Source organism: Adiantum capillus-veneris, chromosome 2 (assembly GCF_014529385.1).
Source record: "Adiantum capillus-veneris isolate H3 chromosome 2, ASM1452938v2, whole genome shotgun sequence".
Classification (NCBI taxonomy): Eukaryota; Viridiplantae; Streptophyta; class Polypodiopsida; order Polypodiales; family Pteridaceae; genus Adiantum; species Adiantum capillus-veneris.
In genome coordinates, this window is record NC_140932.1 from 93,196,032 (window position 1) to 93,268,120 (window position 72,089).

General features: G+C 41.3%; 2 protein-coding genes across 2 annotated transcripts; both read left to right on the forward strand.

Annotated features, from left to right (window-relative positions):
• Positions 1-20,814: 20,814 nt before the first annotated feature.
• Positions 20,815-22,662, forward strand: LOC147463196 (uncharacterized). Its single transcript, XM_086487710.1, has 2 exons — positions 20,815-21,112; positions 22,153-22,662. The coding sequence occupies exons 1-2, from the start codon at positions 20,917-20,919 to the stop codon at positions 22,434-22,436; spliced, it is 480 nt and encodes a 159-aa protein (XP_086343836.1). The 5' UTR covers positions 20,815-20,916; the 3' UTR covers positions 22,437-22,662.
• Positions 22,663-25,048: 2,386 nt separating this feature from the next.
• Positions 25,049-44,685, forward strand: LOC147463197 (uncharacterized). The gene is made up of 2 exons (XM_086487714.1): positions 25,049-25,225; positions 43,992-44,685. Exon 2 carries the CDS (start codon positions 44,127-44,129, stop codon positions 44,598-44,600), a length of 474 nt encoding a protein of 157 aa, XP_086343840.1. The 5' UTR covers positions 25,049-25,225; positions 43,992-44,126; the 3' UTR covers positions 44,601-44,685.
• Positions 44,686-72,089: the final 27,404 nt, after the last annotated feature.

A 72,089-nucleotide genomic window follows, 5' to 3' on the forward strand; every position in this document is an offset into this window, starting at 1 on the left:
CAAATTCTTCATCTTCTGAAGAAAGTGATGGTGCAACTTTTGAACCATCAAAAAGAAGAGGCCATAGGAAATCCTATGCCGCATGGAAGAGGTCGTCCAAGCTGAAGAAATTCAAAGAGGGAGGGAAGAGCATCTCTTTCCTTACCTATGATGGCACCTTCGGTGCTACAGACAAAGTTTTGGCCTTTATCCAGCAATTCGATGCGGCGTTTGGAGATGAGGGCTTCACGGAGTCCTCTAAGCTACGCCATGTAGCTATGCACTTTCAAAAGTCCGCCAGACAATGGTGGTCTAGCCTACGAGCCAACGGTGAAGCTCCACGAACATGGAAGGCTTTAAGAGCTTCCATTATGAAGCAGTTTTTGGCCACCGATGCCAAAGACAAAGTACTCACCGAATGGCGAAGCTTAAAGCTCTCTCCCAATGAATCCATCCACAAATATGTAGACAAGTTTTGGGACCTACAACTCAAAGCCACTGTCTTCAAAAAGTTGGATTTTGGAGAGCAAAAGCAACAATTTTGTGCGGGCTTAACCGAAGAAATGGCGGAGTATGTCAACTCCCAAAGGCCACGTACCATATCGGCGGTAATACACCATACTATGGTGGCCTCGCGAATCAATTTCCAAACGGGGGGTAAAAGAAATAATAAGCCCCCGGAAAACAAAGGTTCCAATGAGCCTAAGGGGAAGGACAATGTCCAAAAGTCTCCTAAGGGCAATTCCAACAAAGCTAAAGAGAAGGGAGTTTACAAAGGAAAGAATAAACTCTCTCCTGAAGAGCTTGAGCGTTATCGTAAAGATAACCGGTGTTTCAAGTGTGGCGAACAAGGGCATGCGTACCGCGCTTGTCCCCAAAAGAACAACCGCCAAGATCCTCCTAGAGCTTCTTTGGTTGAAATCCAAGAGGAGGAGATTCACCAAACTCACCACAAAGGATCTCCTCTATGCCATGCTTGGGGAAAGGTAAGAGAACATGATGCTTTTATTCTCTTTGACCCTGGTTCTACTCACAATTTCATATCTATGGAGTTAGCCACCAAGCTAGGCATACAATCCTACGAGATGGGAGATATCCTACCCGCAGACAGTGCCTTCAAGGGGCAAGAAGCTTCAGTCACTCCCTTAATCGGGAAATTGAGGCTTCATGTCCAAGGCTATGTGGACAAAGAGGATTTCTTTATCTCTCCTCTCAAGCATGAGGATGTAATCCTAGGGGCACCATGGTTTGACCGTCTGGCTGCCCATGTTAAATTTCCTGAAAGGAGAATCTCCTTTAAGTTCAGGGAAAAGGACATGTATATAGATGCTAGGGAGATGGGTAACACCATCCCCATTGTACATACACCAGCTTTCAACAAGTCAATAAAGAGCTCTATTTCCGTGTACATGATTTTTGTTAAAGATTCTCAAAATGAACCTAATGCTTTAGCAAAAGAAAATAAAAGCAACCAAAAGGAATTAGAGTTATCCAATTTTCTCAAGGGGTTTCAAGATGTCTTTATTGACGACATCCCTTCTGAGCTACCTCCTAAACGAGGTAATGATGACCATGCAATTGAACTTCTCCCAGGAAGTTCACCGCCTAACAAACCTCCTTATAGAGTTTCTCAAGCTCAACAAGAGGAGATTATGCGGCAAGTGCATGAGTTAATTGAGAAGGGCATGGTTAGGCCTAGCTCATCTCCATTTTGCTCACCTGTGCTATTAGTGCAAAAGAAAGACGGCACATATCGTATGTGTGTCGACTATAGAGCACTAAATAGGATCACTATCAAGAATAGGTTTCCCGTTCCACGGGTAGAAGACCTATTTGATAAGCTACAAGGATCGACCTACTTCAGTAGGATTGACCTAAAAAGTGGCTATCATCAAATAAGGATAGTTGATCAAGACATTGTAAAGACCGCATTTCGTACTACATTTGGTCTTTACGAATACATTGTCATGCCTTTTGGCCTGACTAATGCACCAGCCACATTTAACCGCTTGATGGAGAAGCTGTTCAGACCTCATCGAACCTTCACTGGAGTGTTCTTTGATGATATTATCATCTACTCTAATTCATTAGAGGAACACAAGCAACACCTCCAGGTAATATTTCAAGTTTTAAGAGAGAATAAACTTTATGTTAATCGAAAGAAAAGTGAATTTTTCTTGCAAGAGATTCAATATTTAGCTCACATTATCTCTCAAGATGGAATCCAAATGGATCCATCCAAGTTAGAGGTAATAAAAGGATGGCCTAAACCAAGGAATCGTCATGAACTAAGAAGCTTTATAGGTATGTGTGCATACTATAGACGCTTCATAGAAAAGTTCTCACAAATTGCGGGACCATTACATGACCTAACAAAGAAAAATGTTAGGTATACGTGGTCTGCTAAGGAGAACAATGCTTTCGAAAAGCTTAAAGAAAAGCTTATCTCTCAACCTGTGCTTACACTACCGGATCTCTCAAAACCATTTGAGGTCCAATGTGATGCTTGTGGTGATTGCCTTGGAGCTGTTTTGCTCCAAGAAGGGCACGCCATAGGCTATGAGAGTCGAAGGCTCGACCCTGTTGAGCAAGCTCTAGGCATATACGAAAAAGAACTCCTTGCAGTTCTACATGCCTTAGACTCATGGAAGCACTATTTATTGGGGACTCCTTTCATTCTGCGAACGGATCACCAAAGTCTTAAGTACTTCATGACGCAGACCAAGCTCTCCGACAAACAAATGAGGTGGGCAAATTTCCTTTCGCAATTTCATTTTCATATTGCTCACATTGCTGGCAAGCATAATCAAGTAGCCGATGCACTCTCAAGACGACCGAGAGTGAATGCGGTTTCCATAGCAACTCACAATGATCTATCTTCAATGATAGATGAGTATGCTATTGATCCCGATTTTAGAGATGTGATTTCAGCCCTTGCATTAGGGAAGAAAGAAGAACCATTTACTTTACAAGATGGTTATCTTCTCTATGGCAATAGACTATGCGTTACTAACTCACTACGTGAGAAAGTAATGTATGAATCTCATGCTCCCCCATATGCGGGGCATAGAGGGATTCAGTCTACCCTAAAGGGAATTGAAACATATTTCTATTGGCCTACCATGAAAGTGAACATACATGAGTATGTTTCCAAATGTGTGGTATGTCAAAAGACAAAATTTGATAGAGGGAAGCAACTTGGATTGCTTCAACCCTTGCCAATCCCTAATTCACCGTGGGAGAGCATATCCATGGATTTTATCTTTGGATTGCCTAAGTCTATCCATGGGAATACGGGAATATGGACGATAGTAGACAGGTTCAGTAAACAAGCTCATTTTATACCTGTCAAAAAGACTATCAAAGCCCATCAAATGGCAACCCTCTTCATTTCACAAATTTTCAAGTACCATGGCTTGTCAATGTCCATAGTGTCGGATAGAGATCCTAGAATGACCAGTAATTTCTGGAAGGGTCTCTTTGAGAATTTAGGAACAAGGCTAAACTTCTCTTCGGCCTATCATCCACAAACTGATGGCCAAAGTGAAATAGCTAACCTAACTATTCTCGATCTACTAAAAGCCTATGTAACGGAAGTAGATCAAAGATCCCAATGGGAGAAGTACTTACCCTTAGTAGAGTATGCTTACAATAACACTGTACATACTTCTACAGGAAAAGCACCTTTCGAGGTAATTGAGGGAAGATCAAAAAGTCCCTTACTACTTAAGGTACATGGGAAGATCTTCGCTGCAGATGAGTATAGCCGAGACCTACAAGAATCTTTCCAAAAGATTAAGGATGCTATCTCTATCTCACAGCAAAGGCAAAAGGCTGCTGCTGACAAGCACAGAAGAGCCCAAGCCTTTAAAGAAAACGATTGGGTCTTGTTAAAGTTTCCCAAGGCTCGATTAAGGCACACGACGGGCAAGAATCCTACGGGCTACCAAAAGTACTATGCTAAACTAGCAAAAAGGTACTATGGTCCCTTTCAGATTCTTAGGCCAATCAATGAGATGGCCTATCAACTTAAGTTGCCCAATCATTGGCTCATACACAATGCTTTTCATGTGAGCCTCTTGAAGCCTTACAAAGGAGAGCCACCTCAAGAACCAACTATTGAAGACCCACCGGAGATCGAGGACCACGAGGAGGTGCTGCAGCCCGAGTCCATTCTCCGACATGAAGACAAGGTATTAAGAGGCGGTAAGACTATCCGACGATATCTTATTAAGTTTAAGAATTATCCTTTTGAAGATGCTAAATGATGCAAGGCATACAATTAAAGGATAACCTAAACCTTGTCAATGCTTACAATGCTTCCCAAGAGTAAGCAAATGTACAAAATGTTAAAAATGAACAAAAATTTTTGTCTTATAAGACTCTCTTTTTCTTTATTTGTGCACAAAAATGAAGTAGTATGCATGCTTAGATCAAGTTTGCGGAGACGACGTCTCCCGAACACCAAGTAGAGCTTGTCACTCTACTATGGAAGACTGATAGGACTAATGTGCAGACATGCTTGCGGCAGCCTCAGGCTCTCAAGCGCCAAATGGACTAGTCATCCATTATGGAATGATGTCGTAGGGTAACATAGGGATCCTCTACCCGCTAAGAAAAGGACTCATGCATATGCTTTATCTTCTCTACACCATAGTCGAGGACGACTATGATTTCAAGAGAGAGGTAATGTCATAATAATCAATATCTAATTCTCCTAAATGATTTTCTCATATTAAACTGATCATTTAATGTGGGGAAGTGCCAAGGGAGAAAAAGCTAGAATATTGGTTAAGTTAGCAGACCGGCCACAGTAGGGATCCAAAGGAGGGAAAATAGGGATCCAAAGGGGGGGCCATCTGCAAAAGAGCCATGTGAAACAACGGGCTAAAAAGACCCTAAGGTTCAGCCCATTAAGACTTCCAAAATGCTAAGGTTCCAAAATTCAAAGGTTGTGTCCAAAGGTCAACCTTAGGGAAAATTGGATGCTTAGTGTGTGCCCAAAAAGTCTTTCTACATCCCTACATGGGAGGGGGCGAGCCCCAAAGCTAGGGGATGAGAGAGAAAGCCACACACACACACACAGGCTCCCTTTACACAAAGGGAATGAGGGACACATGTCAGCTCCCTAGGCCAGATGCCCACAAGGTATGCCCAATTCCTATTGGAAGACCCTTGAAGTGGACCAATGAGAATTAGGCTAGATTAAATCTAGTTTAATTAATTTAAAAACATTTAATAAAAGAAACCAATAAGAATTAAGTGTCCTAGAAGACTATTGGGCAGTCTCCCAAGGGGTCCAATGAGCATTCAGGAGCCCCATGGCTTGCCTGATTCCTATTGGCCAGGAGGCAAAGGGGTCCAATGAGAGTTTAGTTTAATTATTTAATTATCTAAAGCTCTCACAAAAGGGGAAAGGGGGACACATGTCAGAAGGCTATCACTTATGCTACTTAATCCCTATTGGCTTGACCTGGGGAGGTCCAATGAGGCAAAAGCCAGACTAACTTAGCAGCTAGGGCTCGCCCAAGAGAGAGAGGGGGCTGATTTTTGCTTGGCATGGACACTCACACTCTCACACTTGACCATGTGTGAAGGGAAAATACTCTATCTCCTCCCAAGCTTTAATGGAGAGCTCATCACCTACTCCAAGCTTGTGAGATAGAAGCCTACATCAACACTCTCTTGGCATGTGGATGCAAATCCAACCAAGAGCCAAGCTTCAATGCATGCTCATCTTCTCTACCAAGCTAATTACTAAGCTAAGCTATGCTAATATGAGTGATTATGTGAGGAGATGTACTTCTTTCTCGTAAGATACTTCTTTTTCCTCTCAATCTACTCTCATACCCTGCTAGCTCTCACCATCTTCGAAGGTGTGTGAGGTCTTGGGTCTGAGAACGGGGATAATTCAAGTTGTGTTTGATTAAGTGTTTTGCTTGGTGTATGAAGCTTCCATCTTCATTGCACTAGCTAGTCTTGAAGGAACACAAAGAATTGTATTGTACAATGTCTCTCTTGATGGGAGAAACTATAATACAAAGCCTTTTGGAGGGGGGACCGGCTCCATGCAAATCCGGTCCTCAACTGTTGTCAATAGCTTAATTGCTCTCTCTTTTGAAAGTATTGTCGATGCTATCTAACTAGGTGTTATGCTTTTTGTTGCTCTCTCCACCCAAGCACTCTTGTAATTCTCATTAGGAATCTATTCTAATGAAATGCCCACTATGTTCATGCTAATTTCCGCTACAAATAAGATTTTAGGCCATTAAATGTTACAGAACCAGAATAGATTTACACATTACGAGGATCCGATTTTACGGTCTTCATTGATCATCAAAGTTTATGCTACTTCTTGTCATAGAAACAGCTTTTGGAAAAGCAGATGTGGTGGGCTAACATCTTGTCACAGAAGTGAACATTCTTAGGTACCTCAAAGGTATGGTCGGCAGGTGTTTACGCTTCAGGAATAGTTATGCATCCATTGTGGGTTATGCGGATGCAGACTATGAGGGTTGTATCGACAATAGGAGATCAACATTTGGCTATGTCTTCATATTTGCTGGAGTAGCAGTATCTTGGAGGTCATGTATTCAAGATTGTATGACGTCTTCCACTACGAAAGTAGAGTACGTTGCATTGTCGGATGCAAGTAAAGAGGCTGTATGGTTATCTCGCTTGGTCAAAAATCTTGGAATTGATGGGTCCATGTACAGGGACAAAAGAACTTGGTGGTAGATGCTTTGTCCCAAAAGCCGTTAGTCTTGGCTATTTTCATGATTCATCATAGAAGCTTCGAGGACATGGTCAATCAGTACGCCACAAATCCACAATTTTTTTAATGTATTCAGTCGAATACAGAATGGGGAGGCAGTAGCCGGATATTCCATACGGGATGGGTACTTGATGAAGAAAACGATGTTGTGCGTTACACAACCGTTGAGGGAAAGGATTCTAATAGAATGCCACTGTCCATCATTTACAGGTCACCGCGGCATTGATACCACCTTGAAAGGTGTGGAGCGTTATGGCTGAAACCAAGGAAGGATGTGAACGATTTTGTACGCAGTTGCTTGGTATCGGATAAGGTCAGATTTGACAGGCATAAAGCAGAGGGATTGTTACAGCCTTTACCCATCCTCACCCGCCCCTGGGAAAGTATTACTATGGATTTTATTTGTGATCTCTCAAAGATACACAGTGGGTGTAACAAACTTGGGCACCCCAAGTCTAAACTCTATCGCGACACGAGAGAGAATCACTTAAAATACTTCACAACTTTAAAATCACAATTCAATTTGGTCGACACGGCCCGGCGTAGTTCCTTGCCAAGATGGATTGGCCCCAAAGACTGGCGCCCTTTCGGTATTTCTTTTATATTAATCGTTGAGCCATAGGATCCTCTTCTCTCAGACTCTGCGTCCAAATTCCCTGAAGACTGAGGCCCTTAAGGCTCTTTTATTCTTACAAGGGATGCCAAAAGCAGAGCCCCAAAAGCAGTTAATGTATGGTACAACGGAAGCGAATGTTGAACTTTGCTCAAGATGAGTGCTCCGAACTGTGCTCAAGGGTTCCTTTTACTTAGGAGGGAGAGATTTCCGTTCCTTTAATGAGAGAGTGCAAATGATCACAAACAAAGTGAATAAACACTGTGAATGAAGGTATTGAGACCGAGAGATAGAAAGAGAAGAATATGACACCATAAAAGTTGTCAAACCCTTCTCCGATGATGGCCCCACTCTTTATGGCGAGAGAGGTCTATGCTATTGATTGCACAATCCTCGTACAATGGTCTAAATGCAATGGACTTGCCGATGATGATGACGACGACAAGACGGGCTTAAAACTGAAAACGCTAGGGTCTGAAATATGCAAATCTTGTATCTGCTGAATTTTGACTCTATGTTGATGACGACGACGCGACGACGATGTGCTGAAAACGTAGATGCTGAAATAGCGGGCTAAATTTGCAAGCGCAAGCTGATCTGATCGTGCAGCGAGGATCTGCTATACAGGAAGGTGAGATATGCGAGGTTTGGGGGCTACGGTGAGGAGTTTGACTTCTGCAAATTGAAAACGCGACGACTAGTCTAGATGGTTCTATTGCCGGGAATCTGCAAAACGCTGATGTAGATTTGCAATTGCAAAAACGCTAGGCTAATCTGTGGTCTGCAAAAACACCAGGGCTGATATGTTGTCTTCAAAACGCCAATACTGATCTGATGAAAAATGATAGGCAAGTCTTGAGCCAAAACATTGGTCTTGCTGAGAAGGTGCACTGTGAGTGGTTGGACTCCTGCTACCTCTTCTGTCAGAAACTGCTAGTGCTAGCTTTCTTATTTATTAACTTGCCAAAGTTGCCCTACCCAGTTTCCCAACAAAGTCACTTAATAATAATAAGAAAAAATGGTTAAAATAGGGAAAATTAATTCTATGCACTGCAAAATGCTCCTGATGGGTACTAACTGTAATTTGATGATCATGCTGTGTGCAAACAGAGGAAATGCAACTACTCTAAGTGCCTCGACATGCACGGTCTCCAAACAGACTCACAAAGGTGCCAGAACACTTCCTAAGCTAACTGAACCCTTGTCTCATGAAGTAGCTTCTCCACATGCACATAGGGTTAGATGTGCTCTTGACATCCTCTCCTTTTTAAAGTGAGGTCCTGGTACCGGATTGTATGGCATCGAGGAAGATCGGCAACAGTGTCTGGAATCCTATGAAGGACTCCTTTTCGGCCCACTCTGATGTGTGGGTCATGCGATACTTGAACTTCATAAAGGTCCGCAACGCTTACTTCTTTGGGCCGCGCCGAAAGCAACACAAAGTCATCTGAGGTTGCTTCAATGGTCCAACTACGCCTATGGACGTAGGTCCACTTTCTTCAAGAATCTCCGAGGAGGAAAATTCATGAAACCACTTCCAACACAAAAACATAAACATACCCATTCCATGTAGAGTAATTGAAAAAAGACTATTCTTTCGAATAAACTGTGCATGCAATGCAGATGAACAAAGTGACGGAGTGCCAAACCGTTCATCAAACACACGTAAACCATGAGATTTAATTTTGGCTTTCTGATCTAAATCTATCAACTGTGGCAAATCACAATGGAAATGCCAATGTTTGATGCTCAATCCTTCTTGTGCTCTTTCTGAGACTGTGTCATGCCAAAGGAAGAGACATGGAATGTGAATTCCTTGAATGCAAACATTTCATCTTTTTATGAGTAATCCGCATACATCCGTGCTCATTCATGAGTGTATCCTGTTTATCGTAGAATATGTCATCCTATGAAAAGGGATCACATAAAGACGGTGACTAAAATACAGGAAACCATCACGAACAAAACACTCGAACAATGCGTATTGACTAATCATGTGCATACACAATAGTTCTTGTGGGGGTTCCTTAGATCTTGACCCAAGATCCAAGATCGGTTCTTTGTGATTGATCATATTTGCAATGAGGTTAGCTTCACTAGAAAAAGCATCAACTAAACCATCATCCATGTGAACAATCACATCTTTATCTCGCAAATCATCATCCCTGTGAACAATCACATCTTAATCTTGCAAATCATCATGCTTGTAAATAATCACATCTTGATCATCCAAATCATGTGTGTCGTGCTTTGGAGAAGAAAAGACTCAGAGAGTCTCCTTCTCCTCAATCCTCTCCTGCACATTAGAAATAAGAGATGAAGAATGAACAATTTCCTCCCCACGAATGACAATGGGAGAGTCACTTTTGGCATTGAAAGTGAAAGTATTGGTTGCCCATTGAATGAGAGGGTTATGCTCACAAAACCATCGAATGCCTAAAAGCATATCACATCCTGAAAGAGGAGATACTACATATTTTTTGTGGAAGGATACTTGTTGAACCGTGAATAACACATCAAGGCACTCTTGTGTAATGAGAGAGTCCATACCGGGAGTGAAGCCCAACACCTCGAAAGGAGATGTCTTGTTAACCTCCAAGCAGGATCTTTTGAAAAGAGAGTCACTAATCACATCATGCATACTGCCTGGATCAAACAATATGACAAAACTCTGACCCTTCACATGACCATAACACTTAATGAGAGACTCATCAATGGGAGCCGGATCATGAGAAACTTGGGTCACACTTGTGTTCTCATTTATGGCATCAATAGAGGATGAGGGTTCTGTGGGTTATTTAGGTTTGCTAGATTCCATCTTAGCACATGTTCTTTTTTTGTGACCCTTGATGTGACAATGATAACATCGACCTTCCTTAGAATAAATGCTTTGTTCTTCTGACATGATGTATCCTCCTAAAACTCCTTGTGCTGCTTTTTCATATGGAGTGAGCTTCGGTTTAGCAATTGTGTTAGTTTTACCCTTAGATTCATTGTGTGAGTTCTTTTCTAAGAGACGAGAGGAAAATTGGTTAGAAGAGTTACCATCTTACCGTCATGAGGGTTCGAGAAGTCTGAGAGGTACTTTGCGAAGTCTTGTTCTCCTTAGGCTTTCCCTTATTGTGCTTCATCTCTTGTGCGAGAGGAATCTCTATCGCCTTGATGCGATCTACGGGGTCGAGAACTTCAACATCAAACCTAATATAGTCATCCAGCTCGAACATAAAAGCCTCTTTGCCATTCGCATCCGATTTTCATAATTGGGTGCCAAGCTGCGAAACACGGTTAGAAAAAGACATGACTCGGGTACCATTTTTCTTGAGATTGCACCAATCTTCTTTTAACCGCGCCAGGCAAGAACCGAGTCTTGATCTTGTCTTGGAAGTCAGCCCAACTGAAAGAAAGGGGCACGCCTACCTCCGCTTCCTCTAGGTGCGCAACCAATTGCTCCTCTTGCCATGCTTAATACCAATTAATAGCATCACCAGCAAGATACATGGCTACCGTCAAAACATTGCTATTCCATGTCTTCTTATTTGTTGCAAAATAAGCATTAAATTGATGCAACCAAGAATGAATAACATTAGCGTCCATCTTATCGTCATACTTACTGAATGTCAATTTCTCGGTGACGGGGTTGTTCGAGTCCGAATATCGGCTTGCTCCACTTGATGAATCACCAACATCTTTGGCCGACTCGGGCTTCGAGGTGAGTACCTGTAGGACCAACTCTTGCATGTGTTGGTCTCTCTGCGTCTCACGCTCTAACTCCAAGACCGCTCGTTTATCTTCGGCCGCCAAGCGCGCTTGCTCGCACTCACACTACAAGGCTACTCTTCTATCTTCGGCCTCCAAGCGCACTTGCTCGCGCTCACGCTCCAAGGCTACCCGTCTTTCTTTGCGCTAGCAATCCAATTTGGCCTTTCTTTATTTGGCTGCCAAGTGCGCTCACGCTCTAAGGCTACCGTTTTTTCTTCACGTTCACAATCGAATTATGCCTTTCTTTCTTAGTGCACGCGCGCTCCAAGCCGACGTGTTCCGGTTCTTGTTGTATCATCATGTCCATCATCGTCTTCACCAAATTCTCCATAGGATTTGGTGCAATCCTTGGCATAGATGCGGAAGGGAGAGGGTTGAAAAAGCCTCCTAGTGGGAAAAATTCTTCGTCGCCACCTCCATGCTCATCACCCCCATGCGAAGTATCCATTCAGCTTTGGGTGATGTCCATACACTGAAGTCATGAGTTGTTGAGTTCACAAGGAACTTGGGTTCCTGGGTTCTTGAGTGTCTTCAGTTCTTGAGGGTCTTGAGTTCTTGAGGTTCTCGAGCTTCTTCTTTAGCTTGCAATCTATGTTAGAGAAGAATCTTATCTTACCCGAGCTCTTCTCTTTCCCGTGGGCACACCCCTTGGCGGCCTTGCGCTCACACCAAGGTTGCTTTTTCCCACCTCACATTGATTGGTCGGCCGATAAGTCCACGGTCCGCTCTCAATGAGTGAAAAGAGAAACAAGGGGAGGTTGGACAAGCCCTTCTTTCTTGGATTTCCTGTCACTCTTCAAAAACACGATTAGGAATCGACACGTCCAAGTGGACTTGGGTTACGTGCGACCGCAACAAGCAGAAAAAAATCCTTGTGGTTCTTTCCTTGAGTGATACACAACACTGCCAAAAGTTACCCTAACCAGTTTCCTAACAAAGTCACTTAATAATAATAAGTGAAAAATCACTAAAATAGGGAAAATGGGTTCTTTGCATTGTAAAATGCTCCTGATGGGTACTGACTATAAATTGATGATCTTGTTGTGTGCAACCAGAGGAAATGCAACTACTCTAAGTGCGTGGACATGCACGGCCTGCGAAGAGACTCACAAAGGTGCGAGAACGCTTCCTAAGCTGACTGAAACCTTGTCATGAAGTAGCTTGTCCACATGCACATAGGGTTAGATGTCCAAATGACAGTTAAGCTCAAAAGCAACTAGTTCCTTAAAGCAATTTGTTCCAAAAGCAACTGATCCCAAAATTCTGCCGAGAAAAGCATCAATGCAAAATAAGGAATTCCGTACAGCTGTCAACGCAAAAAACGGCATTGTCTGTACCGCCACGTCAGCAATCTGCGTGTGTGTGTTTGTCCTGAGGGACTGCCACGTCACCAGTTTGTGACATGCCCCCCTCTTGAAATAATTGTAATCGCCCTCGATTACGACTGTAAAATAGATAGAGGCCATAAACTATCTTTGTAGACACTGACTGTTAGTACCAACACACTAGACACGACACATCTAGCACATGTACAAAGACGACAGTCACATCACTGCACATGACATCAGAAGACATCACATGACATTCCAAATCTCAAACCATGACTGTCAGCAACGTATTTAGTAACCACATCTAGATCCATTTCCGGACCTCACTTATGTAAGGTTAACTAATCCCATATTGCGATCATGTCCATAGAGACTTTCAACTCAAGCACTGTTGTGTGCGAGAATCTGTCACCTCAAGCACTGTCGTGTGTGAGAAATCTTTCATCTCAAGCATTGTCGTTTGCAAGAATTATTTCCGGGGATCCCAAATTATCACTAAGTTCATTCTAAACAGAGTGGTCTAGTCATTCATTCCATTGAATCAGTCGTGATTCATGATTTGTTATCAGGTTCACTCAGAAGCTGTCACTGATCCTCTCATTCTTAATCCTGCTCTTTTTCCAAAATTAACAGATTCTTTCATAAAACATTAGTTTTCTTCAAAATTCAAAATCATCTTCCAAAAAAAGTCTTGTTTCATAAATTCATAAAGCAAAATAATGCTAATTCAAAAAGCTATCCTGGAACGAGTATTGCCTCATCCTGTTGTTCTTTCAATTTGCCAGTCATTTTGATTCTTGTGCCCTTTTGGGATACCTTGTCACGATATCTCCTTGTTCTCCACATTCAAAAAACTTCCCTTCTTTGAAATATACATCTCTTGGTCTTCTGTCAGTGAAGGTCGTCTATCTCTTCGTCGATTGTTTCTGTGATGACTTGTTGAAGGTTCATCTGATGGGTAAGTCAATTTACCCGAATGTAAAGCAAATTCCCGCTTCTTGTGTCCCATCAACTGTTGTATAGTCTCGGACTTTCTTTCGAGACAATAATCTTGAATTTCTTTGGGAAGCCCACAACAAAACTGTTCAATCTGCTCCTTAAATTTGATCTTCTTAAAGGATAAAACAGGTAGAAAAATTTTCCAAAATCTTTCACAGTAAGAATCCAAAGATTCTGTCTTGACCATCCGAACATGGTTTTAGTCAGTAATCACATCTCATTCGTCTTCTTGTGTGATCCATGAAGAAATAAAGAGTTTCTTGAATTTCAACCACTTTGTCGGTGCTTGTTTCCTTAACAGCAAAGTGCACCACTATGAAGCAAAAACATCACAATGACTCTTTGAAGTTCATGTCCAATCTAGTGGATACTTTAACTATCCTGGGGTCTCTGTCCTCTCCCAGATCCATGTCTTCCAAATCATCTTCCCTAACTCTTGAGCTCTTTACCATTTTCTCATCAAAGATCTGCTCTACATGTTTAATTGCTTCTCATGCTTCCTGCTTCTCTTGTGACTTTTTGGTGGAAGTTGAAATACCTGAAACATTTTTGTTGTTTGTCAGTTGTGGATCAGGTGACTGGTCCTGATTCTGAACTGTGTCTGCAATTTTTTGAACATCAACCTCAAAAATAGGAATAACTGTCTCATTCCTTTGAAGAAACTCTTCTTCCTCATCTTCTTCAATTGCTTCCCCCATATTAATGCCCTCTGCATACAAAGGTTGAAAACTTGGTGGGATTGTTTTCATGGGTATTATCTGCATCCTAAACTTCTTCTTACCCCGTTTGATCACAATGGTGTCTGCACCCCAAAGTTGCTTGACTTTAGCTGCCCTTAACCATGGTCTTCCCAGGATCATTGGGTAAGAACAGGTTGTTTCTTTGAGTCTGAGAATCACAAAGTTCACAATAAAAATTAATCCTGCAACATTTATGGTTTGATTCCTAAGAATACCCAAAGGTTGCACTCTCCTCTGATCTGCCATTTTCACTTGAAATGGTGCTGGTGCCCAATTTGTCAATTTCAGTTTCTTACAAACTGATTCAGGAAGAATGTTAACTCCTGAACCGACATCCACTAACACACCTGACAAGTACACCTTCCCAATGGAAATGTTGATCACTGGAACTTTGTAGTCTACATCCACTGGTGCTACATCTCCAAAATCAATATGTGCTAGATGGATATGTCCCATTTCTTCCTGCGGTAATTTCTTTCCTTTAGCTTCATCTGTCAGTTTCCTGAAGAACACCTGACTGAAGTCAGGGACCAATTTCAAGAGCTGTCCCACTTTGACTGAAATTGGGGCATCCATAAGGGCTTCAAAAAGGTCATCAGATAACCCCTTGGTAGAAGATTGCACTAAATTATCTGGCTTCAAGGAATGCAGCAATGATGCAGAATCTAACTGCTTACTGCCCATCTTCTCCCAGATTTTCCGAACTAAATCTGTGGGAAATAAATCTGCTGCTTTGTGAGGTTTTTGATTAGATCTCTTGTACGACTCCTCTCCTGAGCTTCTCCTGAGCTTTCCTCAACATATTTTCCTTGCTTCTTTTCTTGTGGTGGAAACTTTCCCTTGGATCTTGTGATAGCTAAAGTTTGCACTTCCTGTGGTTTGTCAAACACTTCCTCAATTTGAATACAATGAGAGAAATCACACTCAGAAGTGTGTACAAAATCAGTGTATGGTTTTGCTAACTTTCCTCCTATTTCCTCAGTAAACAGTTTGTTGTCAGGTTCTGATGGTTGACTGCCCTGTTTTTCATCTAAGGTGTCAATCTCTTCCAAAAACATTGCATTTACATGATCTGGTGGTTTCATTCTACTATCATTGGAAGAACTAGTGCCTGCATTTGGGGAATTGAAATTCACAATTGGAATAGCTCTCTCATTCCTATGTTTACACCACAACTCACATGCAGGTCCTTGACTGTGTCCCATTGCACCACAATAATTACATGGTTGCATTGGATTATCGGTTTGCTAAAACCTTGGCCCATTTTGCCAACTCCCTTGCTGAAATGGCCTTTGTTGATTTGAATTCTAAAATCTACCCCTGAAGGGTTGTGGTGCAACCACATTAATACCTGCTTCCATCTTTGCTAAAATGTGGGCAGGTATCCTTCCCCTAAAGTTGGGATTATAGTAACACTTATCATAATCATGTCCAGTTCTTTGACATACCTGACAAAATGGAGTTTTTGCAGGACTTGGGAAGGATTGAGGTTGCATTTCCTTCAGTTTCTCCAAAATCTGCTTACTAATATTATTTGGCTCCTTGACTTCAGGCTTACCATTCTTTCCGTTGCCTTTACTCTTCTGCTTCTGTGCTTTGGACTCTTTCCTTTTGGATTTTTTCTTCTTCCTCCTCTTTGCACTCCATGTGTCATCTTCCCCCTCTTCAGGATCTGTTTCCAGATTAGAATCTGAGTCCTCTTCCTCTCAATCTAAGTCTTGTTTAGACTTCTTTTTCTTACTCTTCTTGAGTTCACTTGTGCCATATCTTCTTTCAGCTCTCATTGCTGCATCCACTATGTTGGCAAAATCCCGAGGTTGGGTAAGAGAAGCATGTCCTGCAATTGCACTCTTCAATTGCTTCCTCAAACCTCTACAGAAATAATCACCCAATTGCTCCCAAGAGGGCCTTTGATTGGCTTGCAACCTGTTCATCAAATTTCTAAACTGTTGGGCATAATCTTCAACCAACAAATCCTTTTGCTTGTTTTTTTTTATTTTCTTCAGAACATCTTTAGGGGTTTTCTCTAATCTGAACCTGGCCAAAAATCTGATCTTCAGGTTATCATAATCAAGGAATGCAGCAGTACCATACTACATGAACCAAGACATGGCTTTTCCCTTTAATGTTGCTGCAAAATGCTCCTTCTTGATAGAATCGTTATAAAGTACATCATACCCACTAGCAGACCATCTTGTCTCAAACTGTCCCACATGATTGTCAGCATTCTGGGATTCTTTCCCACTGAATTTTGTTGCCTCTACTTTAGGGTTGTGTGGTGGTTGTGCCATAATGTGTACTGGTTGAATTGGTTGACCTCCCGAAGGATAAAAAGTCAACAATGGTAAAGGTGGTGGTGTAGGAAACTGCAGTTGCCTCTTTGCCCTAAAAAACTGATGGAGTGCCTGAATGCCAACTAACTGATGGATGATTCTTTCAGAAGTTGGGTTTCTTCCCTGCACTGTTGGCCGAGGTGAAGATGTTTCCCTTCCTCCTGTTGTTGGTCTCCACTTGTGTTGCTGGTCTCTCCAAGTCCTGTTCCTTTAGGAATTGGTGGCAAACCTATAACTGCTCCTACTTCAAGAATTTCTTCCCCTACATGACCCCCTGATCTTTGAAGTTGAGATTCTAGCCATGATTCATATCTCCTTCTCTGAAACCTGGTGCCATAGGAGATGTTTGGTGGTTCATCCCCTGAATCACTCATACATGTCTCCTTCTACTTGGGATCTTCATGAAGATTATGAGTTGTCTACTTGTGCAATTAACCAAACTGATTGGACCATTCACTAATCCAAAAGGCAAAAACTGTGCTTTGTAAAACTGAAAAACCTTGGAAGCAACCTAAAGCTTTAAATCACCAGGCAATTTGGGAAAATTTTCCTGAAGGAAAATCAGGTTATAATCCTCCTGTCTTTCCTCCTCTGACTTCCAATTAGAGGATGCTTGCAGGAAATCTTTAGGTTCACAACCCCATATGCCCCAACTAGACCCCATTGCCCATTAAGGCTTTGATCAAAGTTTGCTCCACAATCAGCAAGATCGCCAAGTGTTATGGAGGCATACATGGAGTGGGAATTACGATTATATTAACCATTCAAACATTACATCATAACATCACAGAATCAAAACTGTTTCAGTACCCGTACTGATTCAGAACGGAATCACGGTACTGAATGGAAACTGAAGACAAAATACACAAAGAAACACAGAGTCTTCATAGCCGTAGCCTTTCATTCATCGTCCTTCTGTCATACAACGCGCTACCATCATGTGCGAGGCCTACTACTAGGAAGAATGAAGAGGCACAAAGCTCTTCACTAATTACAAACTGAAAAGTAAACTACTAAGGTTCAATAACACTTTACTGAAAGAATATGCAAGGCTAACAACTCTCTCTCTCTCTCTCTCTCTCTCTCTCTCTCTCTCTCTCTCTCTCTCTCCACACGCGCCCTCTACTGCACCTATCATACACATCATGGGTTGGACGATATTAAAATCATGCATTAACCAGATTCCCCCCTTCCTCTCTCCTCTCACTCCTCCAAAGTCCACATCAGCCTTGATCACTTTCTCCATCCCCTCCACCCAAGTCCCCACTCGTGCGACCCCCATCACCTGCTGCCCCCATCGCCTACTGTCCCCCCCCATGGAGGTCACCTAATAAAAGTGTAACCTATCACGTGAGTTTAATAGAAGGGTATTTAAAGTTTTTGAAACTTACAGAAATATAAATACAGAAGGGTATTACTTTTTCAAATTTGAAAAAAACTTACAGATTTTAAAAGAAAAGGGTACATTATATTCTTAACCAAATTCCCAGATAAGGGGTTTTACAAACATGTTTTGAACGCATGTGATATAGTAGTTTTACACATAGTGAACCCCCCGAGCTACCCCCACTGTGGATCTGCTCCCAGAGAGTCCATTGTCTAGAGAGAGAGAGAGAGAGAGAGAGAGAGAGAGAGAGAGAGAGAGATTCTATGCCTCCTTCTTTGTTTCTTTGCTCGGGCAAGTCTGTACTCGGTGCCTTTGACCTACCATACACCATCGTCGACGAAAAATAAAACAAAATCTCTCTGTTTCTCCCATCTTGCCTTGAGGCATCAAACAATGCAAAAATATCTATGTCTTTGCTCTCATGTGGACACACATGAGAGCAAAAATATGCAAAAATTTTGTTTCTTTGCCCGGGCAAGTCTGTACTCGGTGCCTTTGACCTACCATACACCATCGTCGACAAAAAATAAAACAAAATCTCTCTGTTCTCTCAGCTTGCCTTGAGGCATCAAACAATGTAAAAATATCTATGTCTTTGCTCTCATGTGGACACATGTCATCTCTCTCCCCCCCTCTCTCTCTCTCTCTCTCTCTCTCTCCCCTGCATTGCATGCATTGTATCTCCCTTTTGACTTCTCAAAGGTACTTGAGCATCTCCAAAGATTTCTCTTAATAAACAAGGTGATAAGGCACGAAGGCCTGCTAAGTGAAGGGAAACAAGGGAGGGTAAGTTTAAGTAAGTTCTTACAATCATATGGAATTTTTTATGTGTTTTAATATAGAATTGTTCATCTATTTTTAAAAAGTGGCTCCTACTAACTTGCTTAAAATAAAATACACCGATTGAAAGATGCCTTTAAGATTTTCTCTACCCTCATTGCCTAGTCCTCACCTTCTGCTCTTGTCGCCAAAACCTTTTTTCGTTTGTAAGTTGTCCTTCCCTACCTTTGGACTCATCGCTACGAGCCTGCAAATTTGCCTTTCCTGCGTCTTGCACCTAAGCTTCTATGGACTTGCACCTACAGAGCAGTCCCCCACGTCATCTCCACTATGACTGTATCAAGGGAGGACACGAGAGAGAGAGAGAGAGAGAGAAGAAGAAGAAGAAGAAGAAGAAGAAGAAGAAGAGATATTCACCTATGCTTTATGAAGAGTCCCTACCTCTACTCTACGACGAGAGAGAGAGAGAGAGAGAGAGAGAGAGAGAGAGAGAGAGAGAGAGATTCTCTTTGGCTATGCCTTATGAAACATCCCTACCTTTGCTTTGCAAGCGACGGGGAGAGAGAGAGAGAGAGAGAGAGAGAGAGAGAGGGAGAGAGAGAGATCCCTAATTGGGAGGCATGGCCTCCATGTGGTTTGCACCCCCCTTCTCAGTCCTCTACCTCTAAATCTCCTCAAGCATCTTCTTGTCATCTCCACTAATGGGCCATTTTTTAATTTTCTTCTAGTTGGTACCCGCTACTTGCAAATGGCTTATAGATTATGAAGGGGGCCCCAATAATAAGGTAAATGGTGCATATTGCACATCAATATTTTGAAACAAAAAGGAAGTAAAATAAAAAGACACATTAAAAATCAAAACAAAAGAATATTTTAATGCTTTCAAATAAGCATAGAAAATAATTAAACAATTTAGTGGTGATTTTTCTTGAAATCCTCAAATGAGAGAATCGTTTATCAATACCTCACTATATCAGTGTTCGAGAAAAGTGTGTTTGAGTTTAGGCTTACGCCGATTGAAAATCGAGATTAGCCGGTTGCAAAGGATGGTAAAGGGAAAAAAACCCGATAAAAATATACTAGAAAATAGTTCGAACATTTTGCAAATATAAAAATTTCTACTAGTATTTCCAATTTGTATTTGTATAAGGAGGAAACTTGCTGCTTAAACAAAAATTAGACTTTCTCGAAGACTGCATCATAAGATCAAACTCCTTCGAATATTTTGTTTAATGTTTTGATCTCTAAAGTCATTTTTAAGCATGCAGAAAAAGTAAATGCGGCTTTGGAGAATAGCTTTCTATTCATAAGACTTTTGAATCCCTTAGGGACACTTGTCTCTCCGAGAAATTTGAAGTAAATGCTCTAAATGTCGCCTTGGAGAATAGCATTCTATTCCAAAGTTTTAGCTTTCTATTCAAAGACTTTTGAATCCCGTAGGGATACTTGTCTCTCAAAGAAATTTGAACCACCTTTGCCCATAGTGCATTAAGGCCTTTAGCAGGCCAAAAATGTTTGACACAATGCCTCGGAACTCTGACCCCATGCCTCGGTCTCTACTTTCGTGAGAGCATCTGCACTAAATAAATTTTCTTTCTCTAAGTCCGTCGCCCTCGCCTCAACGCATGGCCTCTCTCTCCATGTGCCCTCTCGTCCCTTTTTGCCCTCAAAGGATTAGAGGATCTCTTTAGATTCCTCTTAATCAAGCATGTCGAAAAGAATTTGGCACACCTACGAGCTGCAACTTAATCCATGAAGGGTAGGTTTATAAAGGGCCCTTCCTAAGCAAGGTTTCCTTTGAAAACGCCCTTTTGGCTGGAAGCACATCTCACTTTCCTTGTCTTCACGAGGGCCTTAGGCAAATTGCGTAGGAAAGCTTGCAATTTCTAGGCTTCAGCCTTGCATGAGGGACACACAGGCTATACCTTTAATGCCGAAATGAAAGAGGGAGATATGTGAACGTTCAATTATCGATGGAGGAACTTCCACTTTGTTGGTTTGTGGAAATATGCGAAAATGGTGGCAGATGCTACAATATCAAATGGCGGGTGGTCAGTCACATCGTTCAGCAGGGGTGTACCGGTGTGTAGTGACTACTATAAAGAGAGAGAGAGAGAGAGAGGGAGGGAGGGAGAGAGGTTGTTTGTGCGCGCGCGCGCGTGTGTGTGTGCGCGCGCGCATCCGCGCGAGAGAGAGAGAGAGAGAGAGAGAGAGAGAGAGAGAATGGCGCCTGGCGATGTCGAGACTATGGAGGTGAAGGCGGAGGTGCAACACTCGGCGGAGAAGGTGTGGCAGCGGTACGTGCATGAGATGGATAAAGTGCTGCCGGCCTCCATGCCCGGCCACTTCAATGAGATGCTTTACGTGGACGGCCCTCCCCTCGCCGTCGGCAGCACCTTCATTGTCACGTATCATGAAGGTAATTAGTACCATCCACCCTAATTTGCTGGTTTATTTGTCCACTATTGGCACACATTCAAAGGTACTAGGGTAAAGATCTAGGGTAATACCTCCTATTTAACAACCTTTACCCCGTCAACGTCGACGGGCGGATTATTCATGTGGTGCCATTTTGGGCATGGAGGGGTGCAATCCCTAGTCGTCATCAAGATCGAGCTGCATCAAAATCTTGGAGCAAATAACCCTTCACAGCCCGAGATCGACACAATTCTCTGCAATCACGTGTATAAAAAAGTGGCACTAGTAGCGAAGTGTGGCCCAATCAGAGATCAAAATTGAGAATGGAAATTGAACCACAATCCAACGATGTATAACTCTACTCGGTCGCGCTAGCCACCAAAACACCCACGTTCAAATACTCCAAAACTTGTCCTTGCTTTAGTTATTTTTTAGGGGATTGCCTTTCCACGCATTGGACCCCAACCCATTACTGGCCTCGTACCCTACCATATTGTATCATGTGTCTACGTTCAAACCCTTAACTTGCCTTGTGACTAAATGCCATGGGGTCTTAAATGACCCCCTAGCCATGGGATCGACGGCGCACGATTGAGGGCTGCGATCTCGAGGAGACCGAACGGCGATAAAAAATTAGGCGACGGGTGCAGTTTGGAGATTCGAACTTGGGCATGCGATGTGGCAGCGTGATGGGCTGACCAAGTGCGCGTACACATTTATTTATGTTTGTTTGAGTTTACACACCAGATGTCCGAATTTACAAAATGTGTTCGAGTTTACTTTTTGAAAATCTGACAATGTCCAACATCTTTGCTTTTGTGCGTGCACTTCTCCTCCGTGGATCCTGTGGGTTTGGGGGGGGGGGGGAGGGGTCATTTAAAGCCCTGTGTTCTTTAGTCACGAAGGCTTAGCTTGCACATCTTCATCATAACTCCATTATTGAGACTAGATATTATTGACCATTGATCAATTTCCACATCTTTTAAGCACTTACTTATAAGGATCTTGCTGACTGTAATTTTTCTCTTTATTTTTTCCCAGACATACCTCATTATAACTCCATCAAATTTAGATGGGATGAAATGAACCACGAGGAGCATCACTTTAAATGCACCCTCATTGATGGCGGTGCTCTCAACAAACACTTCTCTTACCTTGCCTACACCTTTAATATCCTCCCAGGTTCCACCCCAGAATCCTGTGTCATGCAGTACATTGTTGAGTTTGTTGATCTTGAGAATCACACTTTCCATGCCTTTATAAAGGAGGAACTAGAAAAGTTTTGCAACTTATTAAACTCTCACCTCCTTACTACCTCAAACTAAATGGGAAAGAAGCTTGCTTGTAAGCTACAAGTATGGTTGTGTCCCTCTAGATCTTGCATGTTGATAACTACACTTGTACAAGTTCGCATGTCCTTTCTTATTGCATACATAGACTCATGTGCCATACAGAGATATGTACATGATAAATAACTGAATATTCCCACTTGCCAGGGAGCCTCTTGTATCCATCATAAATAAACACACTTTGAGAATTATCTTCTTAGAATGGCATGAAATCTCTTTCTGTAATTTCCCTCTAGTGCGATTCCTTTGCAATTTATATCTACGTACCTATGGCTTTTTTAATGAATCTTTGAGACAGAAATTGAAATGAGAGTTGCCATGTTATTTTAGGAAAGGAAAGTTGTGTGTGTGTGTGTGTGCGTGTGCGTGCCATCTTGAAAGATGGGCATACTGTGCAGTCTTGTAATGCATATTGAAGCTCAGCGCCTGTTGACTGTGGTGAATGCACTATGTTTCTCGAGGGTTGCTGAATGGATTCCATTTGTAGATAAATTGCCTATTTAACCTAGTGAGGGAATCTATTCTCTCTCACTTAGCCTTGCTTTGCATGGGTGTGTATTTGAAAGTGTGCGAGGACTGTAGTATTATCACTTGTCGATCTGTATTGTGGATCATGGACATCGTGCCTGCATCTTTGCAGGTGCTCTGTTGTTGTCGCTTTGTCTCTATATCGCTCAATATCTACTGACAATGATCTATAATAACTTTTTATGGTGATGGAATGATTTAATGTAAAAATTGATTTTAGGCCATATTTTTTAGATCAATAGTGACACTCACCTGTTAGTAGGCAATTTTTTTTGTAAGGGGCCTTGATCGAACCCATATGAACATTTGGTACTTGGATGGGTAGATTAGATGCTATTCCAAATGGAAATGTTTAAACAATAAATGTAACTAAAGTTATTTTGTCGGATGTAGACGTTTATTGGTGATGCTTAATCGATGCTCACTTACTTCTGATAATGCTGCTTGCTTATTGTGGATAAAGCTCTAGGTCCCATACTTGGTTTGAAACTCTATATTTTTCAAAAATAGCTTGATGTGTAATCTTCATTTTGGCTATTGCTTTTTTCAAAATCCAGAACTAAAACCTTGAATGATTCTGCATTCTGTAAAAAAATGCTGATTGAAATAGCTCTACATGTTAACTTTTTGGCATGGAGTGCAGTCGCACTTTCAGAGCGGGTAGAATTAAAGACCTAGCGTGGGTTTTGTGTGGCTCAAACTTAGGTAAGGATATGGATGTTGTATTTGTTGACAACTTTCAAAATCTACTATGGTTGACTGCTATGGAACTTATTGCATAGATTTTATCTCACTAGTTTTGGTATCTTACATTATTACTGGCTTAGAATTTGATTCTGACCTAGTTAATAACCATAGCTCTAATGCTTTTACTGAGGTATGAAGATCCTGTATAATAAAATGTGACTAGTGTCTGGGCTATTTTGGTACTGCTATAGGTTTATGCTTGGCTTGGATATTTGTGATTTTGACCTAATAACATGCATCATCCTCTCAAGTAGCTTTTGATTTAATTTGTCTCTTGAATACACAATCGGCTTTTTAAGTGTTGAAATATGATATTCCACATTTGTATTATAGATTTTTGATGGTTTTTTAGATGGTGATCTATTTTTATAATGGCTGCTTACTAATCTCCCATGGTATTGCTGTTTGACTAGATAATTGATCCACTTTTTCCCAAGTATGGATAGCCTGTTAGTTCTGCTTGTCTTTTAGTGCAATGCACAAGCGCCAACCGCTATGAGTACACACACACGCACACACACACACACACACACACACACATGAGATAGAGATGTTTCAACATCTTTGGAAAATTTCTAAGAGACATCGTAGATCTATCAAACAAGTCTTGAATTCAAGTTGGGTTACTCAAGAGGGAACTGGGATAACCAATCTGTCACATGAGAGAGAGAGGGAGAGAGGGAGAGAGAGAGACTATCAAAGATATTGTTATCTAGCTCAATTCCTTGGTCTTTATCAAAATTAAAAGTCTAGAGAACTATTATGCCATTTGTAATTATCCATTGAGGTTGACCTCTCTGTAGATTTTGTTGATAAATAAAGTGAAGGTTTTTATTTAAGTGCAAATAAATGAAAATGGGATGATTACACACAAATTGATGCAAGCTTCAACACTAGTCTTGTAGAGAGAAAGCCACGACTGTGGCTTTTAGAAACTAATTCTGTAAACAAAATAATATTAATAATCAATCTTTAAAAGAAAAATTCTCGACAAACAATGCGAGTTGATTAAAAGTAATACGAAAATAAATTAAGGCCTGAGGTGCATTTCTATGGTTATCTTTATTTTTCAAAACAAACAAAATATTACAATCTTAATGTTTCCTCTATAGATATATATACCCGGTATATACTAGAAATTTCAAACTTTTACACTATCTAGAGAAAGACTTTAATAACATTTGATAAAGTTGAGCAGATAATTACAATTTTACACTAAGATTGCCCTATTTTGCAAGATAATTGTCTATTGTTGGACGTTTCAAGTCAAATGATGACTTTGAAAGTCTTCTTGACATCTTAAAATCATACTATGCATTGAAGGGAGGAGCTCTCAACTCGAGGAGAAGCGCGGCACCGGCAAATAGCATTTTAAAATGCTGGCATTTCAAAGGACCTTGAAGATGGCAAAACGGCCCCTTGTGCACACATTTTTAAATTCTTTGATGACAACACTACTCGATGGTGCATCTCCATTGGCCTTTGTGACGGTGAGTGTATTTTCCTCATTGGCATTTTGAGACACATGGACTAACAATTTTGACTGGCCAATTGTGCATAGTGTTTTGGTGTGTGTTGAAAATGCTAAACGAGCAATGATAAATGGTGAACCGGGAAACAGTTCGAACGCTGCAGGCAAAGAGGGCTCAAGGGCTGGCATTTGTGAGTTGTGCTAGTATTGCATTTTGAGCCGCTAGGGTGGGCAAGGAGGTGTTTGAGCGAGTAGTCTCGATGGTGTCCTTGCAAATGTTGCTACAAGGCCCTGAACTTTGTGATCTCTTTTAGTAGTGCTATGAAACACCTCTAGAGTTGGAGAAAATGTGTCCGTTTGGTACATCGATATTGCCCGCTCAATCAACTATTGGCTATAAATAGTGCATTGACCAGTATTTAGAACTGCCTTCCCACATAGGAAATCCTCCAGGGAGGTGCATGTCCCTTTTCCTTGTGATTGTGAATCCCAAGGTATGGTTTGAGTCTCAAAAAAGGACAAAGGAAAAGGCAATCTTGATGGGGAAAACAATGATACATATTCCACCAAGGAAGACGACATGACTCACATGCAGTGGCCTCAACTTCAAAGTTCTAGCTATCTGGACGTTGTCATCACTTGCTTTAGCCATAGAGAGGTCTACAAGTGGCAAAGAGAGGCAGTTGGTACTCTCTATACATAATTTGGACGTTTGAACTCGTAAGTCAGAGCTCAAGGCACATGTATCTGGCAAGAAACAAACACAATGTATACAAAAAACCCGAGATGTCCACTTAGAAAAAACACCATATACCACATGTGAAAAGAAGGATATTTTAAAAACAAAATATATCACATGTGAATAGGAGGCCATTTTAAAAACTCTATAGCAGTTCCTAGCACAAGAAGATTTATAAAATTTCTCATGTAGGAAAACAATCTTTTTCAGTGTTTTCATACAATGCATAACATCGTGAGCTTCTGCTCGAGAGGCACTGCATACCTAGCTAGGTACGATCGGGGGTAGGGGACCGCCGGCCCCGTGGTAAGTCACAATGTGGGAATTATTGTGAGAATTTATCCAAAACTTCTTGTTATAGTGATGAAACCCTAGGTGTGATGCAAGGTCGACAGCCTTGGCCTGTGCGCATGAGGCAACTGCATCCAAGGGTCGGAGGGCTTGCGGTAGGTGTAAGGGAGGCAGCGAGCTGCATGCTGCTCTCGAAAACAGCTAGACAACGGTTGGGGGTAGGGGATTATCCCAAGGAAGGAGACCTGGGTGCTCTTGGCTTTGTGGTGGTTGTCTTTCCTCGCGTGCAACACCCTCTTTTTGGATATGGGGCCTAGCGGCGGGCCGGCGGCTTCCTCTTCATTTATGAAGAGAAGTTTGCTGGTGGATTGCCAATGGAGGTGCGGCTGTTCGTGGTACCGGTGGTACCAATTTCAGTCATTGTGGAAGGCTGCTCGCCTTTTGGGTCGATGCCTTTTATGGCTTGGGTTCGTGTTTGCGGCTTGTACAGTTTGAGGGCTGCATGCTACCTGATTTTGCTCGTGGTTGGACGCGAAGGCAGGGAATTTGGTGTGCAGGCTCTATTCCTTGGTGGCAGTGTCGGGATTTACCTTGGATACATAAGCTTCTTGACCGCGGCAACGCGTGGGTCACATGCTCTAGTCTCGTGATGGAGCCCTTAAGTTGTGGTTTCTCTAATAGAATACCACTCACTTATGTAAGTTTTGCAAAAAAAAAAAAAAAAAAACCTATATATAATTTTTTTTTGAGTGCATTAAGTTCTCCTCATGTAAATTTTAATTCTAATGAAAAAAGAACCTTCGTATAGATAAAGATAATTATAGAACTAATCATCTCTTTAAAAGAGATCCCGATATAAATTGTATATACTCCAACTATAAGCATATATTATATTGAAATTTGTTACAAATACATGTCTCGAGAGAATTTCTATGTAGTTACAACTATATACCTTTTGGAAAAACGCAGAATTGTGAGGGATTGTATTAGAATGTCATAGAGCACTAGGAGAGGTTGTGTGCTCTTATGACGTTGTTAGCGACGGAAATACATTGGGTTTTTATAACCCCCGGCATCGTTAAGACCGTTGCTAACAACGTCCATACGAGAACGTCGCTATAAGCATCGCTATAACAATCACTATAAACGTCGCTATATAACGACGATTATAGCGACGTTTGCAGGTCATCTATAGCGACGTTTATAGCGACACTGCAGAGCCTTATATAGCGACGCCCGAGAGGAAATTTTTTTGGTGGCAGGGCATTCAACCATATTGAATGTTTCATTAATTAATTCACCTTTGAAAAAAAGTGCAAAGGTAGATATAGACCCAAAATAGTCACCCACAAGACAATATAACCATTAACTCCATCATCCATAGTACGTATTGTTTGCAAAATAAAGATACAAAACTGACAAGCGTGAATTGATGAAAGTAAATCAATGACAATTGTATACATCATAGGCAAAATCACTTGATTGTTAAACTTTGCAAATATAATAGTTACAACACCATTGTCATTATTGAAAAAATATACATGGTTTTCAAAAAGACGTATAAAAGTCGTCTCATGATACATAAGCTATGACAAAAAGAAACTAATGCTATCTAGCTACGGCTAAACTGATGTCGTCTAATCAAACGTCTCATCGCGTCCAAGTGGCATATCTGTCGGATTCTGCAGAAAAAAACAATAAGATAGTTTTTTGTAAGTATAAACATATAGCGACGTTTATAAAACAATACAACAAATAGAAAAGAGTAAACCCTAATACTAACCATGCCGTCGCGAGAACTCAGAATGTCCATCAGAGCGTTTAAGTCCTTCCTGCCTGCGTACTCGCGCTCGTACGGTGTGGGATCACGTCCTGTCATCGACCACTGTCAAAAAATACAAAGAATCCATTATGTTAGAATTTAAAAACCTATAAACCCTAAACTATCAAGCATAAAGAGCAATGCGAAAACACTTACAAAATCGGCCTCAAATGATGTCCACTCGCCGCTCCCCAAGTGGTGCGAGCTCCCTGCCTCTACTCGCGCTCTGGCTACCTCCTTTTGTTGCTTCCACTTGTCGGGATTCTCGTATGCTGCTTTCTTCGCATTCTTTCAATCTTCTTTTGCCAGCCAATCTGGTCTATTCCACCCATGCTTGATTGATTTTTGCACTTCGGAACGCTTGTGCTTGCAGTATAATTCGCATATTCGAACCTTCATCAGGTCTTCATTGAAGCGTTCATCCTGTGTTGGAACGGGAAACTCGTCATGAAGCATGTTGATGACTCTGTCTTTTAAATCATTTGGTACTTCACTCAAGGTGTTTAGTATGTAGTGTCTAAACACCTGAGAGCAAAGACCGCGCATGCGCGAAATCTCCTTCTTGCCTTCATCATCCAAGATAATGCCGCCGCTGAAGTCGACGTAGTAAGGCAAGCCTTCTCGCCGCTGACGCGTGAACTTGAGTGTCCCGGTAGGGGTCTCTAGTGGCGTGTCGACGGGGGTATAGACGTCAGGTGTCTCTACTGGAGTCTAAGCCCCGAAGCGAGGAGTGTCCACTGGAGTGACTCCTGGAGGAGTAGCTAGTGGTGTGTAGCCACTAGGAACCGTGCAAAACCCGGTGTCGATGGCGATGCTGTGGCTGGTGTCGCGCTGAGCAAAGAGTCTCGTCGAACACGAAGCGGTATTGAAGTATCGACGACGGCATCCCCACAACAACCGCCACCGCCACCACTAGAGCGTCGGTGCCTAGACGAGTGTGAAGATCGTCTCATCGACACCGAAGCTTTGGAGCACACTGAATACTCCAAAACAGAGGGAGATGTGGTTGGAGTAGGAACGCGCGATGGTGCGCCAGAGCGATGACGCTCCACGTACCACTGTCTTTGCTGGGGTGACAAAGAAGAAAGAAACTTCTCATCATCCATACCTGTATTAAACACACGAACATTTAAACTTAATATTGAATGAATAGAGTAGAAAACATGGACAAGTAGATAGATAGATAGAGAGAGAGGGAGAGAGAGAGAGAGAGAGAGAGAGGAGGAGGGATTCCTCTGTAGAGAGTTTTCGTTGAATGAGGGTGAATTTGTAAAAGCACTACGCTTTGGGTGTGATCACTACAACACTAAATGAAGATATCGACGCGTCTATATCGACGGCCAAGCTTTTCCACGCGTATATTGACGACATTAGCGGGCGTCGCTATACGCGTCGCAGTGTGCATCGATATATACGTGGAAAGGATTTATTTGCCATGCGTATAGCGACACGTATATCGACGCATATATCGATGCAAAAAAAATTAGGGGAAAAAAGCGAAACCCGCGCGCAGGGGCCATTTTTGCCTGCTCGGGTCTTGGCCGAAACCTGTTACGCAGGTATTATGTCCATCTCCACCTCCCCAACCCCTCTCTCTCTCTCTCTCTCTACCTCTACATCGTGTGTGTGTGTGTGTAGGAAAGAGAGAGAGAGAGAGAGAGAGAGAGAGAGAGAGAGAGAGAGAGAGAGCGGTGTGTGTGTATGTGTGTAGGAAAGAGAGAGAGAGAGGTGTGTGTATGTGTGTGTGTAGGAAATAGAGAGAGAGAGAGCGGTGTGTGTGTGTTACCTCTATGAAGTACCACCAGTTTGATGTAGACTTTGTAGGATGAAATATCACCTGCCAGAGCCACATAACTTACATGAGAGCTGCCAAGCACATAAATTCTAAAATGGGATCTTAACTATTTACATACATACTTGTTCACAATGCTCGGTTAGTACGAAAGTGTCTCTTAAGTCAGTCCATTTCTTAGTTGAATCCACCTCAAGAAAACCAGACTCTCCTCTACGCACAGTAGCGTTGTGACCCTCCATGATTATCTTGAACCATTGCTCGTCGAACAAGTCGACAAAAAATCCTCTATAATCGATTCTCAAAATCTCTTGTAGCGTGCCGAAGTAAGTGAGTTCCGCCACCACAGGATCTGCATTTGAGGACCATCGTCGACTAGACTGTTCAAATTTTGCCATGATTCCACAATCTTGAGTAAAACGCTTTTTATCGATCCGTTCCACCCTAAAATGTCGACCTTTACACCATGCTGCTGTGTATGACTTATACTACAACGACCAAAGATTATGAGTGGCCGTTCAAACATCTAGAAAGTCACTATTCATACATTGCAAACTTACCTTGGTCGCGCAACCCCGAGAGTACTCCTACTCTTCCTCAGTCACTTCTTCACCGCACTGTTGTGCGCTTTTCAATTGGTTGTGCAACCATCTTAAGCTCATGAATGTTGATAGGCTCTCCAGACCCGTCAGATAGTGCATCGGTGGTCGTCTTCCCCGTCTCCACTCGATTCATGCCCTTTGTCGCTCTTGCTTTGCATCCTTATACTGTGAAATCCACTTTTTGCATCACTGGATTGTGAAGCATGCAAAATCGGTTGATTTTAGCCTCTAGATCTTCCGTCATCTTCTTCTCAACACCGAGATTGCACATGAAAATCCCAGATATCGGCTCATCATCTATGGTTCTCCATAGCGTGTCCCGGGCTTTATCAAATCCGTCTAGCCACTCTCCAATGTACACTAGGGACTCTGATACCAGCCAACCCTCTGCTATGCTACCCTCCGGACGTGCCTTCTGACGCACATATCACTTGAGCGTTTTCATGAAACGTTCTAAAAAGAACATCCATCTGGAATGTACTGTGTCAGCTATTTCCACCTCATCAACTATGTGAACAAGAAGATGCACCTGAATGGTTAGCATGGTAGTAGGAAAATGTTTCTGAAACGTGCACACAACCTCCGTAGCGTTTAGTTTGGTGAATGGTATGGAGTCTACATTGATCTCCTTTTGTGAGATCCATTGCACCAACTTCGCAAGTTTGTAGATTGTGTTACGGACGTCAAGAGACAAACATACCTCAATGGCAACCGGTAAAATAAACTGCCAAACACATGCAGCAATGTCCACACACGAATTTTTTACACAATTCCCACTATGATATATTCCACTATGAACATACCTGACACATTTTATGCCAGTCGTGTGACTTCAAACCGGTAAGCTTTCCTTCTTTAGTAAAACAGGTTCGGAGCGAGTGCATTATGCTAGTGGGGGTCCGCAAAGATTGAATGGTCTCTTTTACTTTGCGTTCTTGGGCTCTTGTGAAAATCCATGGTGGTTTAGGGAGTTTTATCGATCCATAGGACGCTATTTGCGGCCAATATTTCTCCATACGATCCACATTTCTAAGGTCAACCCTGGCTCCCAAAGTATCTTTCTTGCCGGTCAGATGGTCCCATAGTAGATTACCCACATTCTTGAATATGTGCATTGGATCGAGCAAGTGATTGATCATGAGTCGGATCCCGTATGGTAACTCGTACCATAGAGATAGTCTCTTCATCCCTGGGGGCAATCCGTCATCACACATCTCCTTCTGCTATAACCATGCTTGTGCAGATATCCTCGGTGGCTCTCTTCCCAAAAATCCATCGTGTAACACATGATTCTCTGGAAGATGCGCTTGATGACCTTCGTAGATTTGATTCTTTAATGTGGGCACCCTACGTGCATTCAGTCTAGGTCCACATGTGACACATGCTCTGTATCCGCTTGTTTGAAGCCCTGGATGTATACACATGATAATAGATCAGCTTGAGAAAAACCAAGAGTTACAGTGTTTGAGTGAGGAGTGTAAATCACCTGAGCATTCTGTTAGTCCGGGATAGTCATGCATGGTCCACATTAGAATGCCTCTGATCAAAGCATTTCATCGACCTATTTGTCAGCTCATATCCATCACTTCTATGCCAATCCACAATTGTTGTAGCTCTTCCAATAGTGGATGAAGATACACATCCATATTCTTCACTTTATATCGCCCCGGCATAATCAAGCTTAGCCATAGGTGCCTCTTCTTCATAGTCAACCACGGGGGAATGTTGTAGTTGACGATGACAACGGGCCATACACTGTAAGATGTTGATCTTTGACCAAATGTATTTACGCCATCTATAGCCAGGCCTAAGCGCAAATTTCGAGCTTCCCTTGCAAAATCCGACTATGTTCCATCTATATGTTTCCAGGCTATGCAATCTGCAGGAATCCATAGCACACCATCCGAAGATTTATTCTCCTCATGCCATGATGCTAGGGTGGCCATGGACTTACATTCGAAGAAATGCTTGATGTGAGAAAGCAGAGGAAAATGTCGCAAAATCTTTTGCGGAATTTTTGTTCCGTGGAGATCTACTCGATATCTCTCGGAATCACATTTCGGACACTTCTCCATGTCTATGTATTCCCCTCTGAAAAGAATGCAGTTTTAGGACAAGCGTGGATCAAATTGTAATCCATCCCCAAGTTTTGCAAAATATTTCTTGCTTACTCTCGGGACTCTGGCATTACATTATCAGCTGGTAGTATGTGCTCTTTGAGCAATCTACACAACATAAAAATACGGTACAATTATGTAAATATCGATCAGATCATTATACATTTAGATTTTTATTAAATTAAACTATTTGTAATAGATCACCTGAAAAGCGTTGTGACGCTAGTGTCACTCCATCCAAACTTTGCCTGCATTTTGAGAAGAACCAAAAGCGCTTTCAATCTAGACACACGTGATCCATTATACAATGGCATATTGGCTTCACTTTTCATATCATCATAGATAAGCCTTTCTAAGTCCATGATCGTCTCGATCATTTCATCAATCTCGGGCTCAAACATTGCCTCGTTGGGAATGTGGTCTGCATGATCATCCCCTGAGCTGTCAGAGGTGCACGGAGATCAGAACCATTGGGTTATAATCTCGTCTTTATTGGTCAATGCCTATATTTGTGGGTACAAGAAATCTACACACCCACGTCTACATGATAGTGCATGTAGTGGACAAAACCCCTTTGCCTCTTCTCTAGCTGTAGCATTTCACAGCATCTTAACATCTTTTCACAGTAGATCTTTTCACCATTCGTCCAACTCGAATTTTTTACCATAATCTCGAAGGTAGACTCTAATATAAAAACTCAATCCAAAATCTTATCTTAAATCTAACCTAATTGAACATGTGGTGATTCGCTCCGTTGAAGGGTAAAAGACATACCAATGGGGCTACTAGTTGTGTAGATGTGAATGGGCCTCACATATACAAATACTTCAATGCAAGAGTTTAATACTCGCACCTCTCCACCCCGTCGATCCATGACCCAAGTGATGGGACAAAATCCTCCTCGAAGCTGGCCCAGCCGCCGCCACTCACCAGGTGATGGGATAATCTCGTCTTGATGCAAACTCTTGCTGCGTCTCTTTGTTGCCACCACCTGTCTGGATTGGTCATCCTCTCCTCCCTCATACCCCTCCACTCCTCTCTTTCACGCCAGTCAGGTATGGCATCTGTGCATCTGACCTCCGATGCTTCATGTAGTTGCGCATGTGTCTCCTCATCCAAGCAAATGTATTCTCCAGAGAGGGAAATGGAAACTCCCGATGCAGCGTCGCAATAAGATAATCCTTAGAGACTTTATCCTGATCCCTCCAAGAAACCATGACAGACTACAATGTGTCAAAAAACCTGTTTACACAACTGTTGTATGCGGCCCATCACTTACTTCCCCTCAGGGGTCATAATGGTCTCATCGGACATACGATTGATGAGGTAGGCGTATCACTTTGGCATGTCCCTCCCATGAACTATAGCAACCCTGTTTGATGAATGCATCCAGGCCTCTAGGTGACCCCGACGCATCGGTGTAGTCTGAGCAGTGCCACAAGCAAGGACACTCCTTGGTGTGTCCTAGGGACTCTACAACACATGAGCTCCAGAAACGATGTGCTCCTCTCCACAACAACCACCACCGCTAGACTGTCGTGGAATTGTTGGTCCGCATGGTCCATCAAACATAAATCTAGATCTAATTTAATCTTAAACTCAAAATAAACCTAAATTTAATGTAATCTAACGTAAATCTAAATCTAGCGCGCGCTAATAAACCTAAACTAATCTAACTTAAAATAAACCTAAATCTAATCTAATCTAACCTAAATAAATCTAAATCTAATCTAACGTAAATCTAAATCTAACCTTATCTTAAACGATAAAAAGAGAAAAATGGTATAACCTTTCTATCACCCAAGTGTGGTAGATTGGTTATGCCATTTTCGTAAATAACGTAAATAAACCTAAATCTAATCTAATATAACGTAAATCTAAATCTAACGTAAATAAACCTAAATCTAATCTAATATAACGTAAATCTAAATCTAACGTAAATAAACCTAAATCTAATCAAACGTAAATCTAACTAAAAATAAACCTAAATCTAATCTAATTTAACTTGAATAAACCTAGTGTACATCTAACCTAATTTTTAACGTCTTTTGGGATAGTTTCCTACGACGTTAAAACTCTCTTCTTCTCGTGTGTGTGTGTATGTGGGTGTGTGTGTGCCAATAAAAAGAGAAAAATAGTATAACCTTTCTATCACCCAAGTGTGGTAGATTGGTTATGCCATTTCCCTCTTGAATAACAGGTCTTGAGTTCAACTCCTCGTCGTCTAGATCTTTAAGGTCTCTTGAATTAGTTTCCTACGACGTTAAATTAAACTCTCTTCTTCTCGGGTGTGTGTGTGGGTGTGTGTGGACGCCAATAAAAGGAGAAAAATGGTATAACTTTCCTATCACCCAAGTGTGATAGATTGGTTATGTCATTTCCCTCATGCATAATAGGTCTTGAGTTCAACTCTTCGTCGACTAGATCTTTAAGGTCTCTTGGGATAGTTTCCTATGACGTTAAGACTCTCTTCTTCTTCTTCTTCTTCTTCTTCTTCTCTCTCTCTCTCTCTCTCTCTCTCTCTCTCTCTTTTCCTCTCTCAATGTGTGTGTGCATTCTTTGTTTATGCATGTGTGTGTGCGTTTTTAGATTATGTATGTGCTCTCTCTCTCTCTCTCTCTCTCTCTCTCTCTTTTTCCTCTCTCAATGTGTGTGTGCATTCTTTGTTTATGCATGTGTGTGTGCGTTTTTTGTTTATGCATGTGCTCTCTCTCTCTCTCTCTCTCTCTCTCTCTCTCTCTCTCAAAAACACAATGTGTGTGTGTGTGTGTGTGAGAGAGAGAGAGAGAGAGAGAGAGAGAGAGAGGGAGAGAGAAAGAGGGGAAGGGAACATGAGAGTGAGGAGAGGGAAGGAGCATACCTGGCTCTCCTTCCTCTCCTCGTGTGTGTGTGTGTGTGTGTGTGTGTGTGTGTGTATGTGTGTGTGTGTGTGGAGAACAAAGAGAGAGAGAGAGAGAGAGGGAGAGAGCGCGTTACCTTTGCTTGCTTGAGCGCATGCTTAAAACTCAGATATGAGATCTGAGTTTTCGGACGCTTTCGATTATTTTTTAACCCCTGACAGCGTCGCTATAGGTGTCGCTACGAGCGTCACTAAGTTACTTATAAATTAGTGACGTGCATAGCGACGCCGTGGGTTTTCACATTTGAGCGTTGCACTGCAGGCGTCGCTAATATTAAGTACGTCTTGTAGTGGAGAGAATTACAGAAAAACCTCAAGCTCATGTTGAGCCTTGTGGTGTTGAGATTACATCGGATTCAAGCTGGCAAGTCACTATCAATATCATTGTTCAGGACTCATCCCAATGGCTCGGGTTGCCCTGAGTCAGTCATCCAAGTTGTGGCTTTTACCTATCACATAAATAAGCTCCTCACTTTCTTGTACAATCACTTAGAAATTGACCGCAGAGAGGTCGTTATCAAAGACACGAGAGTTCCTGACCTTTCAAATATCATAGAAGAAGCAAAATCTAACAAGTTGGGTGCAAACAAAAAGGGCACGATTTTGAAACTGGTTCCCCCTAAAAGTTACAACTATATACCTAAACAATCTATTATATAAAAAGCCCAATTTACTAAAGTAACCATTACCAAAAGCATTGCAATAGATGGTTCAAATTCACTTTTTTGAACTTGAAGTCACTTAAAAAACGAACTAGCTATTTTAAGAAAAGAATTAAATATATACAAATTAAAGTGAAATATCAATATATTGACTATGATTAGCTCTAATGTTTATTGTACTCTCTCTCTCTCTCCTCTTTGGAAGTGTATGATAAAAAATGAAATTTCGTTGACGGTGTAATTCATTAGAGAGCCACATACAATTAGTTAAAATCCATCAAATTACAGCATACAATGAGTAGAATTAGGTTCAATTTGCCTTCAAAATTTAACCGCAATGTTTGTAGATTCTACAATGTCTTTGAGTTAACTAAAAGGATCCTCTTTCCATCAAAATGCCATAGAATATTAACATCGTATATTTTTTACTAAACTTTGAAACTTCACCTTTGTCTATAAAAATCCATAGCACAATCTTTGTACAAAACCATTTCATATCTCCAATCAAAACACGACAGCTTTGTTGGGTATCATGTTGGGTATCAATTATCACAAAGTCTTCGGCTAGCCAATGGTGCTAAGGACAACATGCCACCATTATAAACCTTTACAATGGGTCTATAGTAGGCCTATTGTTTCCTTCGTATCTCCAATTTACAGACCACACTTTAGTTGTAATTAGAAAAAAAACTACGTCAAAAGTTGCATGAGCCATGCTTATAAGCTCCTTCCTAATTGTTCTTATTGCCCTCCTACTGCTACAAGGTAAAAGCTAATTTTTTGAGTTGACTCCACTCTCTCTAGATGGTGCAAGGATGAAGCAAGCAGATGCCTTTGAGATTTTAGAGGCATAAGCTACATGGTGGTGACCAACATGTAAGCACCAAATAACCCAAAGAGTAGTGTGTGCACACAATGGTGACTAGATGAACAATATGAAAAAACCATATCAATGCTTCTAACCTCACTGCTATTGTCATAGGTTAGACTGCATTCTTTGCATTCTTCAATTGACTTGCACTTAGCTTTCTGATTTTAAGCATCTTGCATTAGTCTGCTACCCAAAGGTGCAAGGGATGGGACTAGAGTTGAAATCACTTGGGTACTAGTCGTGGAGGTGGAGAGGTTGTAATGATATGTCTCTTCTAGTGAGGCAATTTAGCAAAGCACTCTCAAGGAGATTACAAAGTTGGGGGGTTTACTATATAGAGATCTTGTATAGTACATTCGTTCAAGAGGTATTTATAAATTCTCCTATTCTACAATTTTTAAGGTATATAGAGACCCCTTATGTACCATTTTTTCCAGTAAAAAGACCCCTTATGAACCAAAAAATTCACTTTTTCAATTTTCAACACCCTTCTATATGTATAGTTTTTGTAAGTTCATAAGAGAAATTAATCGCTTCTATTAAAATCACGTGCTATTTTACATTTTTTGAGTGAACCCCTCAAACTAGAAATGTTGGTGTGCACGTGCTATAGCTAACATGGGCAATGAAAGTGATCAGAAGATGGGGGATTTGAGATTGGAAGTCTAAGGGAGAAACAAACACACACACACACACACACACACACACACACACACACACACACACACACACACACACACAAAGCTTGCCAAACGAGGTGTGGTACTTTTGTAGACAACTCTAAACTTTCCAAATTCCCACCCAATATTTAATGAACATATGCTAAACATCAATGTTAAACAAAATCAGATGTTTAGGAAAAAAACCAAAATAGTAAGGCCTATTCCATCTGCAATTTGGTAAAAAAAAAACAACCAACTTCTAAGGTCTTTGCTATACCCATGCCAAAAGTGCTAATTTTGTCAAGTTTTAATGTAAATGTTGGCAAATGCTTCAAAAATTTCCCTTGAAAAATTATTAATGTGCACTTATTTTCATCGGCTAGGAAATATATTTTTGGCAAGCACTACACAAAGGCCAATTTTGAACTTGCAACCCACATATTAGAGACAGTGTTTGCAAACAGACATGGTTTATTGTATTTCTAACCCTACTAAAATTGCAAAATCCCGGCTAGATTTTGAGCTTGCCTTGAAGAAAGACCCACTTTCTGAGAGTGACTTTTTGAGAGTGACTCATTGATACGGTTGCAAGAGGATCCTATAAAAAATGGAAGAAAATCTAAAGTATGAAATATTTTCTCATTTTCTAAATATTTGTGAAGTAGAAAAGGTCGATTTTGCATAGAGTTGTAAGTTTGACCACTACTATTTGGACTCTTGCACTCCCCCATTCTGACCATTTCTTAAACACCTTGATTATGCTTGGAAAAATTAAAGGGCCCCAGAAGAGTCCATTGAGGCCCTAATGAAGGCTTATATTGTGAGAAGCCATGCTACTCCAAATTTCTATTTCACAATGGTGCTGCAGTAGAAAAAGGAACTCAACAAGCTTGAGTCTACGTGAAATCATGTAACTGCCCATTATGAAGCTTCAAAGTTGATACAAGATGGGGTGGGGCTTGTTGGAACCATCTCTTGAGAAGGACATTGTCAAGATCTAATATAGCTAGGAATTTTGGGGAATTGGTGTTGTGCATCTACCTAGCATAAAGAAGAGAATGGTACTCAACACAAACTGCCCATTATGAAGCTTCAAAGTTGATACAAGATGGGGTGGGGCTTGTTGGAACCATCTCTTGAGAAGGACATTGTCAAGATCTAATATAGCTAGGAATTTTGGGGAATTGGTGTTGTGCATCTACCTAGCATAAAGAAGAGAATGGTACTCAACACAAAATGATTCAAAACTAGTAAAATAACAACAAACCAAAGAGACAAGTGCTGAAGACTAAAGCAAGAGAGCACATTTTAGTCCCCCATAATCTATGGCACAAACCTGAAACTACCATGTATTTCCCATAATCCTTGGCAGCAAAACTAATTACTCATATATGCTCATTTTGAGCATGATTTAGGTTTGGGCAAGTGTACATTGATAGGACCCTTATGGGTGGGAAGTCCAAGGCATTTTGTTCTCTTAAATTCTTGAGGAAGAAAGCTAGATAGTTTCCAATTGTCACAGTCATCGAGCATGGTCGCCTCCTCATTATCCAACAAAGTTACCATGGTAGATGTACAACCACTATCCAGCTACTCCTAGCCTTGGGCCGCTTCATATTCACTACTATAGCATTTGCGAGCTCCTCCTCCAAATTTTGATCTTGCACATTATTCTTGTTGGATATGCTAGCTGGTAAGTTTACTATGGCATCAATTTCCATTGGAAAACTCACAATGAGTAAGACCTAGCTACCATTTTTTTTTTCCATATAAAATATAATTTTCTTGATGTATATCCCATTTTTTGGAGACATTTATTTATGGCATTTGAATAAGTTGGAGGTATGACACATTCAAAATGTGTAATGTGAAAAAGGAATAAAAACTAATATGCACGCTAATCTATAACACACACACACACACACACACACACACACACACACACACACACACACACACACACACATATATATATTGGTCCTACTACACTACCTTCATGTACTGCTATTACTTTTTGGGGGAGGGATCCATCTTTGGATTTCTAGATGGTTTTGCTTGGTTTTTTCTAAGTCGAGTAGTTGTGATCTTTGGTAGGCCTTTTTTATGCAATCATCCTAGTTTTATGATTCCCTTGCATCTAATTCAAAAGAAGAAGGTAGGGGAGCCAAGCGTGTAAAGGTGAGAGCTCGCGTCTAACAAAATCCACCTACTAGACTCTGAATTGTTTTCCTATTCGGAGCAGAGATGCTTGATGAAATCCTTAGATCCCCACGTCCCATCATCTTGTCCATTCTTGATTACTATCACTCTTTTGATGTAAGCATCTTTATTCTATTCTAGCCTTACGATCTTCTTAGCTCCTGCTCAAGTTTTCCACCCATGCATAAACCTTTATGAATCACTAAGTCATTCCAAAAATAAAATTTAAAAAATATGTAATTGTCTACTCATTGATTTAGTACCATGGCAAGTGTCTCTTTTCCCACATTCAGTGGTAAGAAGGAAGAAGACATCACCACTACGTTTTTGGATAACTTTGATATCGCTTGTGTGGTTTCCAACAACAAAGATGACGACGCATCACGACTACGAATCTTTCCTCTACTGATGAAAGTAGAGGCCAAGCCTTAGTACAATGCTTTGCCCCAAGCTACCAATTATGCATGGACTTACTACGTGCTGCCTTTGTGAAGAGGTTTGGTGGAGGCACAACCTCAAGAAAGTTATGCATGGTAGTTGCTGACAAAATTAAAGCAGGGAGGTTTGCTAGAGTATGCCACTTACAGATCAAATTTTGTGGATTTGTGGGATCCATAGGTTGCCTCACTAGAAGAAGGTGAAGGAGCACCTAATTTCTTGAAGAAGGACCATTTCATTGCTGGCCTGTGATCACCACTTAAAGAAAAGGTGAAGGGGAGATTCCCTGCAACATACAAGTTGGCAGTGGAAGTAGCTCGCCTTAAAGACAAGAAGCTGTGCATGCAAGTAAGATTCAATGAGTCAGAGGAATCAAGCTCAGTCCAACTAACCCCAGTAACTACAACAACTGCTCAGAAGAGCAGCAAGACCTGCTGAGTTGCGTCACTACTTTGCTTGAGAATCTATCTATGCATTTGGTGCAACAAGGGCATGCACACAACCTCAATCAAGAGCAAGGGAGAGGAAAATGAAGGGAAAACCAAGAATACCATTGCTATAATTGTGGGGAAGATGGCCATGGAATGTATTACTATCCACACCCAAGGAGGCAGAATTTCAATAGAGGAGCCAGACAAAACTAGATTTCACCACCAAGAGCAAGACAAGGCACCACAAAAAGCACCACCCATGAAAATCCTACAACCACTCATTCAAACACATCCACCACCATCACCACCACAACCTCTTATTCCACCCTTACCTCCACCACCAATTGGGAACCAGGTAGTAAGTATCATCACTCCTGAAGGTAAGGGAAAGGAGAAAGTGAAGGAGGATATCAAGGGAGTGAAAAAAGGTAAGACCAAGGTTAAAAAAGTAGATGCCTTGGGGGATTCAATCTATATACAAAGAGGGATGCCACCTACGAGCAGAAAACTTTGATAAAACCCCTATATATGATTCATATTAGGGAATATGACCCCCCTTTCTATGCTTATATGACAATCAATGAGGAAAACTATCATACCCCTATGTTACATATAAAATTTAGGTCTCACATAAGGGTGATAGCATGAAAAGGTGATGCAAAAAGTAGTGTCCTTGACACTTCTTGTGTGGCACTTATGGATGGTGCTTTAGAACACTTTTTTTAGGTTCTTGTGAAGACTAATAGTTTTTAAGTTTTTTAAAACTTTTTCGTCAACGACTTTAACAATTTCTTGGCTTTTGTCTGTCCGTCTGCCTTTCACGCGTACTGCTGTAGCTGAGTGACTCTCTCTGGAGTCTGATCTCTCTTTCTCTATCTCTGCTTACATGCCATGCAACAATCTACAACAATCTGCCTTCATAATGTGCCTCCATCTCTCAGGAGCCTTCTCTTGAAGCAAGCAAGAATGGCTTGTGTAGCCCTCTGCCTCATTAATGTCTACCTGGCTTGATGTAAGCCATATTACAGTTGATAGGTATTGGTGTGGCTTGAGAGAATCTGCAGCAGGGTATTGGTGTGGCTTGAGAGAATCTGCAGTAGGGTATTGGTGTGGCTGATCAGATGTGGCAGCAAGAATTTGAATAGCAGCAGCCTTCTCTCTACTCTCAATGTGGATGGCAGCCCATGAATAGATGCATCAGCAGGTTGGGAGAGGAAATTCAGCACCAACATGTTTGTGAGGGTGAGAATAGCTTAGAAGAGGAGGGGATGTTGCACTAGAGGCATTGGAAACCCCACATAAATACACGCACTGATAGGTTGGGAGAAGAAATTCGGCACCTTCCCCCCATGTGTGTAGGTGTGAACAGTTTGGAAGAGGGGAGTGTGCACCAGAATCATTATCTACACAGTTTGCAACTTGCAATGCATCCCACATCCACGGAGGCAACAATTGGAAACCAATAACAATATCCAAATGTGGATCACATTGGATGGCAATCCATGATTGCAGACAATGAGTTTGGTTGTAATGAGCATGCTCAAATCCAATGGAGTGGTCTCACTCATCTGAAGATCATGTAGAAGACAATCCAATACATGATGGGCTTCCCCCTCATGTCCGCACCAAGTACTCAACTTCAATTCGCCAAGAAGCCACATGCAGGATGTGACAGTATTGAGCCATGACAAAATGAGAGAGCCGTCAAAGCAAAAGAGAACGTGATGCATCATGCTTGTCAACGCCGGAAGATATGAGTACAGTTTTCACAACAATGGTGCTTTGATGGAAAGAAGCTACAAAAGAAATGAATTGTGAAGCTAAGAAAGCCACCTTTTTATTGCTTTTAGAGAAGCCAGCTTTTCGACAGTTGCACCATGGAGTAGAGAAATCTATACTCTCTAGCATACAGGGTACAATCACCAAAGTCAAATCATCCTTGTGTGAAGAGGAGCTGAAACTTAAAAGGGCTTTATGCATGATGCTGGTGAATAGCGAAGGGGATCCATCAAGGTCTATAAGCAATTCGGAGATGGCGAGGTTCACAGGGCTGCATTGACAAAATTTTGCAGCAGTTAATGAACGATTAAAACAGGCTGAGGTGGGAGCATTTCCATTGCAGTTATGCTGGCGCCAACAGCCTCAAAGCCGTTGCATCACATAGGAGATAAGAGATAATGTTTTTGCTTTTTGGCAAACGAAGACGGGAGTGTCGCCAAACAAAAAGGATGTGTGCCGAAAACGTCTCGGACAAAAAGCTTACATTAAGCATCCAATACATTTGCTTGACGAGTCACATGTATGCTCTGAAAATGCTTGAATTATTTTGTTCTCTTGTATGCAATAGTATGGGTACCATGCGTACATAGGTAGCAACTACATATAGGTAGTATTACATCAAGTATAATGCTGTCTATCAAGCCCGACATGTATGTAGGCTCCAAAAGGTAATCTTTTGGTACTTCTAGAGGACTAGCATTCATGAGGGGAATCAAGTACCTCAAGACGTATACATAAAAGAAATCAAAAGTGCTTTGGGGCAAGCTGCATAGACTCTTCAATACTACCAAATTTTCTATATGTTACTTTGTAGGTGTTGAAGGTTACCTTGAGTACCTACATGTAGATGGTAGTAATACTTTCCTGTCATCACAGGGGTTGGTGCTCAATAGCACCAATGTAAACTCATAAATCCTATTTGGGTACTTTTGGATGACCAATGTACATTCAATGGTAGTTTAAAACAACCTTTGTGAACTCATAGGTCCTTTATAACCATGCATGTATACTATTAGGTCCTCTTAGGGTACTTGAAGGCTTCAAAGGTACCTTGAGATTAGGTAGAAGCTACCATGAGACCAAACATGTACTTCCAAAATACCAAATTTAGGTATAGGTACTTTAGAGGTAGTCTTTGTGGTGCTTATTAAAGTACCAATTGCAGGGGCTTAGGTACTTTGCAAAAATTGATACTTCTTAAAGCTAGCATGAGACCAAACATGTACTTCCCAAATACCAAATCTAGGTATATAGGTACCTTAGAGGTAGTCTTTGTGGTGCTTATTAAAGTACCAATTGCAGAGGCTTAGGTACTTTGAAAAAATTGATACTTCTTAAAGTACCATTTACAATGTCTGAGGTACTTTAGTACCTAATGAAAGGTCTAGGAAAGTACCATGTTAGGTAGAAAATTTAAGTTACAATGACTTTGACCTTGTTTTGACTACAGGTTTTGATGAGATTTACTTTTCATTGGACAGGTGGAGCTCTATAGGAGATTCCAAATGCAGTATTCACACATCAAGATCTCTCTCAAATGTTTTGAAGGATTGAAGCCTTGGTTTGTTCGCAAGTTGAAGGATAGGTACACTTGCTGATGTATTGCTCACATACAGATGATATACAGCAAGGAAGCATTCAACCAGATGAGACAAAACAAGACAAGAGTGCACAGTGAAGGGTGTGGCTACAGTTGTGATATATGCTTCACAGAAGAGGTCCTAGGAAAGTATGGAGCTTCTGCGTACACGCACAATAGCATCAACAGCTTGGTTGAGATGGTATTATGTCCAAATCCATATGAGTCTACGTTTCATAAACTGTCTTGCTTGAAGGGAGAATGTGATGAATGTGGATCAAAGCGGTTAGTGCTCTGTCCAAGAGAAAAATCTGAAAATGCATTCCAGATTTCAGTAAAGGTGTTTGAAGACGTTGCGTCAGCCCATCAAGAAGGCAAGAAGCGCAAGGATCTATTGGTCATGGATGGTACTTTGAAAAAAGGCATATGTAATTTCACAATGTACAAACAAATGCATGGTACTTTGAAAAAGAGCCATATGTACTTTGGGCCCAAGAAATATGTACTTTGAAAGATAAATGCATATGATTTCTTAAATAAACCTATGATAGGTACTGTAAATTCTACCAAGTAATACAACAATATGTACAAGTGCCTATGTGGTACTCATGGTTGCACCTTCAATTTGAACTACCATACAAAAAGGCTCCAAAAAGTACCTTAAATCATAGTCACATACATGGACTTTGTGATTTCCACCAGTATCCCTCAGCTTTGTGAAGCAGTAGACAATAAACTTCCATTGGTGCTTACAAAAAGTACCATGATCTATTCAATCATTGTCAAATGGTAAATTTTCAGAGCATGACCTATTTGCTACCACATTTAAGCTCTACAAAGCACCAATAATGTCTCATTGGGTACTACAAAAAGCACCATGGTGTATATTATCGCATTCAAGCGGTGAAATTTGATAGTTCTACCTCATTTCTACCATCCCTAAGCGTGAGTGAAACATCTATAAGGATCCATTGGTACTTATATAAAGTACCATGTCATAATTAACCCTTGTGAAATGATGTAGTTTAAGTAGTTCTATCTACTTACAGTGCCTTGTTAAGTACCAATAAGACTCCATTGGCACTTGTAGAAAGTACCATGTGAAACACAATCCCAGTCAAGTGGTGAATATTGAGAGTTGATCTTGTCAACATGGTACTTACACTATCCTTTAAAATATCTATGGTGCTTAGACATAATGTAAAACCTAAATACAAGGTTTACTTTTAATACACAATGTATCAGTCTTGACATGTACCTCCATATGATCAACATCGGCTCTAATCTGGGAGTGGCTTGCATCAGCCCCAAGCGTAGTCAACGCACTTGAGAGAGAAACGATCTTTGCATCAATCACCAAAACTTCAGAATCAGAGGCACCACCTGCTCCCTTCATGCTGGCCTGTAGTGTTTGCAACTCACTCAATTTCCCTTGAAGCATGGCTGCAACAGCTGATGATGTTCCCTCTATCTTCCACATGCTTTGGCTTTTCTCTTGTAGTTGGATTTGGGCTACACCTAGTGTGCTTTTCACACACTCTAGTTACGTCTTTCTTGCAGCCAACATGTGCTCCACTTTTGCCAAAATTTGGAGGTTACCAAAGGTGCAATTCAGATTAGACTGAGGGCCCAAACTGCAAGAAATAGAGCCTTTCCCTGTCATCCTCCCATGGTCAATGAGAGACTTCGGAGTGGACTGTGTGGTATGAGTCACCTGCTCACTGCCCTCATTGCAATCAACCCAACTCTTGAGATTTTTTTCCATCCCACCCGGGAGCTTCTTGCAATGGTCTAGGACCTGCTCACCAAAAACAGCCCATGCAACCTTCCGCTGACCCTTTGGACTCTGCATGGCAACTGGACATCTCTCATATACAAAAAGGGTTGAAAACTTGTGCGTGATTTCTTTGTTGGCTGGCATGGCTTGATACACTTTGTGAAACAATAACCTGCATTCTTTTGCATATTCTAGCTACACTTGATGCAAGAAGATCCTGACACCTTTCTCCCTTTTCTTTGTGAAGACTGATAGCCAATCCTTATTTGTCACATCCTCATCAGATAAATGTTGGTATAGCGTGCCTTCCAAGCTCAAACCGTACTCCTCATGTAGGTCATGTCATGTAAATCAGAATCTGGTCTGCTTGGGATATTGCGCCTTCCGAGATGCTACCATTAGATTAGAAAAACAACAAACGTCATGTAAAACACACGTGCATGTAAAACAACCAGGCACAACTTTTACCACAAAGTACTGTCATGACAGGGTGAGCCATTTATGAGAAGGAAACAAGAGACTACCATTGCTCTTATCAAAGACAGGAAAGGTGTCCTTTGACGACATACTTGCCCCACTCTTGGGCTTGCTCTGCTGCTAGAATGCAAGCTGGCGAATGACACCTCAGTGGGAAATTTGTTTGGTAAGGTGCACTTTCGTGGGGGTGTCTTCATTTCTTGTGTACCCATTAAAAAAAATCAAATCTTCAAAAATGTATGCAACCCTAATAGAGAGAGAGAGAGAGAGAGAGAGAGAGAGAGAGAGAGAGAGAGAGAGAGAGAGAGAGAGAGAGAGAGAGAGAGAGAGAGAGCATAATTTGCAAAGACATGACACAACATTATTGCATCTGACAAGCAAGATCTCTCTCTCTCTTTGTCTCTCTCTCTCTCTCTCTCTCTCTCAAACACACACACACACACACACACACACACACACACACACACACACACACACACACACACACACACACACACACACACACACACACACACGGAGGGAGAGAGGCATGCACATAGAAACCTGGGTAGCCATCAAGCAACATTTCACACACACACAGAGAAATATGGCCCAGCATTGGGCAGTTGACAAGCAACATTTCTCTCTCTCTCTCTCTCTCTCTCTCTCACACACACACACACACACACACACACACACACACACACACACACACACACACACACACACACACACACACACACACACACACACACACACACACACACACACACACACACACACACACACACACAAGGACTAGGGAGAGAGGCATGCACAAAGAAACCTAGGTAGCCATCAAGAAACATCTCTCTCTCTCTCTCTCTCTCTCTCTCTCTCACACACACACACACACACACACACACACACACACACACACACACACACACACACACACACACACACACTTCTGACCAGCCTTGAGTAGTAAATGGCTTGCCTGCTGGATGAAGGAGATCGTGGAAATGTTGCACAGCAGAGAGTAGTGCTGAATTTGCTCCAACAAGTCGTACGAAGCTCACAGGCCTCTTTTCATGGAAGGCTCCTCGACGGTCACTGGACTTCCCAAGTGCCAGTATGCTTGCATTTCAAAAAATGATGAATTCTTGAAATGAACCTCCCAAATCTTGGTACACTTAATCAAGTTAACCTAGACCCTCACCCAACGTGAAAGTACGAAAATGATCCACCATTTTTTCCTCAGAAACTAACCACCTTTTTATGCTATCACCCATTATCTAACTAAGTAAAACCAGTCAAAGAGGGTGTAGCATAGTGATTGGTAATGTACTAAGGAACCACTTATATTGATAGCTGGATGTACCCTCAATGTGTCCTAATTTGACTTTTAGCCTGCACTATGGCTACTCGTCCAATTCGGACCCATCCAAAGCTAGAGTAAATTAACCCTTAGCTATGATTGGCTTGATGTAAAAATTGATGTGTGACCTGATAAAAAACTTCCCCTAAATTCATTTGAGCTCTAGTGCACATCATTTATCAATCGTTATAAGTAATCAAGCCGGGTTAGCCCCCCCCCCCCCCCTCTTATAAATATGATATCCCCCTCCCTTATTTTTAAGCTTGGGAGATAAATTATTGGGGGCCTACCCCTAACCTAAATGCTTATGTAACTTGTAACCCCCCCCCCCGCCCCCCCCCCCTCTCTTGCACTTACGTGGTGCGGTAAGTTTTCCATGGTGAACCCCCCGGGGTAGATGCCATGGGGGTAAAGTGCACTAGGCATGGTGACTCTTCCCAAAAGGAAGAAAAGATGAAAAATAATGGGGAAATTAGAAAAAATCAGTCCGAGTCACAATGTAAAATTGACATTGTATATTTCTCTTTAGGTGAATGATTGGGTTCAAGAAATTTCTATGCAGGGCCCAAAAATCACCTGCCCCCAATTACTCCACCTAGCACCTAGGGGGAGGAGACAATGGACAAATATGGTTAGCACGAGATGACCAAAGCCAAAGATAGCTAGGGCTATCTCTAGGAGGAATCTACATGACATACTACTAGTGATGGATGCTCACATTAAAGGACAACACATCTCCAATATCTACATCAATGGTGGTGCACAAATATGTGTCATGAGTGAAAAAATGATGCACCACTTGGGTTTAGAGGTGAGTAGGCCGGCACCATGTTGAGCCAAAGTGGTAAATAATATAAAATTTCAATGTGTTAGTGTTATAAGTGCAGCTAGGATAAATGCGTTCAACACGAGGTAGAGGTGGACATCTTTTTCATGCTACACAAGGGGGAGGGCTATTCTATCATTCTAGAGGTAGCGACATCAAGTTAGGAACCTTTTAGGGAAGTTTCAAACTTCACAATTACATCATGTCCCTCGAGCAAAAAATCAAGAAGCGGATAGAGAAGCTACAAGATGTTCCAGTGGTGGGTGCTATCAAGTTGAAGCTTCCTCTCTTCCAAGGTAGCGATACTATGCCTGAAAGCATGATTTTCTTGGACACAGGAGAGTGTCCTAAAGATCTTACTAAGGGCCAAAAGCAGTGTCTTGTGGGCAAGGTAACAAAATGCTACCTTATCAATGATGACCTTTACATGCAAGGATAAGGATCAAATTATTAGGCGTGTACCTTTCTCTAGAGGACTCACCAAAATCATTTCAAGTTTCCATGATGGTGTTTGTGGAGAGTACTTTGCACTTGACATCAAAGTAGGAAGGTTCTACAAGGCAGGTTTGTGTGGCCTAGTTTACAAAGAGATGTGCATCACCGATGTAAAACATGAAAAGAGTGTCAGAAGGCTGGTCATAAGAGGCTCACATATGAGCCACGGACTCCTATAATCTCTCATGGACTATTTGAGAAATGGGGAATTGACGCCATTGGGACTCTTCCTAGGAGCCAATCAAGTAAATTGCATATCATCATGGGTGTGGACTACATTACCATGTGGGCTGAAGCAGTTTCTACCACCCAGATTACAACTAAGGAAGTGGCTAAGTTTGTATTTTTAAAAACATTTGTTTCCATTTTGTCACTCCTCTTAAAATAATTTCTAACACGGGGACCAGGTTTTAGAGGAGACCTACTAGGAGAGTTGATGGAGAAACTGTGCATCTCACGACAACACTCAACTCCCTACTACCCACAATGCAACGGTTTGGTGGAAAAGGTAAATGGTATGATATGCAAGATTATCACTTAACACGTAGACAATCACAAAAGTGATTGGAAAAATCATCTTATGGCTTCACTTTAAGCTTATTGCACTTCATTTGCACATCCCTTGGGTTCACACCATATCACTTGCTGTATGGTAAGGAGACCATTTTACCCATTGAAGTACAATTGGCTAGTCTTAGGGTGCTAGCTATGCAGATGGAACGCCCTAATGCTCATCTTCACAACCACATTCTTGATCTAGAGATTCTTCAACTAGACAAAGAAGATGCTATCAACTAGTATGCAACACATACAGAGCAACGTCGACTTACCTTTAACACTAGGTTGGTAACCTAACAGGACATAAAAGTTTCCATTTAGGGTTTTGAAAAAAACCTCCAAAACCATAGTAGATCCACTCATTTTGTAAAATCTTTTCATGAGGTTATAGTTCAAGGCCTACTACACATTGAAAAAATAAGAAACTTGTAAAATTTCTCATCTTTTGGTCACACCAAGCCTCCAAAGTTGATGGACTAGTACATTTTCATCAAAACAGTCATTTCTTACGTTTTGTTGCATAAAAATAAGATTAGGGATTTTTGTAGGACTTGAGATAAATTCTCTATTTAACTTCAATGGGTTGGTGATCAGAACATATGATTGCTTCTCACCTCACTATTTTTTGTTTTTCCAAAAGAAATAGGTACAAAAAAGTTGAATTTTTACCATTCTGCAAACCTATCATCAAAGTTTCTATATCCACGCTCAATACAAATAATATATGCATGTTTTCTTAGCTCCCTATTTTCCTTTAGGTTCATAAGGAGCCATGGAGCATGTCAAAAGAATAATACATCTCTTACCAAGGGAATATTGGGGACATACATGAAGTGTTAAATACAGCAAACATGAAAAAAGTGGGTTCAACATTATGAGTTAGAATCCCATAGAAACTATTCAATATCTATCTAGATTGGATCCTTATGACTAGATATGGTTACTACCTACAAAATGCATGTAGTTGTCACAAGAAACTAACAATATTGAAAAAGTTATACTTGATATACTAGAATGTTTTGTTTTCTTCTATAATTGAAAAAATCAACCATCATTGTCTACTATGAAAAATAGGGTATTAGGTTCCCCAAAACTCAAGGAATATTAGCTTTATGTTACGATATGCGACATAGAAAATCAAAACTGAATTTGGATATCATGAAAGCCACCAAAAAAATCATAGAAGAGCTAAAATTGGCTAAAAAACAGGATTGACAATTTTTGTAATTTGGTCATAACTTACAACTTTAACATTTATTTCTCTCTAGAAGCATCAGGACATGTTGAGGACTACTAAAGATAGTTCTCTAGCATTATAGACCTCACAAACATGAATTCTAGAGTGGTATAGTTGCAAAAAGTTGAAAAAAGCCAAACAGAGGACCCGTTTTTTCACACATTTTAGGTTGTGAAATGTTGTGCAAGGACAAGGGTAAAGATGGAATTGATATTCCAAAAAAATGTCGAGTTTTTTTCAGCTCATGAGACAACTTTCTAGAGAGACAGCACCTCAAAATCCATTTTGAAACTCTTGACATAATTCAAGAAAAATGGTCACTTAACAGGACATAAAAGTGTCCCATTACCAACCTAGTGTTAATAAGGGACTTAGGGAAAAAAGTCTCAAGAAAGTCCTAAGGTATGATAATAGGTTTGACACTAGGAAGGATAAAAAATTTTCACCCAGATAGGAGGGATCATTTGTCATCAGAAAGACAATGGCAATTACCGATTGATGGATGCAGATGGTAGGCTCCACAAAACATGTGTCAAGGATGGAGGCTGAAGCAGTACTTTTTGAGGTTTGATCAAGCACCTATCATGGAGATCCCTGAGGAGGGAGACTCCTCCATCTCAACTGAACAAGAATCAAGTACAAAGCTAGAGACATATATGCCTCTAGCTTTAAGGGGAGGGCTAATGCGGTCCGATTTTCAAATTTTGCTCCACCTCTCTCTTGGTATGCACTTGGTGGCAAGGCTTCAAGGACCCTAAGAGGAGGAAGGACCTGATGCATGGAAATCACAAAAAAAATCTATGTACTTAATTTGTACATAGCTATGGTTTTGACACATTTGGAGCTCAGAAATAAGGAGAGGTAGGAACAAAACCTATGAAAAGAAAATTTCACTGGATGCCATTTCTACCCGACGGTCACTACCTGACACTCACTACAGGTGAAGAGTAAAATTCAATAGTGAAAGGGAAGAGAATCTTATACATTATGGAGTTGGAGTCAACAAAATATTATCAAATTCAAGCCTAATTCACTTGTGGACACAAGGCTTGCACATGAAGTCAAGAGGAGACCACCTAAAAGACTTTTGGAAGGGAAAAGACAGACACATATTTTGTGGGATTTTTTCTCTATTTTTTTCATTCCCAATTGGAAACAATTTTCAAGAGTAAAGTTGTACGTGTTGAGCTAATCTTTCAACCACTATTTTTTTAATAATTTTTGGAGCTACAACTTGGGATATATGGCCAAAATGGTGGAGCCTATCTATCCACATGGGAAGAAGTCGTGATTATCCAGCTCCACACACAATTTCTTATAGGTTTGTGTCCATTATTGTTGTATTTTCTCTTATTTTATCAAGGTTCTGTCAAACATTATAAGGAAGCTCTTGGACTCAAGCTATGGAAGGTGGCATGGAGACAAAGCTCGCCATGATGAAGGCAATTAGGAGGAAATTGGTCAATAAGCAGGACACATGGAGATCTCTCATTGGGGGAATGCCTCTAACTGAGGCTACTTTGTTATAACTCCTTTTGCTCATAATCTCTTCCCTGATCACTCTCTTGGCCTATAAAAGGAGGCCTTCTCTTTTGTAAATTGGAGACAATCAAGCTTTGACACTATACACAATATACACACTACCCCATATGCACACTAGCCCATACCCACACACCTACACATACACACCCTTGTGCTTCACGCTAGTAGCATCAACCCTAGTCACATAATCACAACACCATCACCATGCACAAAATGAGCACCATGTCTCCACACACTTGTAATGAAGGATTGAAGGCACGATTTCAAGAAGAAGAATCATGGCTACACTCATGATATTCCTCGCCATCAACTCCCATCCCTCCATTATGCATCATACAGTCTTGTCCCCTTCTCATCTTCTTGCCCTATGCTATCACTTTTGTAATTAAAAATCATCTTTCTGTGTACTTTATTTTTTCATGTGAGTCAATGTACCATAAAATTGAGATAACTATTGAAGATCAAACAAAATCTATGGAAATATCTACAAAAATCCTTAGGAAAAGTGGAAATCACAAGAGTAACTAAGGAAAAAGCCAAAGAGTTGCAATTAGAGAAATCTCAAAGAAAACTTATCAAACATGTTCCAATGAACAAAGTAGGAGAATACTTCAAGGGGATCAAAACAAACACAACTCTTTGAGTGGAATATAACAATTTAAATCCATGTTTGTATTGGACTGTGGGGCTAGCATTGCCATAGCAAATGGAGCAGCTTCTAATCCATATCATTGCAAAGAGCGAGCCATTTCCGTCTTAGATGGCCTTGCCGATGTTTCCCATTTCCATAATGATCTAGAAGGTTGTGCCAAGTGCTAAACTACCCTTTGCTTGAAAATTAAAGCATTCCAAGACACAACAATGTGCAAAGGGGTACCCAAAGAGTTGTTCTAACTAGAAAATGTGATAGTCAACTCATGTGGAAATGATTATCAACACACTTTTTCAATAGATCAAAGGGTTACATAGACTTGACTTTTGAGAGGCTTGACAAGGGAAAAAAAGGAGTAAGTTGTACTAAGCCAAGGTGGTCTTCTCAAAAACTATCTTGAGGTAAGCCTTAACCATAAAAATTCATCCATCAGAGCAAGGTTTTCTACTCAAATCAGAGATAGGCAAACCGCAAAAAATATTCAATACCTTTGATAGTGGGATTGAGAGGAAACATGGAGATGTATCAAACATATGACACCACACCTCAAGGCATGGCTCATTGATCTTTTCCAAGTGATTATACATCTCATTGGAAACCATACTAGTCATTATACACCTCAAGTCTATTGCATGTGGCTAGAAATATGAGAGAAAAAATTGATGAATACCCAGAGGAGAAGCATCCACTGATCAACCGAACATGAGATTCATAGAAACCAATGAAGCCATGAGATTTCTAGTGGATTACACTCATCATGACTTGTATATGCTCAAAAATGGGGATTAACATAACTTCTAAAAGTTCTTTGAGCCCAATGCTGAAGAGTTGATTGGCCATAAGAACCTCTATGCGTTCATGTATACAAATGCCCAAGGAGTGCAAGTGTTGATGGTAGATACATTATGGACAAGAGTAAAAACTTGTTCATTTCCAGCAGGATTTTCTCCAAGAAGAGAAGAGAGAGCGAGAGATGACTTTATAAAAGACCCAAAATTGGTATGATTGGTAAGTGAACAACGATAAATAAAACCATCTCAAGTGGCCAAATGTGTCAAGAAAAAGTACAATGGATCAAGTGATCCGTACAAATGTGTGTCACTATTTAAAGAAGTGTTAAGTGTTGAACAAGTATCTGTTGTTATTTATCTACAATATGAGGCATTCAGATTTACCTTAGAAGAGATAGCATTGACGTTCCAACCATTGAACATAGAGGCTTTTTCAGACGTTATAAATCTTGTAAGAATTTGCAAAGGAGTTCTCTGAAAGGGGGATCAAGCACAACACTATGCCATAGATCTATGCTTTCAAGCAAAAGGACAATTAAAAGGTGAAGGAACTATTACTTCAATCCAAACAATACCTTGAGAGAAGTCCCACACGAGAGTTACCACTGGAGGAAATATTGATAATTCTCTTTATAGAGGGCTTAAAAAATAAAAGTCTAAAGAAAAGATCTAACTTAAAAGGACGTACCACCTTTGAGCAAGTCAAAGAAGCTTTGTACCTTGTGGACAACTGAAATGCTTATGGTGAGATTACAAAGGATGCAAAAGCTATGACAAGCAATGTCTCCTTGTCTTGTAGTGAGACCACCATGATACGAGTTTCTCAACCTCAACAACCTAGATAAGGTAGCAAAAGAAGAAGCACGGAAATTGAGCCTAGATTTTGGACAAAACATAAACATGAGACAACCACATATGAGAATATGTGACACGTGTGGGAGGGACCATCCTACTCACTTATGTTATACATAGGCATGACCAGTAGTAGTCAATACCTAGAGCATAAATGGACCAATCATGAGATGAGCAAGTGATATTATAACCAAAACTATGTGCAAGAGAGACCATACAAACCTCGAGTAGGGCATCAATTGCCACCTCTAGGATCCCCAATGGGTCAAAATAGAATTGTACCACGTGTTGAGCGACTGCAACCATCCTATGTGCCACAGCCCATGGAAAATCAATATTTCATGAATAGGAACATCTTAATGTTCATAGCCAATCAAGAGTATGGGCCAAACTCCATTCCTACTAGGAAAGAACAACCATCAGCTGCACCACTAGCTACACAAAAAGTAGGTATATGCTATGAATGTGAAGGTGATCATTGGGCAAAGGCAAGGAGTTTTCTACACAAGGGTGAAAGTAAAGCAATTATTGCATATTTTTTATGAATATACAATCACTCATGTTATTTTGGAGAGAGTAACAATGAACACTAAAGAAGTGCTACCTTCTTCAAATGGATTTGAGGTAGAACCCACAATTTATATAGATGTAGTGACCAGAGCTCAAGCTCAAAAAGCTACCAAAGGAAAACCTCTCAAGGAGGAACATAAATTTCTTGTTCAAATAGAAAATGGGAGCATATCAATAAGGACTCAAATAGATAAAAGAGGCTAAAAGAGAAAATTGTCTTAGAAACAAAGCTGCAACAAGCCAAGGAGCAGGTAAAACATAAACAAGAAAACAAAAATCAAACAAAAGGAGCGACATCATCCAAGATATCATTGCGAGGTTCAGACCTGGTGGACAAATTTATAGAACCTTTAGAGGCTCTATTACAAGCTCATGAAGCAAGCATTAGGAAAAATATGGACTCTCCATGGGCCTCGTAAGAATCCCTAATTTCAAGGAAGCTTGCCCAGATTAAGGGGGACAAAGGATTTGAATGGGGCTGTTTTGGTAGGGTCTCCTCCACCTTTGACCCCTAAAAAGGTAGGGGGAAGGGGGGAGAATGCTATCTTCTCTCTCTAGCTTTTTGGCCAACTTGTAAGTGGCCTCTTAACTCTCCCATGCCACCTAATAAAATCCGTGGGTCAAAGAGGTAAAAAAAGTGACTTTTTTCAAAAAATTTCAAATAAGCTCTATTTCTCCCTAAAAAGTGGCCCCAACATATATACAGATTAAAAAAAAAAAAAGCTAAATTACTCATAATTCAGCATTTTTTTACTCCCTCCAAAACTTTTAAGCAATTCCCCCCAAAATTGACCACCCTCCCTCCTAATCTAAGCTCCTCTCCTACACCCATCCCCCTTGTACCTGCACCTGCACCTACACACCCATCTTCTTTCCATCTCTCAATCCTTCAAGCTCCATCTGTCCATCCTACAATGCCTCTTGACGACGTGACCAATGTCCCAGCAAGCTCTTCATGCGGTAGGTCTCCAGGGATTTTCCTGCACCTACCTCAAGAGTATGTTCCAACAAAGAAGACATGCTTGGGTACATTACCTTCAGCCAATGAACATCGTGCTAAAGGGGAGAAGAATGTGGATCTCTGGACAGAGGGATGCTTATACCCAAAGGATCCTTCTCTCAATGTCCATCCACCTTTTACAAACCTTCTATCATTGTTGCAATATGTTGGAAATGGAAAGCAAGGTTTGTTGGGCTACTTCAAGAGACTCAACAGACACGAGATTGCTCGGTCCGAGATCTACTTATGTCATTGGCAGTTGCTGAATGGAATTTTCCACAATCTTCAAGATCAGATGCAAACAACTACTAGTGCATTGGAGGAGGCAAAGAGCACCATCGCAACCAAGGAAAATCAAATTAAAAAGCTTGAGGATACTCTCTCACACATGAAAAGTACTGCCATGGGAGGTAGGGTGAGGAAACGGGAGTTGTCCAAAATTCAGACTCTTGCACCACGTGGTGGGGCAAGAAAACGAAAGGTGACAGCTATGAGGTAAGTTGTTCTGCCCCTCATGTTGTTTTAGTCTAGTACCGCTCATCATTGTTGCTTTGGGTAGTAGGAATTTCGTCCAAGAAACATGTGGCAGCGAGAATGTGTCAGCTCGGGCATCTTTACTTCATTCTTATTTCAACAAAGAGGATTTTATTGGGATGCTTGATGCTCCAAAGGCAAAACACTTGAAAGACACAATCACTAAGAGAGTTCTTCAAAGTTTTTCTAATATTGTCACTGACCTAGATGTTTAGGATATTTGTGATGCTGTTGGGATTAGTACGAAGGGCTATCAAGCAATACATCAAGTGTTAAAATATGCATTAAGAAGTCGAGGAGTCACAGAAAACCTATTCCCACTTCCTCATAGAGTAGTGATTGCCAAGAGGGTGTCAAATGAAGATGTTGTTCACCGATTAGGGGACTACTTGTATATTGAGGACACAATGCCTCTTCAGCCGCTCCGTAGCAAATCGCAACGAAGGAAGGGCCACGGGATGCAATCAGAGAAGGATATATCGTGGCTTGGTGCAATTGAATTTCCGAAAGAGACACATGAAGTCCTTGCATGGATCTGTAATAGAATCCCATGGGTCATAGAGGTCATTAAAGCTCAAATAATCTGTGAGAATCTCATGGTTCCAGGGCATGGGGAGTTTGATGTTGAATGGAATTTAGGTGGTGATCTAAAGACCATAAAGTGCATGCTTGGATGCAAACAAGGTGCAAATTCTTTACTTCCTTGCCCATTCTGTGTGAAAGGGCAGTAGACAAGTCGAGCAGCTCAAGTGGAAGGTCAGGACGAAGATAATGATGATCATATAAATAGGGAGTGGAAAAATTCGGTTCTTTCATTTGATATGCTAGAGGTGCCCAATAGGGACAGCAAAAATCCTGGGTGGAACCCCATAATTCCCTTCTCCCTCAACAATGTTCACTTTTGCGTTTATGCGAATATTTGATACGATGCTAAAGCATCACATTGATTATGATTTCACAATGAAGCCCCTTCAATGGTCAAAAGACTCCTTACAGGGGGTGGAGACGCTCCTTAATGAGATTGGAAGTCACCGATCAAGGGTGAACATTGTAGCAGAGACTTGTAGGGAGAAGACATATGAGGTGGCACAGAAGGTTTCCATGAATGGAGCCAAGGCACGTCGATTTTTCAAGAAGATGTCAAAGTCTCCAATGCAGGTACACAAGGCAAGTGTTGATCTAGCAAGTGAGAAGCGGTGGGAGTTGTGGAAAGATTTGTGTTCATGCACGATGGACAAAGATCCCAATGTGGAGGTTGCTAACCAACGCAAGCTATTATGGTCATCCTTTCAAAAGGTTGTGCAATTAATGAATCTTTCAAGCACCACCGTTGAGCAGCGAGAGGAGTTCAAAAAGGTGCTTTATGAGTTCACAAAGGCCACTAAGGATGGATGGTTTGAAAGCAAGATTACACACTACATGGTTTGTTTTAACGGACTTAATAGTTATGCAATGTTTTAAAATGCAACTTTTCTATTGGCTTATCTCCTTTTTGGTTGTTTTAGCACATTCTCTATGCGCATGGTGCATACTACATGGACCTCTATGGTTCACTTGATATATGGAGTACACAAGGCATGGAGAAGTTCCACTATCGAGCAAAAGGAGTCTACTTCAAGAATACTCGGCATGGTGGTGGTGGTTCACACTCCAACTACCTCCAAGAGATGTTTAACTGGTTTTTTAGGCACACCTTTGGGAGAACTCTCACTATTGAGAAGGCAAGAGAGTCGATGTTAGCAAAGTAGTTATGCATGGCCTCCCCTACTGCAGCATCTGAGAAGTGGAAACGCTCGCGAGCGGCCCTGGGCCATGCTTGGCGTGCAACTAAGGATCAAAATGGCAGTGTTTGGGTGTCATGTCAGCCGTTCGCATGATCCAGGTTTTCTTGTTACATTCAATTGTTTTATTGAGTTTTTCACTTAATTGGCCGCATAGTGTGAAAGGGCCCAAATCCCAAAAACCCCTATTTAAAGGTTGAAGGCGCTCATTTTTTCATTTTCCATACTAGGTGCTACCATGGCAAGAACAAAACAAATGGCAAGGATTCGAAATCGAGAGGGCTCGGATGGCCAACGAATCCCAACTCCAACACAAGAAGCTGGAACTTCACAAGTTCAAGGTGAGCTCCACACAGAAGAAGCTAGAGCTTCAAATCAACATGGTCAGTCCTCTACAAATGGAAAAGAGAGAAGGAAGCATCACCTTGTTGTCTATTCATCGGACTCCAATGATTCTGAGGGCAACACGACGGATGAGAGCGACCAAGGCAAAGAAAGAAATAACCACAAACAGCGGTCAGAAGGCTTCAAAGAGACGCAAACGGATGATGATTACCCATGGGTTGGCGTCAAAATACAAACTTATGTCGCTCACATGTCTATTGGGGGTAAGACACTCCCTAAAGGGAGTGGACCCACACCATCACATCCGCACAAAAGTGAAGAACACGAATGAGATGAAGAGTGTGTGGACTCGGAATATGAGGTGCTAGAGGTGCCTGTGCGGCCGAAAGAGAGAAAGAGCATTGTCTACAAGAAGAGGAAGCAAGCTGCCCCAACTCGTGCAACAAATACACCTCTCCGTCGACCTCAGAAGGTGCAAAAGTGCAGCCGCGCATTTGCGGAGATTCGCCACTATGAGAAGAGCATCGAGCTCTTGATTCGGAGGCCCCTTTTGCAAGGCTTTGCAGGGAGGTTTTGCAAATGTACAACACTGAGTTTTGGATGGGTGTTGTGGCCATAGAGGTAGTCCAAGAGGCAGCAGAGCAATATCTAACTAGCATATTCAAGGATGCGTACTTAATGGCGTTAGTAATTCAAACAAGAAGTAGGTTACAAAGGGATTATACCCTTAATAGAGCTTTCTTTGCTTCACTCTCACCACCTCACACCCATATTGTTGCATCATCTTCACACTCTGAAATGTGGGTAGAAATGGCCTCGTTTTGTAGGCCAAAAGGGCTACCCTCTCTCATGAGAGGTAGCCGTGTGTAGCCGCCCTTGTGTAGACAAGTCCAAAGTGAACCCTCCAATCTGTCCATGTGTGGATGCCCTTGAGAAGACAAGTCCGCTTTTGAATTCAACCACCAACCACAGCCATTGACTTTCGACCACCGGCCACCAGCCATTAACTACCAGCCACCGGCCAACCGACCGCAAGTCGTTTTTTGACCATTTTCCGATCGCCGTCCAGCCATGATATTCCAGTGAGTGAAAATTTTGGTTTCTAGCGAGTGATTTTTCTTCATGCACGATGGCTTATCCTCATAATGGAGGCCTTACAAATGTGCATTTTTAATACAAAAAATTACAAGGGGTAAATTGGGCTCCATACTTAACACACATGAAGTGTCTGATAGGAAACTTTAAACTTGATGGGTGCCTTTGTTTAGTTGTGTCACCAACTTTCTTTGTCCATGTAATCCATCCAGGATTTTTATGACCAGTCTCAATCATTGTTTTGGCCTTATATTGTTGTTGAAGACTGATCAGCATTCTTTTCTTACCTCTAACGTTATAGCCTTGTACATATGGATTTTGAGACATACCTTGTGAAGTTTTGTCATTTTCGTGTACCTTCTTCTCTTTGTACTTCTCAAACATCTCTTCAGTTTGTTCTTCATCTAGATTATGGAATTTTTTCGTTCCTAGTTTTCCAATAAAATCTCAAAAAATAACTAAATAAAACCAAAAATCAGCTTAACAAAAAACAAATTTCATTTAAACAGAATTTTAAATGCTATGTACATTGTACACGTCCCTAAGGGATCATATATGTCTTTTGTCCCCATACTCCTCCTATAACACTATTATGAGAGTATATACTCAGGATTTTGTTAAAAAATTATCACAATCAAATGCAAAAATTTAATGAAACTCACAAAACATTGCCCTCTAATATTCATAGTAGCAGGTCCGCATAAAAAATGCCCCTCCCCCCCCCCCCCCCCCCCCCCCCCCCCTATTTGGAGTCCTTGTGAACAACAGGGTGACACCAAGAATAAATCTAGCAAAAGCTCTTCGTCTTCTTCTTTTAGGTCATTTGCAATGTAAGCCGGTCTAGGATCTTCTCGCTAATGCATCCAGGCTTCAAATAGCCTGAATGCATCAGGAAGTGCATGCCCCACTAAGTCAAGGTAGCATAGATTTTTTGAAGCATACATGTAATTAGTTTTGGTTTTGCAACTGAAATTTATCTGAGCTTGTACAACAGTTTGGTTATGAAAGGATCTATGGTTGGAGTGAATGTTGGTTAGCCATTTTGTCTTAATTCATGGGGAAAGGTATTGATAAGCCTTTTAAAGGGCTTGAGATGCTCCAAAATGGGCTGCCACAAGGGCGCACATTTGCCCCTTCCATATGCTTATGGAAGACCTAGATGTGCGCCCTTGTGGCAGCCCATTTTGCGGCCTCCCAAGCCCTTTTGTAGGCATATCAATAACTTTCCCCATGATTTAATGCAGTTTGGCTGGTCAATATGCTTTCCAACCCAGCATGCATCAAAAATTGCATGATTCACTAAGCACGGGTGCTTCTCATAAACACATTGGAAGCAAAAAATGTAACAAATTCAAAAGCTTGCAAGTAAGAGAGAGTCATAGACACCAAAAAGTAGATTCATTAAGGAAATCAATGCTTTACATATATCCGGCTTTTGCTTTATGATCTTTCGAATTACAATTTGCTGGCGCTTGGCCTTTTGGGGTGGCTCCCTGTTGAGGAAACTGGTTGTAATTTCTTGGGTGTCATTAACCCCTACAACTTGGTTCATGCCGACATGGGCGATGAGGCACCCGCAAAAGTTGACGCCGAAAATGGATATTGCAAAATCTTTCTTTACAAGCACTACAAGGTTGGCCGATTGGGCAAGGGTTGTTAAGCACAAGGCCTTGGAGAGTGAAAGGAGGGAAAAAATGTTGTAGTGTCCATTGGGGGAGTAGTCGCCATGCACAACATCACCAATCGGAAGTGTACTAAGGTAGTGATAAAGTGCCGCTTGCAGTCCAAACGCCGTCCATTGGGGGAGTAGTCGGCATGCACAATGTCACCAGTCGAAAGTGTGTTGAGGTAGTGAGCAAGTACCGCTTGAGGTCCAAACACCGTCCTCCTCCCCCCAGACCGTTGCGCCCAGGCGTCAACCTCCAAAACATCCCGTAAAACATAAGATTTATGAGAAATATGGCATAAAAATTAGTGATAACATTAACAAAATCAATTGTAACAATCAAATTTAAGTGAGCATCTATACCTCTTGCCTACGATCCTCCTCATCAGCATCCGAGTGCAAGTAAAGATCCACACTTGACTTCCCCTTTGGATCAAGCAAAGCAGGTGTTGTAGCAGGTGATGGTGAATCCACTCTTGTGCGTTTAGCCAAACACATGGCTTGCATAGCCAGAAACTCCTCCTCAGAGACCTTGGCCTGGTCGATTGCTGACACCTCGGCTTGTGCAATCGCCACTGTGTCCACCACAGTATTCCCCATGGACAGTAGGAGATCATCGTCATGGGAGGTGGTGGTATCAACCTCAAACTTTCCATGGGCATCAAGGATGGCAAAACACTCATCCATGGGAAGCTCAAAGGATTTCTCCAGATCATGTAAAAACACAAACTCCTCCCCACCCACCACAATGGAGGAGAAATGGGTAATCTCTACCTCATGGATGGCATCCCGAGTGCTGGTTCCTGCTGGCAGCCTCGAGGACAAAGCGATAGATGGAGAGGCCTCCAAGAGGCCTTGAATCCCTACAGGGTAGGTCAAGGCAAGTGTCCTCTCCTCTGAGGATGTGTCAATGGGCGCGGGCTTGGGGTCCTTCACATCCGCCAAGACCTTGCCGATCTGCAAGTGTGGTAGCACTACGTCAGGGCCTGCTGGGCACTCGTGAAGGAGGAAGATCATTATGGCCTGGATAGAGAAAAATGTTTTTTCGATCTTCCCTTTATGCATTGCTCACACATCGTCATCTTCAAGCGCACATATTTTCTGATGGGTTGTGCTATGGTGGCAAAGTGTGCAAGCCGCTGATGAAATGGCATGTCCTCTTTGTAGATGTGGTGCAGAAGGCCCTTAGGGACCCATTGCCCTTTCGGGTTTGGTAACTCAACAATGAATCTCCCCATGCACGTGGAAATGTATGAAGTGATGTGCTCAAGAGATTGAGAGTGGAGGGTCAAGGTGTTTTCCAAATCGGGTTGGGTTGTGAAAAATGCATGAAGCTCAGGGCGATTTGCATGCCCAACCTCACTAAGGAATGCATCTAAAGCACTAGTTGCAGCCATGCTTTCTCTTTGCGTAACTGGGTATGCTAGGTCTCTCTGCAATGCTGGGATGAAAATGGTAAAATGAGGAGGTGGTCCCCCTTTTATAGACATATTCCATCTCAAAAAAAATAAAAAATATGCGATTTAAAAATAAAATTACACAACACCTTAAAACTCAAGTACAAAATCAAGTACAACACCCTAAGAATTTTCAAAATCTTTAATAAAATATCCAGTACATAAAAGAGTAAAGTTACAAGCCAATTCACTTAGACAAGATGACTTTGTCTGTAGCCTATTCTTTGGAAACAAGCATAGTGGCCTCCATCCGCCTTCCAATCTACACAACCAAAAATGGGCAATCAACATACAAATACCCAGAAAAATTAAGAAAAGTTAGCTAATCAACCACAAATCAGACCTTGCGCTGTTGCAGTTTGAAACTTGCATTATCGACATCCTCGAACCCCATTATGACAAAATGTTCCCGAAGATTGAAAAGAGTCCAATGCGGGTTCACTGTAACCACCTCCACCTCATTATTGGGCATGTGGACACGAATTTCAAAGGATTGAACCTCTTCAATCGTCAGTTGCAAGGGTATCCATTTGCCACGTTTGTGCATCCGCCTTTCGTAGCTAGACCATGCATACAAGGTGCACCTTGCCTTCAAATATCGAAGGCAAAGCTGTGTGGGGGACACATTGCACTTGTAACAGTCACCATCATGAAACCGTCAACATAGCCCCAATTGACACCTAGAATGGTGTCCATTGCATCTACGTCAACTTCTTTGCAAACAAACATTGTCGGTGTTTCCACAATCGACAGATTGCGGAATGCATGCACAAACAAATGGATGGGACAATGCCAACTAAGACCCACTGATCTAGTTGCCTTACCAAACTTTAGGGACCCTTGGAAATCTTGCAGCATCTTGCACTAGAAAGAAAGCAAGGCCCAATGGTCTGGAGTTGGCCATTCTGCACTCTGCAATGAGGGTGTCTCCACGGCTTCTAACCTACCATAGCCTTGGCTTGACTTCGTACCACATACTTGTGGGAGTACATGAATATTCGCTGCTAGGTAAGTTTTTTTGATGAGACATTAGGAAACATAAGCTCCCCAATGTGAGCATGCACAACCATGAACGTGCCTGAGAGGCACTCAAGCGGCTGCTCCTCAACTAAGCTAGATGGAAAAACATCTTTACAAATGTTCTTAGTCAAACAAAATGATCGCATGCACGTTAAACATGATATATGCATGGGATAGCTAAACCATGAGGACTTACAATGAGGTGAAAATTGATTTGAAGCTCTCTGTAGGTGGATCTTAGCTACATTGTACATGTGCTGCATGATGGCCACCATTCCGGACTTGGTTTCTTTGAATGCCAATAGTCTTCCCTTCCAATGGCGTTCCAGTACGCCTCGACATCGTATGTGATGGGTTCGAGCACTAGACGGTTGCATGTAGACCCATTAACCCTTCTTGAATACCTATGGGATCCATCCCAGCTCTGAATTTTTTGTGTTGTGCAACACAATCTCCTGTATCTCTGGTTTGGGCCGTCTATGCGTGTTAGCGGTGGACATACTTGGGACGTTGGGCGTAGGAAGGGATTGGGAATGGGTGGGAGGAAGGTGAGGGACATAAGTGGGCAAGGTTGTGGGCTATTGTGTGTGGGTACTGTGGAGAGAGAATGAGGAGCTAAGGGGAGGGTGAGGTGAGCTGCCTATGGTGGCTTTGACAGTAGAGATAGAGAAAGATGGGAGGAGTGAGAGGTAGAGAGGATAGTGACGAGCTGTGGGCTATGGGGTGTGGGACTGTAGAGGGTTGATGGAGGTGTGAGAGAAGGGGGAGCTATGGAGAGAGGAAGAGAGTGGTGGAAAGCTTTTGGCTATGGCTGCCTTGACTGTAGAGAGAGAATGGGAGGAGGGAGAAGAGGGAGAGTGTGGGAGAGAAAAGTAGTGATAGAGGGAGAGAAAAGTGGATTTTGGGGGGGGGGGGGGATTTGACTTTTTGAAGTTAGTATATGTTTTGCGACAGTTCTGGAGGCAAATGAGTCAATTTTGACACTTTTAAAAATTTTCATTTTTTAGGGTTTTTAAGCCTGCACATTTTTTCTTTTGGGGGGGTCCCTCCCTCTTTTATGACACCTCTTTCCCCCTTTTACCCCCCCCCCCCCCCCCCCCCCCGCCCACTATGTAAGAACCAAGCATTGAAGAGGGAGACAATTAGGTTGCATCCCTACCATTCCTCCCCCTCTAGGCGATATCCCAAGAGCCCTCTTATTGGTTCTCCCTTAAGCCTTCACTAATCAAAAAGGCCCAAGGAGAGTCCATATTTTTCCTAATGGGTTGAAAACTAACCAGACATTAGAATAGAGGTGGCTTACATATCCACATTCTGAGGTTGAGAAACAAAGACTAGAAATGTGCAAAAGGCTCATAGAGACGGCTCGAGTGGTTAATACCATAGATGAATCTAAGTCATAAGTAATGATGCGGATCCCAGAAGTGGATGACCCATGGCCATAAGCCTTATGGGAAACAATAAGAAATAAGAAGGATGGTAGTGTAACTTTAAAGTATGCACCTATCATTGAAGTCAACATGGATCACGAGTTCTACCCAGGAGATATATAATCTTTGTACGGTGATGTTAGGTCTATAGCATCTAAAGAGAACAAGCCACACTCTCTAATAACTCTATCATCATATACTGGAAAACATGAAGCCAAATATGAGATTAGAGTGGTACCATCTCTGTGGAAATCCACACCAAAAATGATGGATACTAAAAGCTTACACAAATAATTGATGTCTACTCTTATACAGTGAGATACTAAAAGCTTACACAAATAATTGATGTCTAGTCTTATATAGTGTACCATTACTCTCTTAGAGTTGTTGAAAATCAAACCACATCGATGGAAAGAAGTGAGAAAAATATAGGGAATATGGGTTGAAAATTCCTCTTCAAGATATTCCATTAGATGATCAAATGGGAAAAATGACATAAGAGAAACCTAAGGCAAAACCAATACATGTAAACAAGGTGGGAGACTATTGTGAAGTGAAAGAAGGGAATACCACCTTACCAATGGAACATAAAGGGGTCAAAATGGTAAAGGCCAACTTTTAGAAAAACAACAATGAAGTTGCAACTCATAGATGGTTATGTTGCAAAACCTATAGGTATGCTAAAACATATTATAGTGACATCTTGTGGGATAGAATACTAACATAAATTTTCAATAGTAGATTTTGGAAAACATGACAATTTTCATATGATTTTTGGAAGTACATTTATGAGACAACTTAAAATGGTACAAGATTGGGTCTATAACCACATTTATTTGAGACATAAAGAGGTTACAACAAGGATCAATGTAAAATATCATAGTTAAAAGAGGTCACAAAGACACCTGTTGAGGAGTTTGATTCAACAACCATGAACAAACCCAAAATCCTAGTTTGGTGAGAAGATCGCATCTTAGAAATAGTGGTAGAAGACAAAGATTACGTCCCAAAACCATTTCCTGAGGATTTATTTGATCCGTTTGGATGGGAACAAATATTGGCCACTCTTGATGTGTGCATAAATGAAACAATGCCTTCAAAGTTTTGTGATGAGTGAGGCTATGACATAGCTCCCTATTTTATGATAAAGGTGTTGAACAAAGCTAACAAAAAGTGTGAGTCTAAAATAAAAAAAGTGAGACAAACAACTATGTCATGAATCATGATGCAAAAGCGCAAACAACAGAAGAGAAACGACCATGTGAAAGAAATGTCATCATTGACATACTTGAAGAATCAACAATAGGTGCTTCAAAGAAAACAAATCCAAAAAATGCACAATTGAAGGTAGATGAAGAAGAAGTGGTTCCAAGTTCCACCTTAGATGTTTGTCAAACTCAAGATCAAGCGAAGAACAAGGATAAGGTGAAAGATTGGTTGTCTCCTACAATGATCAAATTCAACTTATGTGGCACAACAAGCCTCAAGATTAAATGTTCAACTATGATATATCCTTATGCTACAAATTATCTAATGACTTATAGAACTTGGGTAATGATGGGAAGGCCACCAATGAAACATCTATAAGAAATAGTGCACAAAAGTTCTAAAATGCCAATTCCTAGCTTTGGCATGGAAGAAGCCATATTCAAGTTTAGTAATGGGAAGTTCAAGGTTTCTTTCTACATAACCAACTCCCATCACATCAAAGAGAGTTTGTTGATGCCTGAACACAACACGAGAGAGCTACACCACTTTTGAATTATATAATTTTGATGAGAACTTAGGGATATTTTTCAAGGGTTAAGAGATCATTTTTGGTGGGAATGAGCGTCTAAGAAGGACTGTTTATAAACCAATTTTTGTAACCCTAAAAAACTTTTGAATTAATCAAACAATTGCATTCATTGTGCCGTGTTTGTGTAATAGAGAGAGAGAGAGAGAGAGAGAGAGAGAGAGAGAGAGAGAGAGAGAGAGAGAGAGAGAGAGAGAGAGAGAGAGAGGCCTTATCTCTTTTCTATGCGTGCTAAAAATTATCTATTGTGAATTCGACACTACTAACATATTAGCAACAATGAGGGCTACGCTCCATCACTAAGCTTGCAAAGTTTTGGCTATGTTGCAAGGCGAGCTCCCATGAGTTTTTGACTGAGTTATCTTGAAAACCGTGTGTTTGTTTCATGAGTTCTTTATAGTACTAATGGATTCACGATGAGTAGAGCTACATGTGAGGACCATACGTGACAAAAAAATGGTAACCTATAATACACTAGCTGTATTTATACGTGTTTGATGCATGGAGTGGCTACATGCAAGGTATCGGGTTAGAGTCCATAGGGTAGAGACCTCTTGGTAAGTAGAGTGTGCCCTATGCGTTTCGTGAGGATTCAAGCACATTTGGTCTTGATTTGGAGAGTGTGAGTGTGAATGTTGTAGGTTGATTTGTGTTACCAGGTCACCGTGACGGACTACTGCATAGCTTTCTAGCACTAACATAATGTCAATACTCAAGGAAAATGACTCGGATGGGGCACGGAGACTCTATGAGATCGTCAATCTCACAAAGTGAACCTTAACAAGCAAACAAAAAAACTCTACAAGCAAACCAACACCCAATGATCAGGGAAATCTGCCTATGTCCTTTCTCACAGCTCTAGGTCATCAAGCCATTTCGGCACTCGAACGGACTCGAAATGCAATGAAACTTTAGGAGGAGGTCTAGGACACTTAGGGGCACTATCCTAGCAAGTCAGGTCGCAAGTTAACAAGGTACCAGAATCATGATCCATCATGGAAAAGGTCCTGAAAACTACAACATAACTATCCAGAACTATCGTCCTATGGTCAAAACGACTAAAAATAGCGATTTAATCACTCAAATCTGTAATTATAGCTCACAGACGTGTAGTCGCGAACTACAACAAAAACGACAATGCTTACACTTAAATTAAAAAGCAAAGAGAGAGGAACACAATGCACATTTTGGAATTGAAAATAGATTACCCAATCATTAGAAAAGTTGATTACAAGATTGGAGCAGCTCGTAGCTTGAGCGTACTGTTTTTGAGCTCCCTCCTTCTTCTAAAGATAAGCCCCCTTTCACATTAAGGTTATTGACCATATACCTAGGGAATTCTAAATGTCCAGTGGCCGGCTCACACGGACCTTTACAAATATCATTACAACATTACAACTCAGGGGATTGATTGCTACTCTGGAATTAGGATTTACACAGAGTATTACTACACTAGCTCCAAAAACTAATAGAGTACAAATGTGGTGTCTGGCTACGTTTCCAACCAATTAGGTGCCCGTTTGATCTGTCCTCAAACATTCACCCCTTCCTAATTCGTGTCGTCCCTTGACACGACCTTGTGCAGTCTTGTCATAGGGTTTTGTTCAGCTTTGTCTTCAAGGTTGGGAAGTTCTTTGTCGTTGATGACGCTCCCCCCTTGCTGAAGTGATTAATATATGTTTTGTTTTTGATTCATGATTTGAGCTTGATTGTTGCGGCCACTTTTCTTCTTGTTGCGCATTCGCTGCTTCGTTGCCAATTTGAGTCGCCGTAGAGATGGAAGTTGATATGTCTGAGCTTGTAGAATTGATCCGCTTTGTTGCATGGACTTTATGATGGATTTGCTTTCAAGGTCCACTGCAATTTGAGTTTTCTGCAATAGGTCACGAATGGTGAAGCACTGTGTGAGCTACTTTTAATTCTTGTGGATAGCTCGCTGGCTCAATTTTTCATTGCTTGTCATTGCAGGCCATTCTTTGACTTGCCATTTTTTGATGGAGCTTTGTTGTTTCCCTTTTAGATAAAAGATGATCTTGATAAGCATATGAAGACCTTCAGTTTTTGCTTGAAGTCGTTGTCGATTGATTTGGGTAGCCATTTCCTTATTGTTGATGTAGAAGGAATATATACAAGAATTCATTGATGAGGTCAAGATTAGGGTCTTAAAACTTGGATGACCAAAGGGAAAAAACCCGATGGGAAAAAAGTGCCTTTGGTATGCGCTCTTATTGGGGTTGAGCATTTGGGCTTGAAGTACATGTTATGCAAGGTGAGTGCCTAGGATAAACAAAGGAAGAGTGTCTAATGCAAGTGCCAATTATGGGACACTCTATATGCACATGAGAGATTTATCAAACAAAAGCATGTAATGTAAGAGATGGAGTTGATGGGTGCTTCAAGGAACAAATCTAGCACATGTGACATCAAAGGATGTCTCAATATCTTCCATGTTTCCAAGAAGGTTTTTCGATGCAGAAGCTTATCCACTCATACCTCACTGTGTTGAATGTGTGAGTGTCTTTTGGACCTCCTCCTTCACTTACCACTATACTACAATGACTTTGACTCTTATGCTCACCTATACGAGGATGAGCGACACAATGTAGCTATGCTCAACTCTTCCAGCTTGAGCAGTACCTAGAATAACTAAGATGCTTAGACCACAAAGAATATTACATGAAGGTTTGGGACTAACGCCTTGCTCATTTAGTGGCTTAGCTGCCCGACTTTGACTTTTATGCCATGTATTTTTAATGGCGACTTGGACTTACCTATTCAAGGCCGAAAACCCGGTTCCATAAGCTTTGGAAATTTAGGCCTCTTTCGTTGTGTTGGTCTTTGGATGCCACTATTTTGTCGAGTAGGTTGGCATATTTTTGCTCCTCTTGACTTGCTCATCGTATGTTCCCACTGCTTTGTGGAGCAAGTCCTTCAGCTCTGATAGGGCTTGATGTAGCCTTTGTGTTACTTGCATGAGAATCGGTTGTCGAGATGTGTGGGTTTTTTGTGATTAAGTTTCTACTGGCAATTTTGGAACCCATCTTGTTTTTGGTCCTTGTGTGACCATGTTTGGCATTTTCTTCTTTTTCTTGATAACTTGATGGACACTAGTCTTTGGTAGCCAGATTTGATGATTTCCATTGTAGAAGCCTTGATTTTGGAGTTGATGACGAGGTATCCATCTAGAGATTGTAGCAACCTTGGTTTCATTTGGCTTCTATTGGCTGTTGGTGATCATTGCTTGCCTTGGGGTAGAAGCTTGTTCTGCATGATTTTTCTTGGTTGTTCGAGATTGAGCTACACTTTTTGGTAACCATATTTGAGTGTTACCTGCATATAATTCTTCTGGTTCAAGTAGCTTGACTGGAATTAGCCATTGCTTCACCTGTTTGTGTTGGGAAGCTTCGTTGAAGACTGATGTTGGTACCCATACTTGTCACATTCCTTGCTGCTTTGATTTTTGCTTTTGCCTTTTGTGGTAGTTCTTTCTCCTGATTGAGTTGTTTGTCTTGCGTTTATAGCTCGTCTTGCTCTTTGTAGAACTTGAGGCGAGTAGATCCAGGCTGTTCCTTTAGGATTTCTGGCCCAAACATCAGCGTTTCTTTCGAAGTATCCATGAGCAACGATTGACTTATTTGATGCTACCCACCCTGTCACCTTTTGTTGTTGAGGCTAAACTTGTGCTTCATGTATCCAAACTGGGTCTTTGACTTGGATGTGCTCTTTGGATACTAACACTTGGTTGACATTCTTCGGTTTCTTCTGTATTCTTTTCTGTGATAGAAACTTTAGTTGATAGACTTTTTGCTTTGGTTTCCATTGCATTGTTGATGGTTTGGCTCTTGATGTAGAAGCTTCACGGGAAATTTTATGGAAGCTTGTTGAAGGTAAAGTCGTCTAGCGAGTTTGATATACTTCAGTGTTTATCTTTGCTTTACCTTTTTTCGTGATGGTTGGTTGCCCCTTTTTTGCATTGAATTGAGGTGCTTTTGGGGCTTCTGATGGTGTTGTTGTTGCGGCTTTTGATTGTTGTCGAAAGAAGACGTTCCTCGAGCATTCTGTCAAGACTAGACTCTCCTTGATGTGAGGGGATCGATTATGTGGAAAGTATCCTTATACTCTCTGGTACTCAACTTGAGTACAACTTCTGCCATGCCAAAGGTAGGAGTCGGTATTTTTGAACTTGTATATACTATCTCCTTTAGCTGAGTGATTGGCGGTTTTCCCATCATTATCCACGTTCCATAAGTCATTAGATTTTTTGTCGCTTTTGGATCTATCACAGTTGAACATGTTATTTTGAGTTCTGTTTCTCCGCATATGCCGAATTTGATCGTCGTAGGAGACAATCGATCTTCTTCCTTGTCCCTGTTTTTCTTTTGATCTTGCGTTTGTTGAACATTTGACGTTGAACCTGGAAACTTTGCTCCTTCATCTGCTTTTGTTTGCACTTTTTCTGTAGTCAACTTCTTTGAAACAGCTTCTGGTGATTCTTCAGGTATGTCAATGATGACATATTCTCGTTGTTGCTATGCTTCCTTCATGTGCACTTTGGCATCATGGTCCATGACGTAGCTATCTGTTTCACCTTTTCTGCTTTCACACTCACAAACTTCGTTAGCTTCCTTCAACACCTTTACCGTAAACAAGGGAGTTACATCATACCCATCTTCATCGCAAAACTTAGTAAGGGTCACCTCATTCACGCAGACATCAAGAGTCGCCAGTATTTGATCCCATCCAAAGGGTTCAAATAACTCC

What these genes read in the sequence shown, in the direction of transcription:
- LOC147463196 (XM_086487710.1), top strand. Translation starts at nt 20,917, where the DNA reads ATGGCGCCTGGCGATGTCGAGACTATGGAGGTGAAGGCGGAGGTGCAA. An exon ending in CATTGTCACGTATCATGAAG is followed by an intron (nt 21,113 to 22,152) that starts GTAATTAGTACC and finishes ATTTTTTCCCAG; the next exon opens with ACATACCTCATTATAACTCC.
- LOC147463197 (XM_086487714.1), top strand. Translation starts at nt 44,127, where the DNA reads ATGATATACAGCAAGGAAGCATTCAACCAGATGAGACAAAACAAGACA.